This window comes from Mchenga conophoros, linkage group LG17, assembly GCF_057382185.1.
Source record: "Mchenga conophoros isolate Kocher_MC1m ecotype Shallow Benthic linkage group LG17, M_conophoros_male_GT1.1, whole genome shotgun sequence".
Classification (NCBI taxonomy): Eukaryota; Metazoa; Chordata; class Actinopteri; order Cichliformes; family Cichlidae; genus Mchenga; species Mchenga conophoros.
The window spans coordinates 20220004-20288627 of NC_140542.1; the positions used below are offsets into that span (position 1 = coordinate 20220004).

General features: G+C 42.7%; 4 protein-coding genes and 1 long non-coding RNA gene across 6 annotated transcripts in view; 2 read left to right on the top strand and 3 right to left on the bottom strand.

The window, feature by feature from the left end:
• Positions 1–8820: 8820 nt before the first annotated feature.
• On the top strand, positions 8821–11206 carry LOC146555400 (uncharacterized). Its single transcript, XM_085251083.1, has 3 exons — positions 8821–9023; positions 10548–10830; positions 10922–11206. Exons 1-3 carry the CDS (start codon positions 8821–8823, stop codon positions 11204–11206), a joined length of 771 nt encoding a protein of 256 aa, XP_085107209.1.
• An 11694-nt stretch (positions 11207–22900) lies between these two features.
• On the bottom strand, positions 22901–47091 carry LOC146555401 (tetraspanin-8-like). Of its 2 annotated transcripts, XM_085252512.1 has the most exons (9): positions 46745–47091; positions 38843–38893; positions 36383–36508; positions 36201–36275; positions 35564–35650; positions 35089–35223; positions 25802–25834; positions 25629–25712; positions 22901–25143 (listed from the first exon to the last, which is right to left on the bottom strand). In XM_085252512.1, the coding sequence occupies exons 1-9, from the start codon at positions 46802–46804 to the stop codon at positions 25057–25059; spliced, it is 738 nt and encodes a 245-aa protein (XP_085108638.1). In that variant the 5' UTR covers positions 46805–47091; the 3' UTR covers positions 22901–25056. The 2 variants fall into 2 exon arrangements, with proteins under 2 accessions (XP_085108638.1, XP_085108639.1); XM_085252513.1 differs by lacking the exons at positions 25629–25712; positions 25802–25834.
• LOC146555402 (uncharacterized) lies at positions 42036–46009 on the top strand. The gene has a single exon (XM_085252355.1). The coding sequence runs from the start codon at positions 42792–42794 to the stop codon at positions 45120–45122; it is 2331 nt and encodes a 776-aa protein (XP_085108481.1). The 5' UTR covers positions 42036–42791; the 3' UTR covers positions 45123–46009.
• A 1267-nt stretch (positions 47092–48358) lies between the features above and the next one.
• On the bottom strand, positions 48359–51357 carry LOC146555403 (uncharacterized). Its single transcript, XR_014889211.1, has 3 exons — positions 49885–51357; positions 49563–49723; positions 48359–49295 (listed from the first exon to the last, which is right to left on the bottom strand). It is a non-coding gene; the product is annotated as an uncharacterized LOC146555403 (long non-coding RNA).
• Positions 51358–64669: 13312 nt separating this feature from the next.
• rab21 (RAB21, member RAS oncogene family) overlaps positions 64670–68624 on the bottom strand; it is a 16061-nt gene continuing 12106 nt past the window's right edge. The window contains exons 5-7 of the mRNA XM_085251742.1: positions 68010–68064; positions 67740–67828; positions 64670–67247 (exon numbers count right to left, since the gene is read on the bottom strand). Of these exons, the coding sequence (XP_085107868.1) occupies positions 67108–67247; positions 67740–67828; positions 68010–68064 (284 nt within the window). The 3' untranslated portion in view covers positions 64670–67107. The remainder of the gene's footprint in view (positions 67248–67739; positions 67829–68009; positions 68065–68624) is intronic.

Here is a 68624-nt window from a genome sequence, read left to right on the forward strand (position 1 = left end):
CACCTGGATCACCTGCTGAGAAAGAAAAAAGAAAACAAGCAGAAGAGAACAAGAGTAATAGAATAAACAACATCCATCCATCCATCCATTTTCATCCACTTTGTCCGGGGCCGGGTCGCAGGGGCAGCAGCCTAAGCAAAGAGGCCCAGACCTCCCTCTCCCCAGCCACCTCCTCTAGCTTATCCGGGGGAATACCAAGGCGTTCCCAGGCAAGCCGAGAGATATAATCTCTCCAGCGTGTCCTGGGTCTGCCCCGGGGCCTCCTCCCGGTGGGACATGCCTGGAACACCTCACCCAGGAGGCGCCCAGGGGGCATCCTTGTCAGATGCCCGAACCACCTCAGCTGGCTCCTTTCGATGTGGAGCAGCAGCTGCTCTACTCTGAGCCCCTCCCGGATGGCCGAACTTCTCACCCTATCTCTAAGGGAGAGGCCAGCCACCCTTCAGAGGAAGCTCATTTCTGCCGCTTGTATCCGCGATCTCGTTCTTTCGGTCACTACCCACAGCTCGTGGCCATAGGTGAGGGTAGGGACGTAGATCGACCGGTAAATTGAGAGCTTCGCTTTTACACTCAGCTCCCTCTTCACCACGACGGACCGGTGCAGCGTCCGCATTACTGCAGCTGCAGCCCCAATCCGTCTGTCGATCTCCGGCTCCCTTCTCCCATCACTCGCGAACAAGACCCCGAGATACTTGAACTCCTCCACTTGGGGCAGGAACTCATCCCCGACCCGGAGTGGGCACTCCACCCTTTTCCGGCTGAGAACCATGGCCTCAGATTTGGAGGTGCTGATCCTCATTCCCGCTGCTTCACACTCGGCTGCGAACCGCTCCAGTGCAAGAATAAACAACATCACAATGATATATGGGAATATGACAGTAAATACTAAATATTAAACATTATTGTGCAGCACATAAGATCAACAGAACACAGTGTGCTTTGAGGTAGAAGCCAAAAAGGGTGTAGTTTGTGGGTGTGATCACCCGTGTGTACACCTGTGAGCATGGACGCGCTTGTTTTTTTTTTAAAAAAGGTTCCTTCATGTAATGATCTGCTAGAGGGTGTGGGGGGGCCACAGCCCCGTCCTCCAGGGCATGAAGCAGGTATGGAGGAGATCAAAACTCCAGACATCCAGAGTCCCTCAGAACACAAGGGACCAAGGAAGACCAACAGAGGGGCAGCCGCGCCACTGTCCCAGAAAGAGCTGAGGAGAGTCCCAGATGAGGGCTCACTCAGCAGCCGCGGAGCAGAAGCCAGGGGGAGTTGCAGTGACGCGCCCGTGAGCTCCGCCAGCAGCCAGCCGTGCCTGAGTGACCGAGCCCCAGGCCGAGAGGCCGGGGGCACCCCACCTCCGAAGTGGCCCGAGCGAGCCCCAGGCTCCAGGCCCCGATAAGCGGCCGCCAAGGAGTGAGCCGCTGTGTACCCGGATGCCCATCCCCGGACACAAAGAACCACCAACGCACCGATGTCTGAGGGAGTCCGCCACTGGCAGGGAAGTGGTGGTAGGGGGAGATAGGCCTCCAAACCTTGGAGGGCCTAAGATGTCCCCAGAGAGGTGGCGCCTGACACCCAACCTGACATATAGACACAGAAATACAGGCACACACAGATACAAACGTCCATTCCCACCCTCATGCTCTCATATGCGCTTACTCCACGCTCAACCAACGTGGAGACAGACATAAAGAGACGCTGTACACACGATCACACTCCCCAAGCTTACTCTACAAACCAGGTCTAGGTACCCTTGCCCCTGGAGGGGGAACTGCACCCAGACCCAGGTGGTGTTACCCTTTTCCCTGCGGTGGGGGGAGGCAGACCGCCCCGACTCCGCAGCAGCAGGGAGGCCCCACACTCCAGACCGCAGTCGGACGGCCAACTCCTCCTCCTAGCCCCCCCGCTCCAGCAGGTCGCAGAGAATGGGGGTGAGAGAAGACTCCAAACCTCCCTCCAGCCGCTCATTGTAGTGTTGATGCATGTGTGTTCTAAGGTGCATTTGGGCAGGGATAGCTCAGTAGGTAAAGTGGTCGCCCCATGATCGGAAGGTCGGCGGTTCGAATCCACTTAACGGCTACCCTGAGGTACCCCTGAGCAAGGTACCGTCCCTACACACTGCTCCCCGGGCGCCTGCTTAGTGGGCTGCCCACTGCTTCACTGAGTGAATGGGTCAAATGCAGAGAAAAACAAGTAATTTCCCCATGGGGATCAATAAAGTATCCATTATTATTATTATTATTATTATTATTATTTAAAACCCAGGAGGGCATGGAGCTACCTGCCAGAGAGCAGCAGGTTAGCGCATGGTCCCTCCTGCTAGCCCTCAATGTCTACGTGTATTTAACCTTGAGAGGTGGGCAACGACGCCAGGGGTGGGGTGTACACACTGATGGTACTTTGGATTCCGTGTATCGTGCCCACCCCCAAGATCCTATATGTATGTGTAATGAGAGTGTGAGTAATGTGAATGTCTAAGTTGTGGGATAAAATTGAGGCAGAGGCAGCCAGAAGGGGACAGAGGGGGGGTAACCTCCTCTGCACCCTGGAGATGGGGAGGGAAGGAAGGGAGGGGCAAGTGACCCCTCCCTGGGGCCAGCTCCCCCGCTGACCCCAGTAGGCACCCCCATACTCCGCGACCCGCCAGGGAAAGGGGGCCCAGGCCCATCCAGACCGGGGCCCAGTGCAGCAGCGCCTCCCGGCCCCACAGAGCCCAGGACAGTCCACCCAACCCCACCACAGAGAAAACTGCACCCACCCCACCATCCACTCATCTTCCAGACTACATAAGACAATAAACACCCAGGCTGAGATCTTCCTCCACCTCTCCTGTATCTCCCCCTCCTGCAGAGAGAGCTCCCGAGGAGAGGAAAGCTCCTGCAAGATGTGACAATCTCCCCCACCAGTTGAAGAGCCCCCCAGGTGGCTCGATGCACCGGCGGCACCCTGCTCCAGGGCTGGGCCCCCATGCACCCACCCGCCCACAACCCCGGCAACACACCAACCAGGACCTAAGCCCCCGAGGCCCGGCCCGGGCCCCAGCCCAGAGACGGAGCGCCCCCAGAACCTCACGCCCATCCCGGACCCACCCAGGGGCAGCCAGGCTACCAGGTCAGTAACCCACGTCCGTCAGCACAGACCCTCCCCTAGCCCCGCTGCACGCAGCCGCGAGGAAACAGCCACCTGAGAGCCAACAGAGCCCCTAACCGGACATGACCGCTACCCCGGGTTGAGCCCCCCAAGGAAGATGCCTCCGGGGAACCCCCCGACGCCCTAAGCCTGTCCCTACCCCCACACCAATCACAACAGTGAAGGCGGGACCAAACTATGACCCCCCACCCCCACTAGGTGATGGAGCTGATCAAAGGAGCCCAGAGCAATTGATCTGATGTGGTGGCAGAGGCTGTATCAAGACTAATGTAATCTAATAGATAATTTCTATATTGGTTAGAATTAAGATTATTTTTATTTTTCCAGTTCATGAGGACTGTTTTCTTGGCTATGCATAGGGCAGTGAAAACCATATGGGCGATATTCTTTTCTGAAGTGACATTATCTAAGCTGCCCAACAAACACACTAAGGGGGAAGTTGGAATGTTACATTTCAGACACTTCGATAAGTCTTCACATATCTCGCGCCAAAACTTCTGAACTGGTGGACAGAACCAAAAAGCGTGGATATAATTGTCCGGTGAATTGGTTTGGCAGTGTGAGCAGTTGTTGGTAGACGTAAAGCCCATCTTGAACATCCGATGACCTGTATAGTGCACTCTATGTAATATTTTGTATTGAATTAATTGAAGACTGGGATTTCTAATTAGATGAAAGGTTTTTAAGCAAATCTGAGACCAGAAGTTTAGGTCTAAGTTAACTGATAAATCCACTTCCCATTTTGCAATAGGAAGTGATATTGATTCATCTGTTTTAGAAAGCATTCTGTATATTTTGGATAGTAATTTGGGGGTTTTAAGAGTAAGAAATTGAACCACACTTGGTGGTGTTTGTAGTTCAACTTGACCCGGTTTAAATTTCTTTTTTACTATGGATTTAATTTGTTGATATTCTAAAAATCTTTTCTTGTTGATCCCATATTGTGTAACTAGTCCGTCAAATGAGATAAATTCTGTTCCTTCTAGTATATGTTCTAAATATTTGATTCCTTTACCACTCCAATCTGAAAAGTTTATCATATTATTGTTTTGTAATATGTCAGGGTTGTTCCAGATAGGTGTACGTTTGCATGGGATTAATGAAGACGCCGTCAATTTTAGAAACTCCCACCATGTTGTCAGAGAAGAGCTGATGTTGATGCTTTTAAAGCATTCATGTCGTTGGATGTTTGAGCTGATAAATGGTAGGTCTGAGATCTCTAGATTATTGCAAAGTGCTTGTTCTACATCTAGCCAAGGTTCATCTAAGAGGGTATGTTTTAGCCATCCTGAGATAAACTGAAGCCTGTTGGCTAAGAAGTAGTGCTGAAAGTTAGGCAGTTCTAGTCCTCCTTTATCCTTGGTCTTTTGTAGTGTTTTTAAGCTTATACGTGGGGGTTTATTTTTCCAAAGGAATTTGGACATACATGAATCTAGCGATCTGAACCAATCTTGTGGCGGTTTAGTTGGGATCATTGAGAATAAATCATTTATTTTTGGTAAGACCATCATTTTTATAGCGGCAACCCTTCCCATGAGTGATATGGGTAGACATTTCCATCTAGCCAGATCATCTTCTACCTTCTTTAAAAGTGGGATATGGTTTAATTTAGTTAGATCTGCAAGCTTGGGAGAAACATTAATACCTAAATATTTTATATTTCGTTAGCTTCATAGCATAATTGCCTAAGTCATTTGACTAAGTCAATGACTTAGGCACTTATGCTATGAAGCTAACGATTTCCCGATTGCAGTGGTGTAGAAGAGGAATTATGGAGGGAGCAATTAATCGGTAGAACTGTAGATTTTGACCAGTTAATTGAGTAATCTGATATTCTTGCAAAAGAGTTTATCAATTCAATCACCCCAGAGATATTGGTTTGTGAATTTTGGAGAAAGAGTAACACATCATCCGCATAAAGGCTGATTTTATGTTCCACGTTCTTGCATTTTATGCCCTTAATTACTGAATTCTGTCTAATTGCTGCTGCTAGTGTTTCAATAAAAATTGCAAACAGTGAAGGGGAGAGTGGGCATCCCTGCCTGGTGCCCCTCAAGAGACAGAAGCTGGAGGATGTCTGGTCATTTGTTCTAACACAAGCTGTTGGGGAATTATATAATATTTTTAACCAGTTGATGAAAGAGGATCCAAAACCAAATTTGTGTAAAGTTGCAAATAGAAATTTCCAGTAAACTCTGTCAAATGCTTTTTCTGCGTCTAAAGAGAATATTGTAGTTTCTAGGTTTTTACTGTATGAGTAGTCTATCAAATTAAGTAATCTACGTGTATTTGTTGATGAGTGCCTACCTTTTATGAAACCAGTTTGGTCAGGATGAATTAAGAGGGGGGTTATTTTCTCCAGTCTCTTTGAGAGAGCTTTACAGATTATTTTAAGGTCTACATTTATAAGGGATATTGGACGATAGCTTGAGGGATATACAGGGTCTTTGCCTGGTTTTAGCAGGAGATTAATGTTTGCAGAATTCATATTTGATGGAAGTCTGCCCTTTTCTTTAATTTCCAACAACGTTCTGTAGAAAACTGGTGCTAGAATCAACCAGAATTCTTTGTAGAATTCTGCAGGAAAGCCATCTGGACCTGGAGCCTTATTATTGTGCATACTTATCAGGGCTTCCTGGAGTTCACCTGGTGTCAGTGGTGAATCCAGTGCCATTGCTTGAGTGTCTAATAATTTTGGAAGAGTTATGTTGTCCAAAAACTGATCAATTTCTTTTTTAGATGGGTTTATTTGTGGTGAATACAACGTTTTATAGAAATCCTTGAAAATGTTGTTTATTTGTATCGGATCATATATTGTGTTCCCAGATGAATCTTGAACAGCACATATAGTTGTTTTTTCTTTATTTATTTTTAGCTGGTTTGCTAGAAATTGACCGGATTTATTACCATGTTCATAATTTTGTAGGCGTAGTCTTTGTACTAAGAATTTTTTTTTTTTTTTATCAATTATCTCATTTAATTCTAGTTTTGTTTTGCGTATTTTGTTCAATGTTTCCTGATCTTGGTGGGACGCGTAGGCTTCTTCTAGTGATTTGATGTTTTTTTTCTAATTCCTGAATATTTTTGTTTTCTTTTTTCTTTTTATGTGATGAGAAAGAAATTATTTTACCTCTCATCACAGCTTTCCCTGCTTCCCACAGAACAGAAGCTGATGTTTCGGGAGTGTCATTAAAGTCTAAATATGAAGTCCACTCTTTTTTAAAATATTTAATAAAGTCTTCATCTTTAAGTAGTGATATATTAAATCTCCAGTTTTTTCTTGGCGTAGTATTATTCTTGTGCATTAGTGTTAAAGATACAGGACTATGATCGCTGACAGCTATAGGGTGAATCTCAGTGTCTGAAATGTCGTTCAGCAGTGAGCTGCTGACCAAAAAATAATCCAGACGAGAGTAGGAGTGGTGGACATGTGAGAAAAAAGTATATTCCTTACTGGTGGGGTGAAGGGAGCGCCATGCATCGCAAAGACCAAAGTCACTCATATACTGTTTGATTATATTTGTGGACTGCCAATTACGCTGAGTTCCCGCTGTATTGAGCCTATCCATGTCTTCATTTAGTCCAAGGTTGAGATCGCCTCCAAGAACAAGTGTGCCATCTAAGTGTTCAGAGAGTGCACTGAAAAAACCGTGAAAGAATGAGGGATCATCAACATTTGGACCATATACACTTGCAATACATAGCTTTGTATCAAGTATAGATAGTTTAATGATTAAGAATCTGCCCTCTGGATCTATAACTGTATCGAGTACTGTGAAATTAATATTTTTATGTATTAAAATTGCTACTCCCCTTTGTCTAGAATTATAACAAGCTGAGAACACATTGGGAAACTCAGGTGTTTTAAGTTCATTCGAACCTCTAAGAGGTCTGTGGGTCTCTTGTAAAAGGACAACATCTGTCTGTAGTTTTTTGAGTTGGTTAAATATTTTTAACCTCTTTTCTCTGGAGCCAGCTCCATTTATATTCCATGTAATGAACCTCAGTGTACCCATAGATGTTTGTGTATAACTAGGGATGTATGCTGTGTGCGTCGCTTAGACAGGTGGAGAGAATATGTCACTTGTTCATAAATAAGGAGAAGGAGAGAGAGAAAAAATGTGTGGCGAGATGCTCCCTGAGTCTGACTTTGTGTATGCATAGTTACTAATATGAGTAGGCTTGGCTTAAGTGTGTGTGTATCTTATATGACTGTGTGCGCTGTCTGACTGATGTAAATGTGCTGCCGTTGAGCGCATGGTGCGTATGTGTTGAAATAAAGGATGTTTGCGGATGAGTGTCGAAGCAGGTGATCGAGGCAGTGAAAGGAATAAAGAAAGAAACCAAGGACAGGGGTGAGCAGCATAAATTTGCCCTGAATTCTAAGGATGGGTCCGATGTATCCTTCATGTCCTACTATATCCCAGGATTCATTGCGGGTCATAGAGGAGATTTGTTTCTGATAACGATGGTGGTCGAAGCAGGAGAGGAAAACACTTTCAAATGTAAGTATATGAACATCTGGTTGTACAAAACTTAAATTGTTATAGCTGTTGTGTTGTTAAGCTTTGGGCATCTGCATAGACATGTTTCTTTTATTTAAAATAACCGTAAACCAGCTTGTATCGCGGGTCCCGCAATTTTTCATGTATTGCCACTTACATACAGCTAATTTAGATTTTTTCGAATTGGTGACATGTTGTGGGGAACAAAGACCAAACGGCTTAATTTATTAAAACGAGGAGAAAACAATCACCTCTTCACTGGGGTGAAGAATTGGGCCACTACGGCTTGGATGTACAAGAATAAATAAATTAACACATCATATTCATATGAGTACGGTCCTATTAACCTTCACGCTGTACAGCAGCGGTCCCCAACCTTTTTTGCACCACAGACCTGTTTATGTCAGACACAGAGCGGCCTTTAAGGTATCGCGGATGAATACAACCACATAAAATGATCCGACCAAGACAAAAACTGTGGTATTTTGTAAATATAATAAACGTGAATGTACTGTCTAATTGTGTAACTTTATTAGCAGCGTCATCCTGAAAATGCCTCAACATTGAGAGTAACATCCTCCTCTCTGCCGCTTAATACTCTCTGGTCGCTATGGTAACGTGTAAATATTTCTTTCAAAATAAGACACACAGCTACAACAAGGGAAAGACCCAGGGAAACCGAGTTAAAGATAATAACCCTGAAAACCATAAATTTCACAGCGGAGCCTCAACTCTCGTGGCCCGGTACCAAACGACTCACAGACCGCTGCTGTACAGAACCTGTGATGTCCAGACGGTGTTCCTCTGGTGTTCTGCTGTGAAAACTTTTGATTTAGGGATTAACATAGTTGCCACGGTTTCCTTTCTTCTCTTATTTGTTGTCTGTGGTCAGGACAATTCTGGAGAAGATGGGCCTGCAGGGGAAAGTCACCCCCTTGCAGGCCAGAAGACATGAGATAACTCAAAATACAAAGTACATATGTGTGTTATCAAGAAGATAATTCTTAAGAACACAAGTTAATAAATGTGCAATTACTAAGAGTTACTGTGGTGTTTTTATTTGCCTGCTATCATTTTTGATTTCCTCTGCCTTTAGGATTGCAAGTATCCAGGCTCAGGAGAGGGAGTCAGTGGGAAGCCCACTGCTGCTACTTGGCCCTAGTTTGCCCTCATGGATGAGGTGATAGGACAGATGCCTTCCATTAAGCCTCCTGTCCTAATGTCCTCTCTCCCTGAGGACACCCCAGGGACAAGCACAGCAGTGGGTGACCAAAACGACAGCAATGACGAAGCGGCTCAGCCACCTACGACAGGGAGAAGGAGGAAAAGAGACAGGAATGATGAGCTGCTAGACCTCATCAGAGAGGACATGAGGCAGCAAAGAGGGGCTGAGGAGAGGGGAGCAGGGAGAGGATGGACAGACTGTGTTCACTTCTAGAAAGATTAGTTCCCAAATGAGTTATGTATTGAGACATTTATTTATTTGAATATATTTGTTACATTGTTATATGTGTTGCATTAGTTTAAAGGTTTTATGTTATTAATAAATTGATTCAAACAAACAGTAATTGTCACTGAACTCAATTTGATTTACAGGCATTTTTAACATGTATGAACATAATGCTAACTTTGAACAATATTACATGGATATTTATTTGATAGCAATAAATAAATAACAATAACAATTAAACATGAATATTTCAAATACACAGTATGTAAAGATGGAAAAACAATATTTTCAGTTGTTCACACAGGATTAACCCGAGTGACCTGTTCCTGGACCGTTTCTTGAACAACTGTAATAGATTACAGGAAGTCTCTGGCAGTGTTGCTGAAGATCAGACATGGAGGGGGTGCTGCAACTGAGACCTGCGGTTTGTCTTTTCTGGTCAGCGAGTGGAGAATCACACAGGGTGGTCTGCAAAGAGAGCTTTAGGATGCTTCCTCCCACTGTCCACTGCATCGTCCATCCACAGGGTTTGCAGGGCTGGCTCACTCGTGGCTGCCACACCACTAAGATGTTTTCAGAAATATGCAAGCAGGAGATGGTGGATGCTATATTACAGTTTTTTCTGAAGGCTTTAACCCTAACTGTGATTCTTATAGCACAATTCCTAAAACTGTTAATACTTATAGCAAAACCACTCACTGAGTTTGCAAAACTAAAAGCACAAACACTGCTTTGCACTCAGTTTGCAATTTTGTAACACACACTTGCAAAACTGTAGGCACAATTCACTGCACAGCACTCTTTTTGCAGAACTTTAAACACAACTCACTGCTTACACTCAATTACCAAATTTCCAACACACTCCAAGCAAAATTATACACATGTATGGCTATCATTAACACTATTTTGCCAACTGTCTGGCACACGTTCACATGTGAAAACTGTTTTAGATAATTAGTCCACTTTGCAATCAGCCTAAGCACTATAAACAGGCCACAGGTAAGCTGTCTATGTGGAGTACAATGGAAGGAGCAGTAAGAGTGAGAAGAGTGAGAATCAGAGGAGGCCGAGGGAGAGAACGTGGAGGTGAAGAAGTTGGAGGAAGAGGACGTGGAGGTGAACAAGCAAGAGGGTTAGAGGAAGTTAGAGGAAGAGGACAAGGAGGAGCAAGAAGAGGACGAGGAGGGGAAAGAGGAAGGGTAAGAAGAGTAAGAAACAGAATAACTGATGACATCAGAGCTACAATAGTGGACCATGTCATCAACCATGGGATGACCCTGAGGGAAGCTGGCCAACGGGTTCAGCCTAAACTGAGCCGCTACACTGTGGCAAGCATCATTAGGACATTTCAAAATGAGAATCGGTAAGTACTTTGTAGCACTGCCATACTCTAATGAGAAACACAACAGTACCATACATGCAAAAATACTGAAATTGTTACTTTACAGAATTGCTAGACGTCCAGATGTTGGGGGCAGAGGCAGAATGTTCACTCCAGAGCAAGAGACCCATATAGTGAACATGGTGATTGCCAATAATGCAATAAGACTGCACGAAATACAGCAGCGCATAATTGATAATGACACCATCTTTCAAAATATACACAGTGCAAGCATTTCTGCACTAAGTCGTGTACTTGCGCGCAACAGAATAAGAATGAAGCAAATTTACAGAGTTCCTTTCGAGAGAAACATAGAACGTGTAAAGCAACTGCGATATGACTACGTGCAGGTAAGCTAGTGTCATTGGTTCTGAATTTGGAAGTGCATACTGTAGTGCTGTGCATGGGCCTGATGTGTTGCATTTGTTTTGTCTTGTCCAGAGAGTGATGGAACTAGAAGCAGATGCAATGGGACATGAGCTACTTTTTGTAGATGAGGCCGGTTTTAACCTCAGTAAAACCAGGAGATGTGGCAGGAACATTATTGGACACCGTGCCATCATCAATGTCCCAGGACAACATGGTAGTAACATAACCATGTCTGCAGCTATAAGCCAAAATGGTGTTGTTCACCATTATGCAACCATAGGCCCATACAACACTGCACACATTATTGCATTCCTGGACACCTTACATGACATGCTCACTGTTCAGAGACCAGGGTAGACCCGATATGTCATCATATGGGACAATATTAGCTTCCATAGGGCTGCTTTGGTCCGCAACTGGTTTACAGACCACCCATCCTTCATGGCACTCAACCTCCCTCCATGCTCTCCATTCTTACAGTTTTTTCTGAATGCTTAAACCCTAACTGTGATTCCTGTAGCACAATCTCTAAAACTATTCAGACTTATAGCAAAACCACTCACTGAGTTTGCAAAACTAAAAGCACAAAAACTGCTTTGCACTCAGTTTGCAATTTTGTAACACACACTTTGCAAAACTGTAAGCACAATTCACTGCACAACACTCAATTACCAAATTTCCAACACACTCCTAGCAAAAGTATACACATGTATGGCTATCATTACAGATTTTTTCAGTCGCGAACAAGCGTTTGTCCAAACAGTTGTCACATTTGCAAAACTCTAAACACAATTAGCACAGAATCGGTCTGTTGTGGCCATACCATTCACACATTTCATGTCGTGTTCACCCAATATGCAGTCAGTGAACACATTTCCACAATGCTTACATTTTCTTAACAGACAAGCTATACCTCCCAACAAAATTATGGACTGTTTTTGTAGTATCTACGAATGTTAACACACAACATCCCACAATAGCAAAAACAATATTCCAAACCTTAGATACAGTATAAAAACCTCTGCTTCTGCAATGATATCAGTACAAAAACAATATCAATATCAAAAATATATCTCAGCTGATAATAAACAAACAATTGAATAATTGACACACAGCTGATTTATGTTTGGTAAATTGGGCCAACCACAGCTTCTTCCATTCTGGCTTAGACTCAGTGGGGTTTATAAGGCAAGACCTTGAGGAGTGATGTTTTTGGAAACAAAAAAAAGACAAACACTGTAATGTCTGGTCGAGGAAGAGTAAGAGCAAGGGGCCCAGGGAGAAGAGCAGGCCCAAGGAGAGGGCAAGGTAGAGGTGTAAGAATGCGTGGTGGTGGCATTCCAAGGGCTGCAAGAACAGTAGTCAGTGATGAAATTCGTGCCACTATCATTGACCATGTAATCAACCATGGTCTTTCACTAAGAGAGGCTGGTGAAAGAATGCAGCCCAATTTGAGGCGGTCAACGGTTGCCTCCATTATACGCATCTTTCAACAAACCAACAGGTAAGTATTGCATTTTACATGGATTGTTTCTATTCTCACTTGACATGTCAATATGGTCATACAGTAATGCATATGTTGAATTTTTTGTCTTTCTAAAGAATGCAACGTCTTCCACCCTCTGGGGGAAGAGGAAAGCTCCTCAGTAATGATCAGGAGCTTGCCATTGTAGAAATGGTTACTGCAAATAATGCAATAAAACTGCGTGAAATTCAAACTAGAATTGTGGCGGACCATGAGATATTTGACAATATCGATAGAATCAGCCTCACAACCATTACGCGGACATTGTCCAAACACAGAGTGCGGATGAAGCAGCTCTACACTGTTCCCTTTGAGAGGAACAGTGAGAGGGTCAAGGAGCTACGACGACAATATGTCCAGGTATAGTGTATATTCAATCCAATGTCCAGTTCTATAAGCTTTGCACTTTGCAAGTAGGTAACCTACACAATACTAGGTTACAGTACAGTATGGTATACAGTAATAACATGACTTACATGAACTTTGTTTCAGAGAGTTATGGAATTGGAGGCCAACCAGGCCCCTCATGAATTCATATACATCGATGAGGCAGGATTCAATCTGGCCAAAAGGCGTCGACGTGGACGAAATGTAATTGGAAAAAGGGCCACAGTTGATGTGCCAGGACAGAGAGGGGCAAACATTACCATGTGTGCAGCGCCTGGTTCCAGAGCAGGGTCAGGAGGGTGAAAACATGAGGACCTTTGTAATTACCTGGGACAATGTGGCTTTCCATCACTCGCAAGCAATAACAACATGGTTTGAAGTCCACCCAAGACTGGTAAGTCTCTTCCTTCCACCCTATTCACCTTTCCTCAACCCCATAGAGGAGTTCTTTTCTGCATGGAGGTGGAAGGTTTATGACCATCAGCCACATGACCAGATGTCCCTCCTTGAAGCCATGGATGCTGGCTCCAGGGACATCACAGTTGACGATTGCCAAGGGTGGATCCGACATACCAGGCGGTTTTATCCCAGGTGCATTGACTTGGATAACATCAGATGTGATGTTGATGAAAACATGTGGCCTAACCCTGAAGATCGCAGAGATTAGATGCAAATTTTTTGCCTTTTTTTAGCCCCCCTCCCCCCCTTTTTATCTTGGCTTTTTGCTGTTGTTTTTTTGTTCAGAATGCTCTTGTGTGTTTCATGGATATTTTGTTCACTGTAAGCAATACTGTAAAACTTTCTCTGTCCTATCATACCATGTTTCTACTGTACCTCCTGTAGTAAACAGTAAAGAAACAAAAACTTGTTTGCTTTTTACTGGAATGCTTTTGAATGTGAACATTACTGTACATGTGGACATACAGTTACCAACCAAGACATTTCTGGTGTCAAAATAGTGGATTGAAGTTTGGATCCCTCTATGCTTATGGATCTATGACAGAAGTATGAGCTCAAACTAACATAGCCTACCTTGTGCACAGAGAAAGCAAAAGCCAAATGTGTTTTGTATTCATACCATCAGTGTGCAGTTGGCGCATTGTGTGCTTAGTAGATGATGGCTTGTGTGTACTGTTTGATACGGAAACACCATTTTTACGAAGGTGTGAAGAGTTAATCTAGCTGTGTTTGCTTTTGCAAGAGAACTACAATGTTTTGATTATTGGGTGACAGGTTTTCTTATTTGTGTGAAGAGTTTTGCAAAAATTAGCCAATAGTTACAAAAAATGTGCTTAAGCAATCAGAAAAAACTGTAAATCCCATCGAGGAGTTCTTCTCTGCCTGGCGCTGGAAAGTGTACGACCGTCATCCTCATCAACAGGTAGCCCTTTTACAGGCAATGGAGGAGGCATGTGGAGATATTGACCAGGCATCATGTCAGGCCTGGATATGGCATTCAAGGAGATATTTTCCCCGGTGCCTTGGACTGGAGGATATCGCATGCGATGTGGACGAAATTTTGTGGCTGGACCCAGAAAGACGACATGATGTAGGCTGATTGTCTTTTTTTTCTCCTTTTTTTTTGTGAAATTCCTATTTTGTGTTCTGACTTTGTCTTGGTTTTGATGAGTGTGAATAAACACCAATACTTGAAGTTTGGATCCTTGTATGTTTACATGACACTATGACAAAAGTGTGACCTCAAATTGACATCTATACACAGAAAAAGCAAAAAACAGATGTGTTTGGTATTCATACCATCAGTGTGCAGTTGGCGCATTGTGTGCTTGTGTGTACTGTTTGATACGAAAACACCATTTTTACGAAGGTGTGAAGAGTTAATCTAGCTGTGTTCGCTTTTGCAAGAGAACTACAATGTTTTGATAATTGGGTGGCAGGTTTTCTTATTTGTGTGTAGAGTTTTGCAAAAATAGCCAATAGTTACAAAAAATGTGCTTAAGCAATCAGAAAAAACTGTATTAGTATAATACTTGTAACTCTGTAGCAGACAACAGTTTGATTAAGTGCTATGTAAAAAAACAAACAAACAAAAGATTAGATTCTATACGTTTCAAAGATATTTAGTTTATATATTTTATATGATACAGTACACGTGTAAGAATGACCGATGTCGTGCCAAAAAATGATCGTCTGCCAAAAACTTTCCGGTTTTTGCCCTAAACTGATTGCTCGTATGTAACCTGCTATAAATAAGTTGTTGTTCTATACGTGAAACGTGTCAAATGTTTCCCTCATTAATGATATCAAGTCACTCTGAGCCACCAGCAACATTCCTGTAACAAGGTAGAAGCTGCAATCAGTTTTTGGCAGTGACTTTTATATATCTTTTATTTATCCAGTTCAAAAACAATCTTGTTGACATTAGAAATTTATTTTTTAAGAGTAATCTGGCCGAGGACGGCAAGATGGCGTCGTAGCGTGAACACCCGTCTCGCTGTGCTCCGGTGAGGTCCCCCAATTATCCGTCTAAAATACGTGTTCACCTGGTGAAATGTTACAAATGTGCGTGGGAGTAACTCTATAATGAGTCTGGACGACTATTTTTCTAAAATGCCTAACGTCAGGTCTAAGAAAAAGACAGCTCCGGTTGTGCAAGCTAGCGACATTGTGGGTCCTATGGCGGCTGAGCCTGAAGAAGCTAACGCCAGCGACACAGAAATCTCCGCTGACGCTGAGGAAACTGGGAGTGATATCGACCCGAATATCCTTGCGGCTCTGAGTAAGATAACTGACAGCATTACAACTTTGTTGGATGTTAAAGTTGATACTGTGCTGGCCGCAATCCGTGAACAGACGTCTCGGATCCAGGCTCTGGCGACACGGGTGGGAGACGCCGAGATACGGATTTCAGGCGTGGAAGACACGGCAGGTGTATTGCAGGCGAAAGTGGCTCGACTCAAAAAACAAGTAACTGACATGGCAGACCACATGGATGATTTAGAGAACCGCCAGAGGACTCCATGCCTGCTGGCTTTGTGTTGGCTTCTGCTGGAGGGTCCAAGGGGCCCGTCCAGCCTTCGTCCCGTGTCTCCGCTGGAGGGTCCGAGGGACCGCTCCGGCCTTTGTTTCCTGTTTCCGCTGGAGGGTCCGAGGGACTGCTCCGGCCGTTGTCTCCAGTCTCCGCTGGGGGGCACGAGGAGCCTGTTCAGCCACCTGTCTCAGCTGGAGGGCCCGAGGAGCCCGTCCAGCCACCTGCTGCAGCTTCATCATCATCCTCGCCGGCTGCAGCATCATCATCATCCTCACCGGCTGCAGCAGCATCATCATCCTCGCCAGCTGCAGCATCATCATCAGCCTCGTCTGGTCCAGCCTCAGAGCCTTCAGCCTCGTCTGGTCCAGCCTCAGAGCCTTCAGCCTCGTCTGGTCCGGCCTCAGAGCCTTCAGCCTCGTCTGGTCCGGCCTCATCCGAGTCTTCATCCTCGCCTGGTCCAGCCTCATCCGAGTCTTCATCCTCGCCTGGTCCAGCCTCTGCAGCCTCGCCTGGTCCGGATCACCATCGCCTGAGTGGCCGCCGTTGCCTTCTGCACGGCCGGCCCCCGGACCGCCATCGCCTGAGTGGCCGCCGTTGCCTTCCGCACGGCCGCCCCCCCGAACTGTGTCCACGTCGCCGCCGTTGCCGTCCGCACGGTCGGCTCCCTGAACTGTTTGGACTCCTGTGCTGTCGGCCCCCTGAACTCTTCTGTTTTGGACTCTGTTTTTTCCTGTGTTCTGGTGTGCTTCGTTTCTTTTGGTTTTGGGCTCGTTTTTTGTTTTTGTCTTTTGGCCTTCTGGTGCTCCGGTTTTGTTTTGCTTTGAGCCCTCCTTCCTGGGTCCCCGCCGCCCGCCCTGGTCGGGTTGTTTTCTGTTTTTTCTGGCTGTTTTGTTTCTTGTTGGGCTGTCTGGAGCCAGCCTTTGAGGGGGGGGGGGGGTACTGTCATGATCCTGGGTCCTTTTGACCCAGCGTTTTGTGTTTTCTCTTCGCGATTTTGGTTCTGTTCTTCCTCTGGTTAGTGTTTACTCTGTTCTGCCCGTGTGTTCCTGTATCTAGTCCGCGTTTCTTAGTTTGTGTCCTTTCATGTGTAAGTTCCTGTTTTATTGTGAAGGTCTGTGTCTTATGTGAGTGTTTTCAGTTTGCCTCCCTAGTCTCGTCATGTTAATTACTCCCAGCTGTGTTCCCACCTGTATGTAATCCCCCTGTGTTCTCTGAGTGTATTTAAGTTGTGTCTTCTGTCATAGTAGTTGCTGGTTCGTCTGTGTTGTTTCCCCTCGGTCTCCCTGTATGTATTTCCCCGGACCTCCCTGCACCGTCATTCCTGGTTTGTGTTGTTAGTTTACCCAGTTTAGGTTTCGGTTTCATGTTCACACCCCGTTGCTGTTTGTACCCACTGCTGTAAATAAACACTCACCTGCACCAGAGCTGCCGCCTTTTGGGTCCTTACTACAAATCCACACGGCTTGCCCCGCAAACCGTGACAATACCATTATTCTTAAGGATGAGGAATTTACCTCTCACTTCTCTGCAGAATTTAAAGCGTTTTTGGATATCAACACCCCCTCAGCTAGTACTGCCTCTGTTTTGTGGGAAACATGCAAAGCTTATGCGAGGGGCCTAATTATTTCATATTCTGCGACAAAGAAGCGACAACGGATGGAGGAACAAAAATCTTTAGAGAGCGAATTGATGGATAAGGAGAAAACATATATTGCCTCCCCATCACCACCATTATGGCAAGAAATAACCGCACTCAGGTCAGCGCTGAATTGCCTTCTTACCAGAGATGCAGAGAAGAAACTTAAATACACCAGACAGAGGTTCTACGAGCATGGAGATAAGGCCGGTAAATGTCTGGCGTACTATGTTAAGAAGCGCGCAGAATCTAATACCATTGCAGCGATATCTGATGAAGGTGGCCACAAGATATATGAAAACAAACTGATAAATGACTGTGTTAAGAAGTTCTACGAAGCCTTGTACTCTTCTCAACAAGTCCCGGAGGGGGAGCAGCTGATGCATAATTTCTTTACCCAATTCGACTTACCAAATTTGTCAGAGGAACAGAAGACTGCCCTTAACAGCCCTATAACTAAGACCGAAGTGTTTAAGGCTATTAAATCACTACGAAGTGGAAAGTCACCAGGGCCTGATGGCTTCTGTTGTGAATTTTATAAACAGTTTCGGGATATTATTGTGGAACCGCTTCTTGATATGTTCAACCACTCCTTCATTACGGGTAAATTCCCGCAGACACTGAAGGAAGCCAACATTTCCCTAATTCTAAAGAAAGGGAAGTGTCCTGATTTGTGCGGATCCTATAGACCTATAGCCCTCTTGAATGTGGATAGGAAACTGCTTTCTAAAATTCTGGCCTCCCGCTTAGAAAATGTTTTACCTGTGCTGATAAGGAAGGACCAGACAGGCTTTATAAAGGGTCGAAACTCAGCCACCAATGTTAGACGCTTACTGAACGCTATTGTGGCTTTCAAGCAAAAATCTATTGACGGCCTGGTGCTTTCTCTCGATGCGGAGAAAGCATTTGACAGAATTGAGTGGTCTTATTTGTTGTATACTCTGGGCAAATTCGGCTTAGGGGAGAATTTTATAAAATGGGTCAAAGTTATCTACAATAATCCACAGGCAGCAGTCCTGACTAATGGACTTAGGTCTGATTACTTCAACACTCATAGGGGAGTTATGCAGGGCTGCCCCTTATCGCCCCTTCTATTCGCTCTGGCCATAGAGCCTCTTGCTGAGGCCATAAGGGCGACGCCCACAATACGTAGTTTAGAGATTGGACAGCTGTGTCATAAAATAACCTTATACGCGGACGACATCTTGATTCTTTTGACTAACCCTGTAACATCCGTACCCAGTCTCATTGAGGTGACTGACAGGTTTAGCCGTTTCTCTGGCTATAGAATCAATTTGGCTAAGTCAGAGGCCATGCCTCTCGGTACTCTTTTCACAATGCCGGCTACTGTTCCTTCTTTTCCTTTTAAATGGTCTCCTAATGGATTTGTGTATTTGGGGATCTTTATTACCCCGTCTCTCGACCAATTGTACAAAGCCAACTTCACACCCTTATTTGGCAAACTCAAACAGGACCTAGAGCGGTGGGCGTCACTTCCTGTCTCCTGGCTAGGACGCATTGCCCTGATCAAAATGAATGTGCTGCCCAGGCTATTGTATCCTATCCAAATGATCCCTGTCTTGTTCTCTAAGAGAGTACTGAAGGACATAAATGGTTGGCTTACCTCTTTCATCTGGAACAAGCGCAGACCCAGACTCAAGATGGCAGTGTTGCATCTGCCAAGCTCTAGGGGCGGCTTGGATCTACCTAATATTAGATTGTATCAGCTTTCTGCCCATTTAAGATTTGTGAGCGACTGGGTTAGGGGTAAAACCTCAATCTGGTCGGATATTGAGACAGCTCTGTCACAATGCAAACTGAGCGATCTATTATTTTGTAATGATTTTAACGGAATTAAGGCCCTTTGTACAAATCCTGTAACAATCAACACCCTAAAAGCGTGGCGAATTGTCCGCCGTCTTGAGGGAAGATCGAGAATAACATCAACCTTTACCCCTATAATGAATAACCCTGCTTTCCCTCCGGGTTCCTTGGACCCCGGCTTTCAATGATGGTCTGATAAGAATATTAAGTCTCTTGGTGACCTTTTCTCGGGTGGTGAACTCATGTCGTTTGAACGACTTACCAACAGTTACGGCTTGCCTAGACAGGATTTCTTTCGTTTTCTGCAAATACGACACTATATCACTCACAGTACAACCCTTGCTGAGCACCCTGAAGTATCTGATGTTGAGAAGGTTTTGTTTAGGCAACAGCTGAAGGTGTCGCTGAGTTCATTTTATCATGTGCTTAATGCTTTGACTACCACTGATGCGCAGGGGATTAGAGGTGTGTGGGAGAGGGAACTGTCGGTAACCATAGATGAAGATAAGTGGGATACCGTTTGGTCTCTCGCAAAAAGGATTTCAATTTGTACTCGGACAAGAGCAATCCAACTTAAGATTTTACACAGATTACACGTATCCCCTCACCGCAGACACCTCTTCAACCGCTCTCTTTCCCCTGTGTGTCTTAAGTGCAAAACTGATGTAAGGGCTTTAACTCACTGTTTTTGGTCCTGTTACAAGCTTCAAGAATACTGGGCTGACATTACAGGTGAACTGGGGAAAATCTTCCACGTTGATATAGAGATGGACCCTTTATCTCTGATTCTAGGTCTTCCAAGTGACCGCCTAAAAGCGGCGGCCAACAAAAGATTGTATAACACTCTAACATTTGCAGCCAGGAAAAATATCCTCTTACAATGGATCAACGATAGGACTCCCACTGTCTGTGGCTGGTGCAAAATAATTTTTGAACTGATTCCTCTGGAATATCTCACACACGTTATACACCACAGTGTGGGTCAGTTCTATGGGATGTGGCACCCCTTTTTGGACTATATTGGACCGGACCTTTCCGCTATCTTATTCAAAGGACTACTACGCACGTGATCACCACCCGGGCGCTGTAAGACTGACTCACCACCTCTTGTATGTTATATTTTGTATTTTGTATCTTGTATTATGCCTTATTTAAGAGCTGTTGTGTACGTTTTGTGTTTGTACTGTTTTGTTGTTCTGTGTCTAATGTCGAGACACTGTCTTGTTAAAGGAAAATCTGCAATAAAAACAATGATGAAAAAAAAAAAAGAGTAATCTGGCCAAGAGGACAGCAGACAGCGCAACAAATATATCAAGTGTACCTACATTACAACCAGAGTTATGAAGATACTTGAACAACAGGTAATTATTGTATATATAAAACCCCTTTGTAAACCATGTTCACCGACGTCTATTTACCAACATACATAAAGATATTACACACGGAAACATTGGAAATCAGTTTTGGCAGGCGAACACTTTTTGGCACAACGCTGGCAATAATTCATACGTGTAATTAGCTGAGTAATTCCTAAATACGTGTAGATTAAAGGAAATTATTTTACCTAGATATGATTGTCTCTGATGAGCCTAAGGTACAAAACGTGCGGGTGACAACGATAAGGTTTTTCTAGCTCCTCAAGAAATAAAATTGTCCACACAACGGAGCAACATTTGTGGGTCCATTTTAAATTTTTCGCGCTGTGGCGTTAGCGACGGAAAAACACATAAGTAAGGGCAGAGTTGAAGGCTAGGAGGCTGTCCACAGCCCGTCTGTTATGTTGGATACTCATTGTTTGTTCAATAAAGTTTCTATAGAGAAAAAAAAGGGGGCTGTCCACAGCCACTCACTTCCTGACTACCCGTCCGTCTAAGGACACTACCTTGTGACGTAGGTAGGTAGTGTCCTTATGAGCATCCTTCCCCTGAATTCGGACACAGCCAGTGATTCATTCAACTCGTTTGAGCTGTGAGCCAGGAGGGAGGAGGTTAGTGAGTCCTGAGTGATTCGCTTCTACTATGAGGGTGTGAGTAACTCAAATGTGCTGTTAGCATGCTAGCTGAGCGATGCTACAGTGAACCGAGGAGCTGTTGTCTTGATGTGTGATGTGAGCTTCTACTCAGGGTTTTTTCTTCCAGTTCAGAGCAGGAATGTTTTTGTTAAGAAACTGGCTGTTGTTTTTTTACCCACAATTTTAATTATAAGCTAGATATATTTCTAATAATGGGATTAGTTTGCTAACAGAAACAGGGATGAGTCAGTGAGTCAGTTGCGCTTGTGAATCATGATTCACGAGTCAGTAAAGTGATTCTCGAGTATTTGTTCACGAATCGAACATCACTACGCAGTAGCACAGGAACAGAGCAGGAGGGAGAGACTGAGAAAGAGAGCCAGGGACAACAACATCACATTAGAAAGGTACAGTAATGACCCACAACTATTTTCAGTTGCGGATGATAAAGGATTCAGAAAGTTTATTCATGCAGGCCTATATGACAGAGAATATGCATCTTCTTTTTGTTTTCATATTTTAATTTATATTTAATTGTGTTGTGGTTTGCAGTGTTTTGTGGTGTTACACTTTAAATATGTTTAAAAGGAAAAAGCTGAAAATTTAAATAGTTAAAAGTTGAACTGTGAATAGTTGGGTTTTGTATTATATGATTTATTTATTTCAATTTATGTGGAGTGAAAAAATAAAATTATATTTACGGTGGCCCCTAGAGACAAAGCACGTACAAACTTCAAAACACATACGAACTCTGAAGCACGTACCAACTCCAAAACACGTAAACACTCAGAAGCACGTAAAAACTCAGTGTAATTACTATTTTGTTTTGAATTGGAAATAAGCACTTGTGTTTGTTTTGATGTGTGTGAATAAACACCAGCAAAAGCCAGATGTGTTTTTTATTCATACCATCAGTGTTAGGTTGGTGCATTGTGTGCTTATTAATGTGATGGCTTGTGTTAACTGTTTGATACAAAAATACCATTTTTACAAAGGTTTGGACAGTTAAGCAAGGTTTATTAGCTTTTGCAAGAAAACTACAATGTTTTGCTGATTTGGTGAAGGGTTTTCTGATTTGTGTGTAGAGTTTTGCAAAAATAGCCAATAGTTACAAAAAATATGCTTAAGCCATCAGAAAAAACGGTAAAAACTCCTGAGATTCATAAGAACACTGCAAAGCATGAAATCTGAACAGCTTCTGTAGCTGATTTTGGGCGTGGGAACATTGTTTACTTTCATGTTGTCTCCAACATCACAGTAGATAAAGTCAAAACATTTTGTCTTCCTGTAATCAGCTCGCCACCCCTCATTTCTCCTATGAATTTCTGGCATGAGTCCAAATGGCAGTTTAGCTCTAATATGCTGATCTCTCTTTTTGTTTCCTTTGGTTTTCCTTTCATGTTTTTAATGACTCAAGATCAGAAGAAACAAACTCAGACTGGAGAATTTAATTTCACACCACACACAACCCACATGCTCATCTGCTGCAGGATTGTACACCATTACTGCCACCTTGAGGCTCATCAACTCTCTGAGATAACCCAGGATGGCATTTGCATTATCTGACCAATCCCAATTATGGAAAAGCGCACTAGCAGCAGAGCAGCTGATTTTACAAAGAAAGATAAAAATGCACTTCAGGAGGTTAGACACATGGAAGCAAAACAGCTGCTGGTTGGTATGGTTGGTATTTCCCTCTGTTGTAGTCAAAAATTGTAGTTTCAACACTGTTTGTCTGTCTAGTACAACAAGTCACAATGGAGTGAAAATATGACAACAAGTTTGTAGAAACTAAAGAAAAATCAGTGGTTGTCTGAAGATTGTACTGATATTTTTTTGTATCAGTTACTGATAACAAACTCAGCATGCAGAACATAGGAGTGGAACATAAAAGGAAGCTTTAATTCTGATAAGACAAAATAACAGAGTCCAAAGGTAATCAAGTCATCAAAAATGTGCACATTCTTACAAAAACCTAAGAGAAGCTAAATCTCTCAGGTTAAAGTCTCAAAAATCTCTAAGAAGAAAAACAGAAATCCCCCAAATTCTCTTAGATTCTCAACAGCACTGGGGGAAAAAACAAAAAAAGATTTTTCCAGAAATCATAATTTTAAGCTAAGAGGGTTTTTTTGTTTGTTTGTTTGTTTGTTTGTTTGTTTGTTTGTTTGTTTAGAAAACCAGCTTTTCCTTTTTAAATGTGTCCAGGAAACTAATAACTCATGGGAGAACATGCAAAATCATTCTAGGAACTAATTCAAAGGTGCTTCTAGAAAGAAAATTATCAATTAACATGGAAACTCCAGTAAAACTTCAAGCTCTGTTAGAATTACAAGTTTCAACAAAAAACAATTTTTTTAAATTAATTGTTCCGACTTGGGATGGCATGTCCCAGTGATACCTGAATGGCTCGCCCTTGATAAGAACCAAAACTTATTCTGTTTTTTCTCCCTTTTCCAACTTTAATGGAGGGCGCTACCTTTGGAGTAATGTCCTTCCCAGTTCCAACCCAGTTCCAACCTTCTGTCATGGCCTTGGTCTTTGACCCAGTTTTTGAGTTTCTTATGGGATTGTGATTCTTTTTTTTTTTTTTTCGATTTAAGAGATTTTCATACTAGTTTTTTGTATGATTTAATCTTCAGTTTTGCAATTTTTTTGTGTATCTGAGTTTGTTATTTCTAGCTCCTGGTTCATAAAATCTTTGTTGTGATCTCCCTCTTGGCTGTGCCATGTCGATTTGACTAATAACTAATATGATGAATAAATCTGCCCTGTTTAACCCTTTAATGCTGTTTGGACAATCAGTTGTGTAGTGGAGGAGAAGGTGTGACAGTGTGGGGGTGCTGTGCTGGTGACACTGTTGGGGATTTATTCAAAACTGAAGGCACGCTGAACCAGCAAGGCTACCACAGCATCCTGCAGCGTCATGCCACCCCATCTGGTTTGTGTTTAGTTGGACCATCATTTATTTTTTAACAGGACAATGACTACCGTGGAATGGACATATTTTAGCGACCTTTTTCTTGAAGGATGAGGTGCTGGGAATAGAGAATGTTAAACTAACTACCAAGAAGGACAGTGATGAAGTGCTGTGCCAGATTGCCTGGCCTTCAGTCACCTGACCTATACCCAGTCAAGATGGCTTGGGATGAGATGGACCACAGACTGAAGGCAAAAGGGCCAACAAGTGCTCATCATCTCTGGGAAATCCTTCAAAACTGTTGGAAAACCATTTCGGGTGACGACCTCATGAAGCTCATTGAGAGAATGCAAAGCAGTAATCACAGCAAAGGGTGGCTACTTTGAAGAATCTAAAATATAAAACATGTTTTGAGTTATTTTACACCTTTTTGTTTACTACATAATTCCATATGTGTTCATTCATAGTTCAGATGCCTTCAGTGAGAATCTACAATGTAAATAGTTATGAAAAAAAAAGAAAAGCCATTAAATGAGAAGATGTGTCCAAACTTTTCACTGGTACTTATAAGAAATCGAGAGACAGAGAGTCCGATTTTGAGATCTAATTTCTTTACTATAATTGGTCTCTATTTAAGATGACTAAACACTGAAAATCATCAAATAACAAAAAAGTTACAAAGCTTTTCAGAAAATAAATTTTTGCTTTTAAAGCTATGCTTGGTATGTTAAAAAACTGGAAGGAAAAGAAAGACATTACTTACAAAGCACATATTACTATTTTTTTCTTTTCTCACTCTCTCTTTTTTTTGTGAGTAAAACACAGTGAAATAAAAACGAGGTGACATCCTGATCACGACTCCTGTTGATGCACTATAACCCAAAGGCCAGAGGACATGTGGTGTGGTGGCTCCCTTTAATATTTCCTCAAGTACATGGATCCTCTACTGTCGTCACTTTTGACCTGATTAATCATGCAGATGGTAATGAGCAGGCCCAGCAGCTATAAAGACAGAGAAGAAGAATGATCAAAATGTATTGTTTGTATGTACTGCTCCAACACTGTAATGACTGGCTTTTAGTCTAAAGCTGAAGAGTTTCCAGCTTCATGCTAGTTAAAGTTGAAATCAGGAGGCTAATAAGCTACATAAGATAAATGAATATTATAGATTAAATTAAAAAGAAAAAAACATTTGAAATGTAAACGTTTTGGCTTATCAAGTTTGCAACAAAGTGGCCAAAAAAGTGGACAATAAAGACTGTAACGCATAGATCAGAATAACATCTTCAAATTCCATATTTTGTTTGATTAGCAGTCCATTGACCAGAGTCAAGTACTATGTTAAAATGATTTTTCACTGTTGAACAGTTATTGAATGTACAGGTTAAAGGAGTCAAAGGTGATTTTGACAAAATCTTAAAGAACAACAGAGTCAGTGACACACAGAGGTAACCATGGCAATAAAATAAAAAAACGATAGAGCTTACTGCTATAACAGCAAATCCAAAGAAGAAGCCAAACAGGATGTTAAAGAAAAGGTTCAAAAGTTCAAGGATAATGTCATAGCAGGGCTGCAGAAGAGAAGAGAAAATGGTAATTATCTGACCAGCAGTACAGTGTACAGTGTTTTGATTGGCTGGTAGGTCAGATGATTGAATACCTGTTCATAGATTTCATGTGGGCCACTGGTTCCCTGCAAGAACACAAGAGCAAAATGTGGATGTAAATAGAAACAGTCTGTTAATGTTTTAGGTTGTTTTATTCTGGTGAGATTACACTCACCAGCCTCTTTGTTAGATACTCATGTTCAACCCCCCATCAATGCAAATCTCCTTCAATTCCGATTCTTGTTCATGTAATATAATATAATATACCCCTCCGCGAATCACTACCTTATCATGGTGGAGGGGTTTGTGTGTCCCAGAGATGCCAGGGCCTATGTTGCTTGGGGGCTTTTACCCCCTGGTAGGGTCTCCCATGGCAAGTTGGTCCTGGGTGAGGGACCAGGCAAAGAGTGATTCAGAAGACCCTTATGAGAATATCACCGAGGGAACAGTTTACCCTGCCCAGGATAAGGTTACTGGGGCCCCGCCCTGGAGCCAGGCCCGGGGAGGGTGCCTGAGGGTGAGCGGCCCGGCAGGGCACAGCCCGAAAAGGGGACATGGGCCCATCCTCCTGCAGGCCAACCACCCTCAGGAAGCGGCATAGAGGTCAGGTGCATTGTGCGCTGTGCGGCGGCCAGGAGCAGAGGTCCTGGCTGACTGATCCCCGGCAACCAAGACTGGCAATTGGGACATGGAATGTCACCTCTCTGGGGAAGGAGCCTGAGTTAGTGCGTCAGGCTGAGAGGTACTAGCTAGATATAGTCGGGCTCACCTCAACGCATGGCTCAGGCTCTGGAACCAATCTCCTGGAGAGGCGCTGGACTCTGTCTTAGTCTGGAGTTGCCCCTGGTGAGAGGCAGTGGGCTGGGGCGGGTATTCTAATATCTCCTCGGCTTGCTGCCTGTACGTTGGGGTTCTTGCCAGTGGGTGAGAGGGTTTTGTTCCCTGCACCTTTGGGTCAGGGAACGGGTCCTGACTGTCATCTGCGCTTATGCGCCAAGTGGCAGCTCAGAGTATCCAGCCTTTTTAGAGTCCCTGTGGGATGCTGGAAGGTGCCCTACTGGCAGACTTCAATGCTCACATGGGTAACGACAGTGTGACCTGGAGGGGCGTGATTGGGAGGACCGGCCTCCCTGATCTGAACCCGAGTGGTGTTTTGTTATTGGACTTCTTGCAAACCAAAGTTTGGCCATAACGAACACTATGTTTGAACATAAGAGTGTCCAAAAGTGCACGTGGCACCAGGACGCTCTAGGCCGCAGGTCAATGATCGATTTTGTAGTCGTAGCACCAAACCTGCAGCCATGTTCTGGACACTCGGGTAAAGAGAGGGGCTGAGCTGTCAGCTGATCACCACCTGGTGGTGAATTGGATCAGGTGGCGGGGGAGGACACTGGACAGACCTGGCGTGCCTAAACATATAGTGAGGGTGTGCTGGGAACACCTAGCAGAGCCCCAGTCCATGAGATCTTCTTCGGCAGAGCTTCGATAGCATTCCAAGGGAGACTGGGGACAATGGGTCCGAATGGACCATGTTCAGCACCTCCATTGCAGAAGCTGCTGCACTGAGCTGTGGCTGCAAGATGGTTGGTGCCTATCGTGGTAGTAACCCCCAAACCAAATGGTAGTACCCAGAGTTGAAGGGAGCCACCAGGCTGAAGAAGGAGTACTATTGGGCTTGGTTAGCCTGTGGGACTTCGGAGGCAGCTGACAGGTACCAACAGGCAAAGCAGAATGCTGCTCGGGCAGTGGCTGAAGCAAAAACTCGGGTGTGGGAGGAGTTTGGAGAGGCCATGGAAAAAGACCTTCGAATTGCCTCAAAGAGATTCTGGCAGGAGGGGAACGCGGTGCTCTACCTGTACTGTGTATAGTGCCGGTGGAGCGCTGCTGACTTCGACTGAGAAAATTGTTGGGCGGTGGAAGGAATACTTCAAGGACCTCCTTAATCGCACTGGCACGTCTTCCATGAAGGAAGCAGAGTCTGGGGCTGAGGGGGATGACCCGCAAATTTCCGGGGGTGAGGTCACTGAGGCAGTTAAACAACTCCTTGGTGGCAGAGCCCCTGACGTGGATGAGGTCCGCCCTGAGTTCCTGACGGTTCTGAATGTTGTAGGGCTGTCCTGGCTGACACGCCTCTGCAATATTGCATGGAGATCAGGGGCAGTACCCGTGGACTGGCAGACTAGGGTAGTGGTCCCCATTTTTAAGAAGGGGGACCGGAGGGTGTGTTCCAACTACAGGGGGATCACACTCCTCAGCCTCCCTGGGAAAGTCTATGACAGGGTGCTGGAAAGGACACTCCGTCTGTTAGTCGATCCTCGGATACAGGATGAACAATGTGGTTTTCGTCCTGGTCGCGGGACACTGGATCAGCTCTTTATCCTCTCAATGATACTTGACAGCGCATGAGAATTTGCACAACCAGTCTACACGTGTTTTGTGGACTTGGAGAAGGCATTCGACCATGTCCTTCAGGGTGTCCTATGGAGGTGCTGCAGGAGTATGGGGTGTCTGGCCCATTGCCCATTCGATCCCTATACAACCATTGCAAGAGCTTGGTTCGCATAGCCGGCAATAAGGGGGACTCGTTCCTCGTGGGTGATGGGCTCCGCCAAGGCTGCCCTTTGTCACCGATTCTGTTCATAACTTTTATGGACAGGATTTATAGGCGCAGCCAAGTGCTGGAGGGCTTTCACTTAGGTGGCCTCAGAATCTCATTCCTGCTTTTCACGGATGATGTGGTTTTGTTGGCTTCATCGGGTGATGGCCTCCAGCTCACACTGGAACAGTTCGCAGCCGAGTGTGAAGCAGCAGGAATGAGGATTAGCATCTCCAAATCTGAGGCCATAGTTCTCAGCCGGAAAAGAGTGGAGTGCCCACTCCGGGTCGGGGACAAGTTTCTGCCCCAAGTGGAGGAGTTGATGGGAGAATGGAGACAGAGATCGACAGACGGATTGGTGGTGTGGCTGCAGTGGTACCGGCCCGTCATGATGAAGAGAGAGCTGAGCATAAAAGTGAAGCTCGTGTGAAGCTAATGAGTGAAGCTCATTATTATTATTATTATTATTTTTTATTTTATTTTTTTTCTGTTTTATTGTTATCATCCGAATCTCAATGGCCCAACCTGTTTTGATATATGTCTTTATATCGGTTGATACTTGCTGTATTGGGCCTGATATGTTAAATTACATGTGCAAAACTTTATAAATAAAAAATTATAAAAGTGAAGCTCTCAATTAATCGGTCGATCTTTGTCCGTACCCTCAGGGTCACGAGTTCTTTTGGGCACTTTTGGTAGTGAACAAAAGAACGACATTGCGGAAATGAGCTTAATTCGAAGGGTGGCTGGCCTCTCCCTTAGAGATCTCCCTTAGAGGGAGGTCTGGGCCTCTCTGTTTACCCTACTTGTGTGAGGAGGCCTACCCATTGTAATGTGGTGATCTTTTTGAGAGATAGCCTTTATTTGTCAGTTGCAGGTCTTTTGCCCACAACCGAGATGACAGACCTTGCCGACCGTACATACAATACACAAACATCACATTAGGGAGACAGGTCAGGCTAGGTAGCGAAGAAAAAAACAAAAGAAATAAAATGTGTAACACAAAAGGATAATACAGGAATGCACAGATATCAACACACCATAGGACAATAAACACAGACAAGCAGCATGGGAAAGTGTTCCAGTGTGTACATCTGATCTGGGACCGCTGCAATCTTCGACTGCGCCTCCAGCTGACCCGATGTCCACATCAGAGGGGAGGTAAGCGTTGGAGGTGGTGTTGGATCCGGGGCAGGGAGGGTGATGCGTCAGTGAGTGGTTATCAGTATCAGTATATGTATGTGTTTGCGTGTCCATAGTTCAGCTGAGACAGTGTCCTTCACCCTGCCAGGCTAAGTAAATAGTCTTTCAGCCAACCCAGGTGGCCTTGCATGGAATGGGAAGGAACAGACTCAACACAGTCGTTATCAGGGAGTTTTTGTTCGGCTCCAGCCTTGAGCCCACAGCTGGCGCCGAAGGGGTTGCCGGATTATGATGGTAATTTTTCTTTTGCAACAACTCATGAGAATTTCAAAGCTGTTCTTTAACACTCCGACACTGGTCTCTCAATCCGTCCATCGTGTATCCGGCAGGGAAAGTACCTCCAGGGCACTCGGGCTCTCCCGAGCCCAGACTTCTCATTGAGAAAAGGGTGTCAATAGCATTCAGAGACCAGTTGATCAAATCCATAATTCTCTTTAGGTTTTAGAAACAGACTGTGAGAGTGTGTTCCAGGGAAAGTAATACAAAAAACACGAGACTAGACAAGGACATAAGCACGGAAGATAAGGGAGAGGAGAGGAGAAAAAGTGCGTCCGCCTCCTCCGAGAGCCTAAAGAGAAGTTTTTCCAGTTGAGCAGTATCTTGGCAATAATCAGGACCACAAGCAGAGGTGTTTTGATATATTTGGAGTTTGTTTAGTTCTTCCATATCGCCAAGTAAACAGAGGGAGAGGTGGTCAAGGATTTGGGATATTTTAGTAGTTATTTCTTTCCAGACGTTTTGTATTGGTGGACAGAGCCAGAATGCTTGAAGGTGTTCATCAGTGGTGTTGAGTGTGCAGTTTGTGCAAATGTCTTATTCACTAAGTCCTATTGGAGATAAAGTATCGGAATTTCAGGAGAGGTACCATGCCTCCAAAACGCACTCCTTCCGGTTCTCATCTATATATGTTCCCCCAGTTCTACAAGCTGTTCATTCTCGTTTACGTGCCCTACCCTCCCTCTTCTTTAACTCCTTCACTTCTGTTTAGTACATGGGGATCTGCTAGGCCCGGGAACCACGACCAGTCCCGTTCGAGGAATTCCCCAAACCGCAGCTGAATTCACATCCAAGCCATTTACCTATACAGGGAGTGCAGAATTATTATGCAAATGAGTATTTTGTCCACATCATCCTCTTCATGCATGTTGTCTTACTCCAAGCTGTATAGGCTCGAAAGCCTACTACCAATTAATCATATTAGGTGATGTGCATCTCTGTAATGAGAAGGGGTGTGGTCTAATGACATCAACACCTTATATCAGGTGTGCATAATTATTAGGCAACTTCCTTTCCTTTGGCAAAATGGGTCAAAAGAAGGACTTGACAGGCACAGAAAAGTCAAAAATAGTGAGATATCTTGCAGAGGGATGCACCACTGAACAAGACACACAAGCTGAAACGTCAAGACTGGGCCAAGAAATATCTCAAGACTGATTTTTCCAAGGTTTTATGGACTGATGAAATGAGAGTGAGTCTTGATGGGCCAGATGGATGGGCCCGTGGCTGGATTGGTAAAGGGCAGAGAGCTCCAGTCTGACTCAGATGCCAGCAAGGTGGAGGTGGAGTACTGGTTTTGGCTGGTATCATCAAAGATGAGCTTGTGGGGCCTTTTCGGGTTGAGGATGGAGTCAAGCTCAACTCCCAGTCCTACTGCCAGTTTCTGGAAGACACCTTCTTCAAGCAGTGGTACAGGAAGAAGTCTGCATCCTTCAAGAAAAACATGATTTTCATGCAGGACAATGCTCCATCACACGCGTCCAAGTACTCCACAGCGTGGCTGGCAAGAAAGGGTATAAAAGAAGAAAAACTAATGACATGGCCACCTTGTTCACCTGATCTGAACCCCATTGACAACCTGTGGTCCATCATCAAATGTGAGATTTACAAGGAGGGAAAACAGTACACCTCTCTGAACAGTGTCTGGGAGGCTGTGGTTGCTGCTGCACGCAATGTTGATGGTCAACAGATCAAAACACTGACAGAATCCATGGATGGCAGGCTTTTGAGTGTCCTTGCAAAGAAAGGTGGCTATATTGCTTGCTGATTTGTTTTTGTTTTGTTTTTGAATGTCAGAAATGTATATTTGTGAATGTGGAGATGTTATATTGGTGTCACTGGTAAAAATAAATAATTGAAATGGGTATATATTTGTTTTTTGTTAAGTTGCCTAATAATTATGCACAGTAATAGTCACCTGCACACACAGATATCCCCCTAAAATAGCTAAAACTAAAAACAAACTAAAAACTACTTCCAAAAACATTCAGCTTTGATATTAATGAGTTTTTTGGGTTCATTGAGAACATGTTTGTTGTTCAATAATAAAATTATTCCTCAAAAATACAACTTGCCTAATGATTCTGCACTCCCTGTATCTACTAAAACGCTGTCAAATCTAAAATAAAGACGTGGGCCTAGCTAGTGAAGTATGATTTTATATTGTATTACTTGTATGTTGGTGTTGTTAGACATGCTGAAAATGTTATTGCAGACTCTACTCCAAAACTGATTATCTGTCTGGATGATGGAGTCTTTTTCCCATTTGTTAATTTGAGCGTGAGGTGCATTATCATTAGAGGATAGTAGTTTATTTGGTTTTAAGGGTGGTTTTTGTGACTTTGCAATTTTATTGATGCTGTTTATTAGTGATGGTTGTCCTACGTTAGTGTTATTGATACTTATTTTGCTTTGATGGAGTGTTTTTGTTGGTTATGTTGACGAAATAATTTTCTGTCAATCCTGTATATGTCAATGAACTGTTGAAATGTTAAGAAGTTATTCTGATAAAATATGTGGCGGAGGTGTGTGATGCCTTTTTCTTTCCATTTAATGCCTATCAGGGTAATTTATTTGCAGTGATGTAAGGGCTATTCCATATGGGTGTTTGAGTTGTAGGTGAGAATATAGTGTTTTTTATTTTATTAATCTTCCAGCAAGCTGACAGTGTTTGCTGTTGCAGTGGTTTTAAGCCGTTGTGATGTGTGATTGTATTCCTGATAAATGGTAAATCTTTGATTAATCGATCTTTATAATCAGATTGTCTAGACCTGGATGAAGGTGATGGGTTGAATGCATCCATTTGATAAGGTATTGTAGTTGGTTATCTAAGAAGTAGTAGTTGAAATTTGGTGCTTCTAGGACTCCTTGGACTTTTGACTTTTGTAATATTTTTAGTTTTATTCTGGAGTTTTTGTTTTTCCAGTAGAATGAAGTTATTATTGTGTCCAGAATAGTGAAAAAAAAGCTTCTGCGGGTTAAATAGGGATCATTGTGAATAAATAGTTGAGTTTAGGTAATATCATCAACTTTATGGTGTTAATACGTCCTATAACTGATAGCTGTATTGTCAACCATTAATTTAAGTAATCTTTTATTGTTTTTGATAGGAGTCTTGAAAACTGCTGATGAATTTGAATGTGGTCACTGGATTGGTTTATAGAGTAGATACAGTGGGGCAAAAAAGTATTTAGTCAGCCACCGATTGTGCAAGTTCCCCCACTTAAAATGATGACAGAGGTCAGTAATTTGCACCAGAGGTACACTTCAACTGTGAGAGACAGAATATGAAAGAAAAATCCATGAATTCACATGGTAGGATTTGTAAAGAATTTATTCGTAAATTAGGGTGGAAAATAAGTATTTGGTCACCTCAAACAAGGAAAATCTCTGGCTCTCACAGACCTGTAACGTCTTCTGTAAGAAGCTTTTCTGTCCCCTACTCGTTACCTGTATGAATGGCACTTGTTTGAACTCATCATCTGTATAAAAGACACCTGTCCACAGCCTCAAACAGTCAGACTCCAAACTCCGCCATGGCCAAGACCAAAGAGCTTTCGAAGGACACCAGGAAAAGTATTGTAGCCCTGCACCAGACTGGGAAGAGTGAATCTACAATAGGCAAGCAGCTTGGTGTGAAAAAATCAACTGTGGGAGCAATCATCAGAAAATGGAAGACATACAGGACCACTGATAATCTCCCTCGATCTGGGGCTCCACGCAAGATCTCATCCCGTGGGGTCAAAATGATCATGAGAACGGTGAGCAAAAATCCCAGAACCACTCGGGGGGACCTGGTGAATGACCTGCAGAGAGCTGGGACCAAAGTAACAAAGGTCACCATCAGTAACACACTACAACGGCAGGGAATCAAATCCCGCAGTGCCAGACGTGTTCCTCTGCTGAAGCCAGTGCATGTCCGGGCCCGTCTGAAGTTTGCCAGAGAGCACATGGATGATACAGCAGAGGATTGGGAGAATGTCATGTGGTCAGATGAAACCAAAGTAGAACTTTTTGGTATAAACTCAACTCGTCGTGTTTGGAGGAAGAAGAATACTGAGTTGCATCCCAAGAACACCATACCTACTGTGAAGCATGGGGGTGGAAACATCATGCTATGGGGCTGTTTTTCTGCCAAGGGGACAGGACGACTGATCCGTGTTAAGGACAGAATGAATGGGGCCATGTATCGTGAGATTTTGAGCCAAAACCTCCTTCCATCAGTGAGAACTTTGAAGATGAAATGAGGCTGGGTCTTCCAACATGACAATGATCCAAAACACACCGCCCGGGCAACAAAGGAGTGGCTCCGTAAGAAGCATTTGAAAGTCCTGGAGTGGCCTAGCCAGTCTCCAGACCTCAACCCCATAGGAAATCTGTGGCGGGAGTTGAAAGTCCGTGTTGCTCGGCGACAGCCCCAAAACATCACTGCTCTCGAGAAGATCTGCATGGAGGAATGGGCCAAAATACCAGCTACTGTGTGTGCAAACCTGGTAAAGACCTATAGTAAACGTTTGACCTCTGTTATTGCCAACAAAGGTTATGTTACAAAGTATTGAGTTGTATTTTTGTTATTGACCAAATACTTATTTTCCACCCTAATTTACGAATAAATTCTTTACAAATCCTACCATGTGGATTCATGGATTTTTTTTTCACATTCTGTCTCTCACAGTTGAAGTGTACCTCTGGTGCAAATTACTGACCTCTGTCATCATTTTAGGTGGGGGAACTTCTGACCTCTGTCATCATTTTAGGTGGGGGAACTTGCACAATCGGTGGCTGACTAAATACTTTTTTGCCCCACTGTATAATTTGGAACTGCTTAATATTGCTGTTGTGTGCAATCTTCCCAAATAAAACAGATGTGACAATGGTAGGAGGAAGGAAAGAAAATTAAACAAAACGCACAGATAAAGAAATAAACAAAAAAAATGTTAACACTGAAACACATAAAGGCATTGCGTACACAATGTTAAGAGCCTAATGACACATGAGTTCAGAGACAACTAGGTTAACTGTTCTTTTTGGATTTTATCAATTACTGTGGGGGGAGAGAAAAAAATATGAATGGAATGTGAGCAAGAAAGAGGGAAGGAGGAAAGAAAGAAAAAAAGGTAAAATAAATTAGCAGCGACAATGATAGCTTTAATGATCATTTGACATATAAAAACACCCAAAATCACAACACATTTAGTCATGAAATTGTTTTATGAACAATTTGCTTTTCAGCTTGACATTATAGTTCTATTCTGTAAAACCAACCTGAGGCTTGGATTTGCATCTAAGTGAGTTGGATCTTCCATTCATTGCTGATCCAGTATTTGAAGAAATGCATTCACAGGAGTCAGGGATATTATTACCCCAGTCTGTGGCGTTCCTAATTCCACAGCAATGAAACTGTTAACAAACAAGAGATTGACTTTAAACAACAGGAAATACTCAACAAAATTCTCCACTATTCTGTTTTTTATCAATATAGTGACTGTAATGTAAATATCATTGCAAAACAATTCAGTCAATATATGGTGCAATCAAAATGTTTTTTGACTCCAATCTTGGCTGATCTCCCCTTTAAGGTTGGTCCTTGTTCACCTCTGGGCCCTTCCAGTGCTACTGTTATGTTTAGGTAACTTACAAGTTCTGTGTTGACTACTTGTAAAAGCACAGTTGCAACAAAATCCACTAGGGCCAGTAGAAAGACTACTATTATTGGGGTAAATAGTGCAAAAAACATTACATTTGACTGTATCTTCTCAACCATACTTCTAATGACTTCTTCTCTTATGTTGGCCTTTTGTAGTTCATTCTGGAGGGCAGTCTCTATCTGGAAAAGAAAATAACATTTTAGTATAATGGTAGAGAAATGAAGAATATATTCTCCTCAAGACAGACAGACACAGCAGGCCAAAAAGCACAGAGAAAGCAGAGGGAAAGATGAAGCAATAATAATGTTATGGATTATGAGACAGCAGACGCTTAAGCAATAATATGTCCACTCATAACCAAGAGGCCCTTCAATGGTTCCTCTTACAGCAGTTACACTTTCTGATTTTATTTGTATCTTCCTGAAATATTTTGACTGAATCCTCATTCTCTGAAATGCTACTTGCTTTCTTTTTAAAGTACCTCTTAAGTCCCATGGTCATGGCCAACTAGGACGGTTGAGTAAACTGATCACTTGGTAGTGTGTTGGTTATTGTGAGTTATTAAGACTGAGATATAAAAAGCATACTGCAGAAAGACAATGAAGGTAATTTATCTCCAAAACATAAAAATTAAGTCTAGCGGCAAGATAACAGATGGAAATACTAAATGTAGCTGATCAGACAGCAATGGAGAACACAGCAGAATTAAGAAAGAAAAGACAAGATGACCTCATTTCTTCCTGTCGCTACATTGATGCCACCATAAAACATGATGATCATTCCAATCCCCATGAAGCTTGCAAACTGTACAAACAAAACAATACAAAGAGCATCCACAGTTATTGTTCTAATAACTATAAAATTAACACAGCATCAGCTTGTTATCTTGTTTGATGTGGAGTTGTACATACTAGTTTGAGGCCGATGATTGACTCACAGCACGTAGCAAAGATTCCCAGAGAGGAAATACCGAGGACGCCGATGGCAAACAACCAACCCCAAATCATGTCTGGCAAATCAAGTGATGAGAACTCCTCCTGAATGATAGGAAAGGACACCAACAATGGATTAATCTGGAAAATTATTTAGTTCTTCAAATGAAAAAACAAATCAAAAACAATCATCCAAAATAACATTTTAGACATGACTGTCCGGTCCATGTTAGACTGACTATCCCAACCCCCCCCCCCCCCCCCCCCCCATGCTACCATAGGTCACACAAGAAGCATTTCAAAACCTGAACCAGGCCATACGAGGACCAACCTGCAACTCACCACCCAGCAAGTAGCATTCCTGAGTGAAGAGGCCAGCTCATTCAATTCAATTTCATTTTATTTATATAGCGCCAAACAGTGTTGGGGAGTAACGGAATACATGTACCGCCGTTACGTATTTAAAATACAAAATATGAGTAACTGTATTCCATTACAGTTACCATTTAAAAAGGTGGTATTTAGAATACAGTTACTTTGTTAAAATAAATGGATTACATGGCGGTATTTTCCTGTTTCATTTTGTCGCGGGTCAGGACTGTTTCGGTTTTGCTTGACAACTATGTTCTGTTGTTCCAGGCGGCAGCATTATGGTTGCCATGGCGACTGTGTGTTTCCTGGGTGAGAAAGCGCCTTTTTGTTGTTGTTGTTGTGTAAAGCTAATAGGCAGGGACTCTCCTCAGCTCTTACTGGAACAGTGGCGCGGCTGCCCATCTGTTGGTCTTCCATGGTCTCTTGTGTTCTGGGGGCCTCTGGATGTCTGGAGTTTTGATCTCCTCCATACCCGCTTCACACCCTGGAGGACGGGGCTGTGGCCCCCCCACACTCCCTAGCAGATCATTACATGGAGAAACCTTTGGAATGCAAGCATGCTGATCCACACAGGTATGCACACATGGGTATTCACAGACGCGGACTAAAGCTTTCTTGGCTGCTGCCTCAAAGCACACTGTGCGCTGTCTATCTTGCGTGCTGCACAATATCGTTTATTATTTAGTAAATATTGATATCTATGACTAGCTAGTTTATTGTGATGGTGCTTTGTTTTCTCTATTATTATGTTGCTCTTTGTTGTTTGCTGTCTCCTCTGTTTGTTTTTTTTGTTTTTTGTTTTTTTTTCTCCATACAGGTGACCCAGGAGTTCTTTTTTTTTTTCTCTCTCTTCCCCCCCCTTCTCACCGTCTCTTCTCCCCTTTGGTTTTCTTTCTTTCTCTCCCCCTCTTTCTCTCATTCATTCCCCCTGTCCTATTTATTTAAAAAAAAAAAAAAAAAAGACAAAGGATGAACTGAAGCTCTGCCATCACGTAATGTCGCATACTGCTGTTTCTGATGTCATTTAGAAAAAAAAAAAAAAAAAAAAAGCTAATAGGCAGAATGCTACAGGTATAGCCCTAAAGAATGTAGCATCATAGGCAGTGTAGTCCGTGCTGCAGGGAGAATGGATCGCCATACCCATTATGTGTCTGTGAGCGCGAGGAGGGAGAAAAAGGAGAGTGGAAAAGTACGAGTTGTCATCAAACAAAAACGGGAGCTGGAAGCATGTAAATATAATAATAACCACTGCAGCCAAGAAGAGTGCCTGGCGAGCCCAGTTGTAAGTAAGCTATTAAGACTCGACTGTACACTGTGTTCATGTTTTCCTACGAAACAATAAGTTCCATTGGAGCAGCCTTTCAACGCCTCTCTCTGTCTCTCACAAGCAAAGGTGACCCAGACAACAAAGTAAAGCTATTTTTCAGCTACAAGCCCAACACGGAACCGACGTATTAGTCAGAGGTCCGTTTACTACAGTTCGGAGTCGCGGACCTTCAGTAACAGTAATAAATCACACAGCAATAGTACATTCACGTAGTTGTAAAAAGCATGATAATATATTAAGTAATCCAAAGTATTCAGAATACGTTAGTCTCATTGAGTAACGTAACGGAATACGTTATAGAATACATTTTGGCGTATGTATTCTGTAATCTGTAGTGGAATACATTTTAAAAGTAACCTTCCCAACACTGGCGCCAAATCACAACAGTCGTCTCAAGGCTTGTGTACTACCTTTTTCTGTTAATGGTTTATATGACACTACTGCATGTCATGTTCTTGTACTTCTGTACTAAAAATGGCAACACATTGCAAAACAGTTGGGGTCAGGTAACAAAAGGCTTGACAAATAGTTCGAAAAATAGTATGGAAAAAAGGAACAACTGGAGGAACATTTTGAAACATATTTTGTTAACTAACAACAGGTCGGTAGCATGCTGGGGAATAAAATGTGGATATATTAAACATGTTAAAAGGAAACATTCTAAAAGAAAGTGACACTTAAAAAAATCAGCAATCTGCTTTGTTCTAATTAAAAACTGAAAAATTAATGAGACTGTTTACCTTATGGGTAGAGGTCTGTAGCAATCCGTAAATCAGCCCAAATCCAACTATCTGAGGAAAGAGACTCAGATCATGTCATCTGCAATAGCAAAACCAGAGTTCCTGTATGGTTGCCTAAATGTACCAAGGAAACATTTATTCTTTAAAAGATAAATTCATCAGGGACTTGTTTTAAAAATGTTTCAAAACAAAAGAAACAAAAGATAAACAGTACCACAGAGAATTTCAAGTTTAAACTTTGGTCGATCTGCCCATTGGTTAGGTTTGACCAATACAGAATATATATATATATATATATATATATATATATATATATATATATATACATATATATATATATATATATATATATATATATATATATATATATATATATATATATATAAAAAACCAAAATAAACACACCCAGCACGCCCCTGCGGGCGGTTTATCCTTCAAGCTCGGGTCCTCTACCAGAGGCCTGGGAGCTTGAGGGTCCTGCGCAGTATCTTAGCTGTTCCCAGGACTGCGCTCTTCTGGACAGAGATCTCCGATGTTATTCCCGGGATCTGCTGGAGCCACTCGCCTAGCTTGGGAGTCACCGCACCTAGTGCTCTGATTACCACGGGGACCACCGTTACCTTCACCTTCCACATCCTCTCGAGCTCTTCTCTGAGCCCTTGGTATTTCTCCAGCTTCTCGTGTTCCTTCTTCCTGATATTGCTGTCATTCGGAACCGCTACATCGATCACTACGGCCGTCTTCTTCTGTTTGTCTACCACCACTATGTCCGGTTGTTTAGCCACCACCATTTTGTCCGTCTGTATCTGGAAGTCCCACAGGATCTTAGCTCGGTCATTCTCCACCACCCTTGGGGGCATCTCCCATTTTGACCTCGGGACTTCCAGGTTATACTCGGCAGAGATGTTCCTATACACTATGCCGGCCACTTGGTTATGGCGTTCCATGTATGCCTTGCCTGCTAGCATCTTGCACCCTGCTGTTATGTGCTGGATTGTCTCTGGGGCATCTTTACACAGCCTGCACCTGGGGTCTTGCCTGGTGTGATAGACCCCAGCCTCTATGGATCTTGTGCTCAGAGCTTGTTCTTGTGCTGCCATGATTAGAGCCTCTGTGCTGTCTTTCAGTCCAGCTTTGTCCAGCCACTGGTAGGATTTCTGGATATCAGCCACCTCCTCCATCTGCCGGTGGTACATACCGTGCAGGGGCCTGTCCTTCCATGATGGTTTCTCATCTCCCTCCTCTTTCTTGGGTTTCTGCTGCCTGAGGTATTCACTGAGCACTCGGTCAGTTGGGGCCGTCTTCCCAATGTATTCTTGGATGTTCGTTGTCTCATCCTGGACTGTGGTGCTGACACTCACCAGTCCCCGGCCCCCTTCCTTCCGCTTAGCGTACAGCCTCAGGGTGCTGGACTTGGGGTGAAACCCTCCATGCATGGTAAGGAGCTTTCTTGTCTATATATATATATATATATATATATATATATATATATATATATATACAGTGGGGCAAAAAAGTATTTAGTCAGCCACCGATTGCGCAAGTTCCCCCACCTAAAATGATGACAGAGGTCGGTAATTTGCACCAGAGGTACACTTCAACTGTGAGAGACAGAATGTGAAAAAAAAAATCCATGAATCCACATGGTAGGATTTGTAAAGAATTTATTCGTAAATCAGGGTGGAAAATAAGTATTTGGTCAATAACAAAAATACAACTCAATACTTTGTAACATAACCTTTGTTGGCAATAACAGAGGTCAAACGTTTACTATAGGTCTTTACCAGGTTTGCACACACAGTAGCTGGTATTTTGGCCCATTCCTCCATGCAGATCTTCTCGAGAGCAGTGATGTTTTGGGGCTGTCGCCGAGCAACACGGACTTTCAACTCCCGCCACAGATTTTCTATGGGGTTGAGGTCTGGAGACTGGCTAGGCCACTCCAGGACTTTCAAATGCTTCTTACGGAGCCACTCCTTTGTTGCCCGGACGGTGTGTTTTGGATCATTGTCATGTTGGAAGACCCAGCCTCGTTTCATCTTCAAAGTTCTCACTGATGGAAGGAGGTTTTGGCTCAAAATCTCACGATACATGGCCCCATTCATTCTGTCCTTAACACGGATCAGTCGTCCCGTCCCCTTGGCAGAAAAACAGCCCCATAGCATGATGTTTCCACCCCCATGCTTCACAGTAGGTATGGTGTTCTTGGGATGCAACTCAGTATTCTTCTTCCTCCAAACACGACGAGTTGAGTTTATACCAAAAAGTTCTACTTTGGTTTCATCTGACCACATGACATTCTCCCAATCCTCTGCTGTATCATCCATGTGCTCTCTGGCAAACTTCAGACGGGCCTGGACATGCACTGGCTTCAGCAGCGGAACACGTCTGGCACTGCGGGATTTGATTCCCTGCCGTTGTAGTGTGTTACTGATGGTGACCTTTGTTACTTTGGTCCCAGCTCTCTGCAGGTCATTCACCAGGTCCCCCCGTGTGGTTCTGGGATTTTTGCTCACCGTTCTCATGATCATTTTGACCCCACGGGATGAGATCTTGCGTGGAGCCCCAGATCGAGGGAGATTATCAGTGGTCTTGTATGTCTTCCATTTTCTGATGATTGCTCCCACAGTTGATTTTTTTCACACCAAGCTGCTTGCCTATTGTAGATTCACTCTTCCCAGTCTGGTGCAGGTCTACAATACTTTTCCTGGTGTCCTTCGAAAGCTCTTTGGTCTTGGCCATGGCGGAGTTTGGAGTCTGACTGTTTGAGGCTGTCTTTTATACAGATGATGGATTCAAACAGGTGCCATTCATACAGGTAACGAGTGGGGGACAGAAAAGCGTCTTACAGAAGACGTTACAGGTCTGTGAGAGCCAGAGATTTTCCATGTTTGAGGTGACCAAATACTTATTTTCCACCCTAATTTACGAATAAATTCTTTACAAATCCTACCATGTGAATTCATGGATTTTTCTTTCACATTCTGTCTCTCACAGTTGAAGTGTACCTCTGGTGCAAATTACTGACCTCTGTCATCATTTTAAGTGGGGGAACTTGCACAATCGGTGGCTGACTAAATACTTTTTTGCCCCACTGTATATATATATATATATATATGTATGTATGTATGTGTATGTATATGTATGTATGTATGTGTATATATATGTATATATGTATGTTGTTATGACCCAGTGATGTGTTTGTTGGTGTTGTGCCTCCCACCGGAGGATGGTGGCGGTATTTTCCCTTTTTTCTCTCCTAGGAGGTGGACACCTGGGCGTGGCTGCTAGGTATCTGGGTGGAGTCTCTACACACCTTCCGACTGGATAATTGATGGACCACCTCCAGTACTTAACGTCCGGATGACAGTCACCTGGGAGTGCTGTTTGGAACCCCGTTGACTCGGTCACAGAGTTGTGTGTTGTGTCATTGTAGTGCAGGCTGGAGTATTCACGTGTACCTCTAGCCTTGCCATGTAAATAATTGTAAATAAGTTAACCAGTGGCGGTCACTTTTTTGTTCCTTTGCTGTATAACTTTCACTGTCGCAGCCTAGTAGGCGTGAGAAGCCGTTTTCTTTTGTTGAACAAGTTTTCTCCTGTTTTTCGTTAGATAGTTAGGTAAGTGACTTGTCTTTTGTTTTGGCTTCTTTTTATTTTGGTGTAGGGAAGACTAGGGATTGTTTTATAGGGAGTTTTGTTTATTGTTTTGGCATTGCTCACTGCTGATGAAAATAAATGGCTGCTTAAATACTTAAAAAAGGTGTCGTTGTTGGGGTTTGTGCGTGGGTGGGAAGTGAGTGGGGCAAACTATTTGTTACGTTTATTTACTTGCCGGGACCAGAACGTAACATATTGGGGGCTCGTCCCTTTGGTGGTTCTTTTTGTGGCTTGTTTTCTTGGTTGGCGGTTTTTTCTTGTGTGGGGGGTGTGTGTGTGTGTGTGTTAGGATGGAGTTTAAGTTGGAGGACTTCACTCTGAGCCCGTCTGCGGAGAAGTTGGACAGGTGTAAAAAGGCTGACCTCTTGCTTGTTGCTGAATTCTTTGATGTGACTGTGCCGTTGACTGCGAAGAAGAAAGAGCTTAGGGAGCTCCTGTGTGTCCAGTTGACGGACAGGGGGTTGTTTGGTGAGCCGGGTCCTGCAGGGGGGGTTGAGCTGGGGGCTGTTGCTGGTGTTTCTGCCCCACTGAAAAATCTCCCTTTTCCACCTAGCCCTTCTGTGGAGGAGCTGCGGGTAACGCTGCGCATTAAGGAGGTGGAGCTAAAGAAACAGCAGTTGGAGGTGGACGCTATGCACTTGAGGATCAGGGCTCTGGAGGTAGAGAGGGGAGCCTCTGTGTCTGCCAGTCCTCCTGTACCTCGGTTAGCCCCGCAGTCACCATCCCCGCAGGTACCCTCCCCGGAGTCATCATCCCCGCAGTCGCCATCTCCGCAGCCACCGGCCCCGATGCCAGGTGGTGGCTTTGATGTGAGTAAACACATCAAAATGGTGCCGGCGTTTCGGGAAACTGAGGTGGATTCGTATTTCACAGTGTTTGAACGTATCGCAGGTGCGCTGCACTGGCCAAAGGATGTGTGGTCTCTTTTACTCCAATGTAGATTGGTGGGGAAAGCTCAAGAGGTATGCACCGCTCTTTCTCTGGAGGACAGTTTTGACTATGATACGGTGAAGGCTGCTGTCCTGCGCGCTTACGAGCTTGTGCCAGAGGCTTACAGGCAGAGATTTAGGGATGGGAAAAAATCCGCCAACCAGACCTATGTGGAGTTTGCCAGAGAAAAGAAAACTCTGTTTGATAAGTGGTGTCATGCTACAGAAGTAAAAACCTTGGAAGACCTGCGTGAGTTGGTGACGTTAGAAGAGTTTAAAAATCAACTACCAGACACTGTGGTAACCTACTTAAACGAACAGAAGGTTACGACTCTCGCCGCTGCTGCTATACGGGCTGATGAGTTTGTGTTGACACATAAAGTGGTGTTTTCGGCTCCTGCTCACAGTTTTCCGTCTTCCAGTAGCCCGCCCAGATGGTCTCCAAGGGGCACCCGCCGTGCCATCCCCTCATCCATTGAGAACCGCGTGTGTTTTTTTTGCCATGAGCAGGGACACCTTATTGCGGTTTGCCCTGCTCTGAAGAGAAAAGAAATGACCAGGGAGGGTACATCTCCTTCCCCAATAAACCTTCTACAGACAAACTCTCCTACTTGGGGGGAGGTGATGGCACCCGAAAATGATAAAGTAGATAAGGAGTTTAAGCCGTTTGTGTCAAACGGCTTTGTTTCCTTGATAGGAGAAGATCGGCGGACTCCTGTCAGTATTTTGCGAGACACTGGTGCGAAACAGTCGCTCATTCGTGAGGGGGTCTTACCGTTTTCAGCTCAATCCTGTTGTGGGGCGGATGTGTTAGCCTGGGGAGTTAGGATGTGTGTAATACGGGTTCCTTTACACTTGGTGCAGCTTTCGTCTCAGTTTTTGTCTGGTGAGGTTAAGCTTGGGGTGCGACCCCAGTTACCGGTTGCAGGTATTGACATCATCTTGGGAAACGATCTAGCTGGCGGCACAGTTTTTCCGTCGCCAGAAGTAGTCGATATACCACTTACAGATAACAGTGGTTTCGATCGTGCCACATCAAAGGCTGTTCAAACCGTCAGTGTAAAGACATTTAGGCAGAGGAGAGGTGCGAGTGGATCCCAGCAACAGCAGCAGCAGAATAGGAGGCAGCCCAAGGGGACGAGAAGAACAAATATTCAAACCACAAGGGTCGCTGAAGCCACCATGCAATCAGACCCAAGTAGATTCACTTTTCAGGACAGTCAGCAGCAAAATGCTGAAACCAGGCCACCTGCTAGAAAAAGACAAGGACCTCGACGGCATAGGGACCGCAGAAGAGGCCAGCTGATGGTGGCTAATGCTCCATCTCCCACCCTTAAATTTGACACAGACTTTGATTTTGATTCCTCCAACGCGCAATTCATTAAGGAGGCGCTTGAGAAGAAGTTACAGGAGGGGCTGAATCTAAAAGATGGGAATTCTGAGGGAAGGGAAAAGGAGGGGTTGCAGCTGAGTTCAGGGGAGGATCATTTTGGTCCAAAGTGCTACTATGACAAAGCAAAGTTTTTCTTTGACAACATCTCATCTGATAATGGGCTCAGACTGACGTGGGCAGAGGAGCGAAAGCGCAATCTGGAGACTTTTGGTGTCCCTGGGCGGTTCCTGAGGGGCCAAGGATTCAGAGGTGGACGCCAGTGTTTTGGGGGCGGGTGCAGTGCTCGTGCAGGAGGATGAAAATGGCATTGACCACCCAGTCTGTTTCTTTTCTAGAACATTTCTAAAACAGCAACCAGCGCCTCATGCGTTGGTCCTTACTCCTACAGGATTTCAACATTGAGATCCGATATATAAGAGCTTAGAGAATGTTATGGCTGATGCCCTCTCTAGGTCGTAAATCAAACATCTTTGTGTGGGGTTGGATGTTTGATTTTTTTTGGGTGGGGGAAACTGTTATGACCCAGTGATGTGTTTGTTGGTGTTGTGCCTCCCACCGGAGGATGGTGGCGGTATTTTCCCTTTTTTCTCTCCTAGGAGGTGGACACCTGGGCGTGGCTGCTAGGTATCTGGGTGGAGTCTCTACACACCTTCCGACTGGATAATTGATGGACCACCTCCAGTACTTAACGTCCGGATGACAGTCACCTGGGAGTGCTGTTTGGAACCCCGTTGACTCGGTCACAGAGTTGTGTGTTGTGTCATTGTAGTGCAGGCTGGAGTATTCACGTGTACCTCTAGCCTTGCCATGTAAATAATTGTAAATAAGTTAACCAGTGGCGGTCACTTTTTTGTTCCTTTGCTGTATAACTTTCACTGTCGCAGCCTAGTAGGCGTGAGAAGCCGTTTTCTTTTGTTGAACAAGTTTTCTCCTGTTTTTCGTTAGATAGTTAGGTAAGTGACTTGTCTTTTGTTTTGGCTTCTTTTTATTTTGGTGTAGGGAAGACTAGGGATTGTTTTATAGGGAGTTTTGTTTATTGTTTTGGCATTGCTCACTGCTGATGAAAATAAATGGCTGCTTAAATACTTAAAAAAGGTGTCGTTGTTGGGGTTTGTGCGTGGGTGGGAAGTGAGTGGGGCAAACTATTTGTTACGTTTATTTACTTGCCGGGACCAGAACGTAACAATGTGTATATATATGTATATATATATGTGTGTGTGTGTGTGTGTGTGTGTGTGTGTGTGTGTGTGTGTGTGTGTGTACATATATATACGTATATATACACATATGCATATATATATATATATACTATATATATATATATATATATATATATATATATATATATATGTGTGTGTGTGTGTGTGTGTGTGTGTGTGTGTGTGTGTGTGTATATACATTTATGTATATATGTATACTTTTGCACTCAGAGTGCTCATTGCTAGAAGCAATGTAAATGTAATTTTAATAAAACATAGTAGGAAATATGTGTGCTAAGCATTAAAAATAAATCCTTATTTATTTGTTCTAAATTATGGAAAAACAGCTTCTTCTAACTGCCCAGTCTTTTAATCATTATATCTTGCAGCACTGCTTCACCATGGTAAAAGACAAAAAGGCTTCAGTGGTTCATAGTTAGATTAAAATATGAGAATGCTGAAAATAGTTTTTCCATTTCTGCATGTATGTCTTATTGTTGGGTCTTTACCTTACAATGTAAAGTGCCACGAGGCAACTGTTCTTGTGATTTGGTGCTACATAAATAAAACTGAAGTGAACAATTTTCTTTTTTTTAAAATAAACTTGTGAAAAATAAATCCTTTTAGTTTCTCTCTTTCCTTCAACATAAATAATAACAAAAATCAATAAATCAATCATCAAAATGAAATCCTAAAAACAAAAAAATAAAGATTCCACTTACTGCAAAAAGCACATTGAAGAAGACAAAAATGCACTTGAGACATCCATTAATTTTCCCCATCTTCAATTTTTAGAGGTGATGCAGTGAGGTTGTAACCCAGAGTGTAAGAATGTGCAGCTTTTCTGCCGTTTGTGAACACACAGAGTGAATGTGAATTCAGGAAGACGCAGAAGTGAAACACAAAAGGCTTCTCTGAGGACAAACCCTCACATCTATAGTAAGACCTCATAAAACACATGCAGTTAGAAAAAAAAACATGCTTTAGTTCTCATGAACTTAATAACAGGAAGCAAAACAAAAACTGAAAGAAAAAAACATATCAAAGAATTATTTCTGACTACTGTATAAAGAACACTGGCAAACAGAATGGGGGGGGGGGGAGTAAACGTAATACAGCAGAGATAAGACTGCAGTCCTCCAGTCTTCCATTAAGAGCCTCAACATCGTCTTGGGTTTTGAGAGGTAAAACCACCCCTTCAAGGAATTATGCAACTAAATCAATTTTTCTACTTCAGCAAGGCATTTAACATCTTGCTATGAACCAGTTGAGTCTCCTTCACTTCATCTAAAATGGCAAGGACTTTTCGCTTGATTCACTGTGGCTGCTCAGTTTACTTTGCATCAGTTTAACACTTGGCCTAGAGAGGTTAAAGCACACAACATTTACTATAGCAGTCGTTCTCAAATTGTAATACGTGTACCACCTATGTCTGGTGGTACGTGGGAAGTCTCCAATATTTTTTTGTTAGGATTAAATAATTGTATATGTCACGGGTGTGCACTAGAAGGGATCCAGATAGCAAGGAAACACTGAATCAACGTTGAGGTGTGACGTTGACCTAACGTTACACTTGCACCCTTTATTGTTATTGAAACGTCAGTTTTTGATATTGAATCAATGTTGAAAGCTGACATTGATTCGACGCTATATTTTCTAATAATGTTGACATCGAAAAAATGTCAGATTCTAATATTGAAACACTGTTGAACTATGATGTTGATTTTCCACTTCTTTCGCACAGTTGCTTTTTATTGAAACAACAGTTACTGGAAATCATGACTGGAAATCTACCATTCTTTATAGGTATTTTAATCAATACTAAACTACTGCATGTTTCCATCATATTTAAACCACCTAAACACATAATTGTACTTATTCCTCAAATTGGACACCCTTTATATGTTAAAAAATGTCTCACAATGTATCATGTCAATAGTCCTGGTGTCCTGGATTGTTGATTACCTGACAGGAAGACCACAATATGTACGTCTCCCACAGTGTGTGTCTGACAAGGTGATTAGCAACACAGGGGCACCACAGGGGACTGTCCTCTCCCCCTTCCTCTTCACCCTCTACACCACAGACTTCAGCCACTGCACAGAGACCTGCCATCTTCAGAAGTTTTCTGATGACTCTGCGGTGGTTGGATGCATCAGCAGGGATGATGAGACAGAGTACCGGGCTGTGGTCGACTCCTTTGTCACGTGGTGTGAGCAGAATCATCTGCAGCTCAACGTGGCAAAGACCAAGGAACTGATCGTGGACTTCAGGAAGACCAGGAAACACTTGACCCCTGTTTCAATCCAGGGGGTCAGTGTTGACATTGTGGAGGACTATAAATACCTTGGAGTACACATTGACAATAAACTGGACTGGGCTAAAAACACCACAGCACTTTACAGGAAGGGCCAGAGTCGTCTCTATTTTTTGAGGCGACTGAGGTCCTTCAACATCTGTCAGAAAATGCTGAGGATTTTCTATGAGTCTGTTGTGGCCAGTGCGATCCTCTATGCTGTTGCATGCTGGGGGAGCAGGCTGAGGGTCGCAGATGCCAACAGACTTAATAAACTGATCCGTAAGGCCAGCAATGTTGTGGGGATGGAGCTGGACTCCCTCAAGGTGGTGTCGGAGAGGCGGATGCTGTCCAAGATAAAGACAATGTTGGATAACACCTCCCACCCACTCCATGACATGCTGGTCAGTCACAGGAGCTCGTTCAGTGAGAGACTGAGATTACCGAAAAGCACCACTGAACGACACAGGAAATCATTCCTGCCTGTGGCCATCTCCCTGTACAACGCATCCACTTAACACACTGTTTGCTGCTACAGCTACACATGTTTCTTTTCCAACTATTTATTTATAAGTGACTTATGTATGTATGTATGTATATATATGTATATATTGTACTATTCTTAGTTAGCGTATTGTCTGTCTTGTCTTAATGTTGGTTTAAAATGGAGCACTGTAACAAAAAATAATTTCCCCCAGGGATCAATAAAGTATTCTGATTCTGATTCTGATTCTGATCTAAAAACAGAAAGCATCACACATCATGTAACAGAGAACAGAAAAGAAAAAAAAAAGGTCAATAGACATGTATCGTTTGCAAAATATTTTATTAAAAGACAAAGTTTCCTATTAAGATTTCTATGTTTCACGTCACTTTTTAATTTTTACAATCCGGAGCATATCTGAGCCATTTCTGGACTGCTTGAGCAAAGACAAACTCAGACATAGAGTTTGCCCCTACCTGCTGCGTCAGGCCATCTAGGACAAAAATAGACACACACAGAAAAAAAAAGACAAAAAAAGTGAATTAGAGCACATGAATAAGCTCTTGTTAATTGACAAAACAAGCCGAAGACCAAAGACTCCATCTCCAGATTAACCGGACATGAAAGTCTTGTTATTAAGAAAGACAAAGTAATATAGCAAAAACCGGACATAGGAAATGTGAAACACACCCAGCACATCAATTGATCCCTTTATTGTTTACTGTAGGCTCATAAAACTACAATAAATGATAAAACTTACCAAATATGCATCTGCACTGCGCTGTCTCTTTAAATGCCATTTTTTGCTGTCTGGTCCTTGTTTTTTTCCCTGCCCAATTGAGTACCGAGGCCAGCTCGTTTGGCGGTGCGGCAGACTCGCACCTCCAGTGTGGTCCCTCCAATCAAGGCAAAGCGCCTCACCTATAGACACATTTTAAGAGATGGAATTAGCGTGTCTCATGTCTTAAATGTGTACGCAAGTGCTTGTGTGTTTAATCAACAGGCATGTTATGTATTTTAATCAAATCTGATAGCTATTACACTTTATAGTTACAAAGTGTACATAACCTTTATATACTTACCATTGCCTTATTTGCCTCCGGTGATTGAAGGGCTGCCCCTGCATTGTTTAGCTCCTCAATGTTGTGCAAAGGCAAATCCAGAGGCAATACCCCAGCATCTACAGATTCATTGCAGCAGGGATGGCGGTTGGCTCTGACCTCCTCACGGAGTTCGTTAACTGCTCTGGTCAGGTCTGACAGCATCGTTAACATCTTTTGTGAGGTCGCATCTGTTTCAAAGAACAATTCTAGAAAGATTAATGGCTTAAGCAGTGGGAGGCGAAAAACGAATATATCCATAAGTGATGGTGTAACATTCTGCATTCAAATATTACCGTATTTCCCGGACTACAAAGCACACCTGAATATTAGCCGCACAAGCTAAAATCAGGGGAAAATCCTGTTTTGTACATACATTAGCCGCACCTGACCAAAAGCCGCAGGTGTTTCAATGTTGACTTATCATATGTAAGAGAATATGCACAAAGGGAATTGTCAGGAAAGAGATGGCTGTTTGGAGACATCACTTTTATTAATATTTTGAAAAACAAGTTATGGGTACATATTTGCATAACTTTTTAGGTATATGTACAAGTAGCGGTAATTACAAGTACGAAACATGTACTGTGCTTCATAAATGAGTAACAAATGTAGTACATAACAATAACCTACAGCACACCAGAAAAATAGATTCAGACTACCTTTTAGGCTCAGGTGCAGTGACACGGCTTTAACAAGAAGAAAAGTCAGTCATTCACCACCATCTTCCTGCGCACTAAAACCACCAAAGTCCTCTCCTCCAGTGTCGGATACGAACAGGCTCAGGATGGCTACGTCATCCACTCTCAGCTTCTTTCATTCGTTGTCACTTACAAAACCAAAGAAATCCTCGTTGTCAGTGTCAGAGTCGAACCCCCTCTGAAGGGCCGTGGCGGTGTCTTCCTCTCCATAATGCAGCAGTCCAGCCCTTTGAAATCCGTTGGTGATCATGGATGTTTTCACACTTTTCCACGCTGTCAGGTTCCACCGGTGGAGTTGAGCATAACTTGCTTTTCGCAAGTTTATCGCCGCTCGTCATCCACGACTCCCGCTGAACGCGTAGCGTTAATTTGAAGTTTGTTTTTCGCGCTACTTGTACAGCACTATGTTGCCTGGCGAATGGACACGTGACCAACATACCACTCTTGAACCCCGATACTGTGTGTCTGATCACATGCCCTCCTGCCAGTCAACGTAGTGCCGTACAACAGCGGAACAAACAAAATAAATCCTCTTACGATATCACAAAAATCTTGGACAATCCATAAAAAAGCTGCAACTGACTAAAAGCCGCAGGGTTCAAAGCTTGTGCAAAAAGTAGCGGCTTATAGCCCGACAATTACGGTAGTTGTAACTGTTAAAAGTGTTTACTAGTTTTTGCCTGTCACATATATTTGATATTTGTATATGTAGCTTGCCATCACCAGTGTGTGAATGTGTGTGTGATTGGGTGGATGACTGAATGTGTAAAGCGCTTTGGGGTCCTTAGAGACTAGTAAAAGCGCTATACAAATATAGGCCATTTACCATTTATACCATGTAAACTGTGAAATTCCAAGATTTTCAAACTTGCCTTGTAATAGTGGCCTCACAGAGTCTCTGGAATCTACAGAAAAAAAATCACAACAAGATGACATTCAGGAGTATAAATTGGTGTTTTGAAGATAAGAGTACAATGACATTGTGATGCAGCTTTAAAACTATTTTAAAAGCATACCATCTATAGGGAAGACATCGACATCAGACTGCATGCTGGGGAGATTGCAAAGCTGTGTCGGAAAGTCATGTACGCATGCAACGTAAAGTTAGGTGAGCATGCAACGTACAGTCACGTGGGCATGCCGCGTGAGCATTCGAACTGAGTCTAAAGTTTTGGTTACCTGGAGGGATGTACCACTGTGAGAGGGGTGCTGTGGAATAGTCCAAGTGATCCCTGCTGTAATTTCCCAGTCAACTATACATAAATTGCACGTCGACACGATTTTTTAAAGCTGGTGAACTAGACCAGAAATCATTGATAACAAAAGAACAATAAATCTACTTTCTCCGGTACTTTATACCCGCTCAGTTGCAATGCAATTTAACGCTCAACTACAAATCAATGGCTTTTTGATGGTGACCGGCGCGGAATGATGGTCAACTATAAATAGACATTTTCTCGATGTTGTTGTTGCCACCTGGTCGACTACAAATAGATCAAATATCAATGACAAAAAAACAACGGTAAATCAACATCATTACAATGTCCCTATAGTAAGACCGTCGGTTTACCACAGTATTTCAATGTTGTTATAAGATTGGCATTTCAACCCTGACCGTAACGACGGATCGGATGAAAAATCAACATCAATTCAATGTCGTCTTGCTATCTGGGGAAGCCCATATAAACAGATTTAAGGTATTTAAGCAGCCCTTTCCTGCCCAGTCCGACCAGGCTAAAGCTATTACAAAAGCTACTGGGGTGTTTAGCTGCAGATGAGAGGCTGTATTCCATTGTCCAAAACAAGGGGTTTAAACTATGATGAAGGTGCTTGAGCCATGCCATGATATCCCGTTGCGCATCCACTTTAATGGCAAGATCATTCCAGGCATGTATGAGCAGGAAAAGATTTAAGTTATGGCTGAACTGTCCCAGGCATCTTCTATTGCCCTAACCCATACAAATGGGTGGACCTCCAGGTCAACGGAAAGCTACGTGACCGTGACAGCTCATTATATCACACCGGAGTGCGATATAATGAGCGGTATTATTGTAGGGTCTACCTTACAATATAAAGCACCTTGAGGCGACTGTTGTTGTGATTTGGCGGTTTATAAATAAAATTGAATTGAATTGAGTGGTAGATACAAAGCCCTATACTGACCTATATTGTACCATAATTTTTTTTTAATAATTGCGTGGACTGAGCCTAGAGTTTAATGTTTTTAACAGGCAAAACATAGTTCAATAAGTAAAAAAGTAAATGTTCAATTTTTGTCTTTTTCTTTTTTTACTGATCCGAAAATTTATCTGATCCATGACTTAAAACCGTGATCCGATCCGAGCCGTGAGAGTTTTGATCCGTTGCACCACTACAAAACAGTGAGGAAATATGATTTGAATTATATCAAGTTTGGATTCTTTTTGGAGTGGCATAGAAGATGAGCCCACGCTTAGTGTGTGGCGAAGTTCTTAGCAATGAATGCATGTAACCATCAGTGTTGGGTAAGTTACTTTAAATTAGTAAATGGTAAATGGCCTGTATTTGTATAGCGCATTACTAGTCCCTAAGGACCCCAAAGCGCTTTACACATCCAGTCATCCACCCATTCACACACTGGTGATGGTAAGCTACATTGTAGCCACAGCTGCCCTGGGGCGCACTGACAGAGGCGAGGCTGCCGGACACTGGCGCCACCGGGCCCTCTGACCACCACCAGTAGGCAACAGGTGGCAAGTGTCTTGCCCAAGGACACAACGACCGAGGCTGTCTGAGCCGGGGCTCGAACTGGCAACCTTCCGATTACAAGACGAACATGTTAAAAATAACTGAACTCTTGAGCCACGATCGCCAGCTCTACGGGAAGAAGTTCCTCCTGCGCACAGACCATGCGTCCCTCACTTGGCTGCTCAGCTTTAAAGAACCGGAGTGACAGCTAGCCCGGTGGTTGGAGACATTGCAAGATTACCACTTTGAGGTTCGTCACTGGGTCGAGGCTCCCAGTTGTTGTAGTCGCGGGTTCGTCTGTGTGTCTACCCCTGTATTTCTGCCGTGTGTTTCTCCATGTTCCAAGGTTTCACACCTCAGGTTTTCATGTTTCAAGTTTCTCATTGCAGGTTTTTGTTCTTTTCATTGTTATTTTGTAGCTGTTCCCAGTTTAGGTTTTTGTTTGCATAGTTCCCTGCAATGCTCTGCTTTGGTTTTTATTTTGCCTTTCATTGTTAATAAATTTTCTCACAACTACGCTATTGTCCATGCTTGCGTTTGGGTTCAAATCCTCCTCCTCCAGACGATCTGCCACGCAGATCATGACAAGGGGACAGTCAGCAGAGTTTTAGGACAGTTGTCTACCAGTTGTGTATGGCAGTTGTCTGCGGTTTAATAGGCGAGTGGGTCTATCACATGCTTTGCCATGTGACTGGGCTGGGCAGACATCTCCAAAATCATTGAAGCACTTTTGGAAATAGGACAAACCAACCAGATATCTGAAGATTAAACCGCTACATTTTCAGCTAAAACAATTTTAAAGGGGTAATAGGGTATTTCAAAGCACGGTTCAGTTATTTTCAACATGTTCATAGTTGTTGTTGAGAAACGCCACCAGGCCAAAGCAATGGTTTTGACTCAATCAGCATTAACCTCGCCTCCTGACTTTGATGGGTGAGGCTGACAGATAATATTGATTCAAGAACAAAGCCACAGTGTCAGGACTGCCAAAATGAAATAAATAAATACATAATTAAATAATTAAATGTGTCATTAATTAAATAAAAATTGAAATAAAGAAATAATTGATTAAATGTTTTAAATTGAATGAATAGGCATTTAATAAATTATTTAAATATTGATTTAATTCATTCATTCAAATGTTATTAATTAATAAAAGATGTATTATTTATTTAATGGCGTATTTAATTTATTTATTTTGTCACTCCTGGCCCTCCATTTTACCAGACCAGAGGCTCACTTTCCATTCAAAACATCCTCCAGTCAGCTTGGGTCCTCATTCTTCTATAATTCCTCTGCCACCGCAGACATGACACAGATAAGATAAAATAAGAACTCCATTGATTCCTCTTGGGGAAATTCACTTGTCACAGGAGCAATAAAAAGTTATGAAAACGGACAAAAGAGTAGAAAAAAATATAACATGTAATATCAAGACAAGCAAAAAATACAAATAGAAAACCAAAGACAAAAGTCAATTACAGTGGTCCCTCGCTATAACCTGGTTCACCTTTTGCGGCCTCGCTGTTTCGTGGATTTTTTTGTGCAATTTTGCATGCTTTTTTGTTTGTTTGTTTGCATTGTGTTCTGCGTCCTGATCGGCTGTAGACCACTGTCAATCAATCTCCTCCGTTCTGTGTCTTCTGTCCTGTAAAAAATGCATTCAGCTTGTCAAATTTACATAAATCTTTGATTGCTGGCAGTGTGACTCTGAAGTGCTGTACTGTATGTTTGTAAGTTTTTTCCCCAACGAACACAACAATGTCAACGAAATGTTTTGTACCGTTAAAGGAACCTGCGGTAGCACCCAACAGGCGGGGGAAGATGCAAACCATCGCACAAAAAGTTAAAGCTAAAGGAAGATAGAACTTATCACACTTTCAACTCATTATAAACGATTAAAAAATCCAACAAATAACAAAAATGAACACCAGATAAAGAAAAGTGAATGGTCCAAAATGTGCTCCAGTCAGACATTAAACTTCAGTAAAATTATGCAGTAATGAAACTTAACTTTAATCTGAGCCAAACCGATTTTCTCAGTTGTAAATAAAAAAGTGAACTAAACGTTACCCAACAGAACCTGAATGAATTATGTCCAGTGTTTAACATCTACTGAAGCAAATTAGTTTGACTTTCATTTGGCCTGCACTACACCTTGTAATATAATTTTAATTGCTATAGAAATACATTTTGACTTGACACTGACTGCTAAAACTCAGCGAAGCTGTGTGCTGGTAACCGGATATCAGCCGCTGATAAAGTGCTCTGTAGTGTCCATCTCCTCCTTTTAAATCCTGTTTGTCATCTTTAACCCACATCAGTCACTCTAAGAGAAACACAAGCTCCAGCACTTTTGCGCTCAGAAAACAAACTACATTTAGGTCTACTTAATTTGTGCACAAATTTGCGTTATATTGAGCAGTTGCCCACGTTAAACTGCAACTATCACCAGGTGATGTGTTTCCAGATTCAGCAGCAGGTGTTTAACAGCTGACAGGTGAGCAGGAAGTACTGTATGCATGTAAACTGAGGGAATATCAAGCTGGTCAGTGGTGCCGTGAGGAAAATGTCGGCTTGTTATTTACAGAAACATGGAGACACAAGACAAGGCAAAATTTTAATTAAAATCATTATTCCTTCATTGTTGTCTGAAGATAATATTGATGCATCTATGCATTTGTCTAAGCATCTGGAACACGGAGAGTGGAATATGTAAACATATCTAACTGGTTAATGTAAAAAAAAAACAGTTAGCCTGGAACACCGAGACTGTGAGCTCGGTACACTGTCAGCTGACTGTTAGCAGAGCTAGCAGCATCATCGAAAACATCGTTGCACTTTTGTTCTATGTTGACAACCTGACCAGAAACCAAACCAAACCAACAGCAACTTCATAAACTCAAAGCACAACATAGAAGAGCCAACTTGACAGGACAAGACTCGACAGTACACCTGCATCTAAAGGACAAAGGTCACTCTTTCGAGGATGCCAATGTTCACATTTTGGACAGAGAAGACAGATAGTCTGAAAGAGGAGTGGAAGAAGCCATCTATGTCCACTGTGAATGACTATCTTTGAACAGAGGGTCTGGTTTATGACACCAACCGTCTGTCACCCACTATGCAGTACTGAGATCAATTCACAGGTGCCTCTAACCACACTCACATCTTCTATCAGGTGACCTCAATAGTTCAAATGATAGAGTGAGGCAAATCTGTTGACTTGCTTTCTAGTCACAAACACTTTTTGTTGTCTCTCTGGAACTTAAAAACTACTTGGTTTTGTGAACTAGTCAACAGGATAAATCGATTACACTGAGGTGGTGCGTTAGTTTTTCAGTTAGCAGCACCACGTGCTGGTCATATTCAGGATCAAAACACTGGCTCCATCGCAATACTAGCCAATGTATTCATTATATATTACTCATACACCAACATAGTTTTAAGAAGTAAATAGGTCAAGGTGTCCAAATAACAACCAAAGGCACATTCATGAGGATGTGAAATTTTTTTATCACAGCGAAGCTCAATGTGACAAAAAAAACACACACCCACAGACGAGGTGTTGTATTCTCATGCTGCAGGTGGGTGTGAGCTTTCAGTGGTTGTGTGCTGGATTGTTTTTTTGGTTGTTTTTTTTGGTTTGTCACACTGTGAGAAAACTGTGCAGAAGTTTAGAATCTGCAAGATGCAACTGTATGTGCTGCTCTGCATCTGTACAAAAAGAATTCACGGCTGAACAATAGATGGACTGATCCGATATTACGTATCGGTCCGATACTGACCTAAATTACTGGATCGGATATCAGAGAGAAATAAAAAATGTAATCCGATCCATTAAATATCACAAAAGCACCTCACAAAACTTGCGACACGCCATAACTCTCCTCATAACGCTAGCATGTTGGAGCAGTATGCATCATGTCATTGAACGGCTGTGGCGCGAGAACTGTCGGTGGTCTGGTTGAGCATCGCTAACACCCCGGCATTTCATCTCAGAGGAAGTGATCCCAGAGAGAAGTAAAGCAAGTGCGTAAGTTCACCTCTGAATGTTTGTAAAGCGTTCCCACGTTAAGCTTAACCGATATATGGAGCGACTGCCTTTCTCTCCCTCCCTCTCCTGCTGCTACTTCAATCGTGAAACTGAAACGTGAAATTTTTCTGTCACTAGTCTGTCTCTCTTCTTTGTTTTTGGCCCACTTCGCACCAGAAAGAGGAAACCAGCGGCTGAACAACAGCAGCACGTTTAAGCTTGATAAGCTGTTGTTAGAATTTATTTAATATTACTTTCTACACCAGGATCCTTTTTTTATGTAGCTGACGGCTGGTAACTGTGCAGGGGCGGATCTAGCAAAGTTTAGCCAGGGGGGCAGGTAGGGCATTAACAGGGAAAAGGGCCACAAAGACATACTTTTCTTTCTTATTCTCATTTAACATGTCTAGCTTTTATTAAATAATTATCTGAATCTTACACCCAAAGTTTTAATTTGATGTAAAATGAATAGAAGTCCATTACTGTATATAGTAACTATTAAGTCTAATATACCCTAGTACAGCGGTCCCCAACCTTTTTTGCGCCACGGACCGGTTTATACCCAACAATATTTTCATGGACCGGCCTTTAAGGTGTCGCGGATAAATACAAAAAAATAAAACTAGTACCGGTACCGAAAAAAAGATTTATTCATAACACACGTGAAAAGACCAAGGAAAACCGAGTAAACGATAAAAACGATAACAAAATAACGCTGAAAACCGATTAAAACCCTGAAAACTATACATTTCACACCTGAGCCTCAACTCTCGCGGCCCGGTACCAAACGGCTCACGGACCGGTACCGGTCCGAGGCCCGGGTGTTGGGGACCGCTGCCCTAGTAAGCTATAGTACTTTGGGAAGGCTGTGCAGTCTGCAATTCTGTTGAAGAAAGATGTTGAATCTATTTAATTATTTTTGAAAAATAATTGGTTTCTGTGCAATTTTTTCCACACTGCATCCAATTAAGGTTGATTATGTCGATTATTATTATTATTATTATTTTTTTTTTCGCCTGTCCCATTTGGTTCTTTAGCCATCGGAATTGTTGTCTGAAGACCAACAAGGATGCCCAATGGATTTACTTTGCCAAATGGATCATCGTGGCATTGCCGTATTGGTCCATTTGGTCGATCTTTGTTTTTATTATTTATTATATTTTATTTTCAGATGTTACCGACGGGACAGACATGAGTGAGAGATAGGAAAGGGAGAAAGAAAGAGGAAGGAAAGGAAAAACAGAAGGGGAGAGGGACAGTGAGAAAGGGGGGGAGAAAAAAAAATAAAAATCTCCTGGATCACCTGTTGAGAGAAGAATAGAAAACAAGCAAAAAAAAGACAAAAAAACCAAAAACAAAGCAACATACTAAACACAACACCATCGCATTAATCTAGCTAAGTGTAAACAGCAGTAAATACTAAATATTCAATGTTGTTGTGCAGCACGCAGGACAGATGTGCTTCGAAGTAGCAGCCAAGAAAGGTGTAATTTGGGTCTACGAGCAGTGAACACCCGTGTGCATACCTGTGTGGATCAGCGCGCTTGTATTCCAAAGGTTTCTCCATGTAACGATCTGCTAGGGAGTGTGGGGCCACAGCCCCGTCCTCCAGGGTGTGAAGCAGGTATGGAGGAGATCAAAACTCCAGACATCCAGAGGCCCCCAGAACACAAGAGACCATGGAAGACCAACAGAGGGGCAGCCACGCCACTGTCCCAGTAAGAGCTGAGGAGAGTCCCAGATGAGGGTTCACTCAGCAGCCGCGGAGCAGAAGCCAGGGGGAGTTGCAGTGACGCGCCCGTGAGCTCCGCCGGCCGCCAGCTGTGCCTGAGTGACCGAGCCCCAGGCCGAGAGGCCGGGGGCACCCCACCCCCGAAGGGGCCCGAGCGAGCCCCAGGCTCCAGGCCCCGATAAGCGGCCGCCAAGGAGTGAGCCGGTGTGTACCTGGACGCCCACCCCCAGACACAAAGAACCACCAACGCACCGACACCTGAGGGAGTCCGCCACCGGCAGGGGAAGTGGTGGTAGGTGGAGATAGGCCTCCAAACCTTGGAGGGCCTGAGGTGTCCCCAGAGAGGTGGCGTCTGGTACCCAACCTGACATATAGACACAGACATACAGGCACACACAGACACAAACATCCATTCCCACCCTCATGCTCTCATATACACTTACTCCACACTCAACCAACGTGGAGACAGACATAAAGAGACGCTGTACACACGATCACACTCCCCAAGCGTACTCTACAAACCGGGTCTAGGTACCCTTGCCCCTGGAGGGGGGAACTGCACCCAGACCCAGGTGGTGTTACCCTTTTCCCTGCGGTGGGGAGAGGCAGACCACCCCGACTCCGTAGCAGCAGGGAGGCCCCACACCCCAGACCGCAGTCGCTCCCCACCCCCGTTCTCTCCAGCAGGCCGCAGAGAACGGGGGTGGGAGAAGACTCCAAACCTCCCTCCACCCGCTCATTGTAGTGTTGATGCATATGTGTTCTAAGGTGTAATTAAAACCCAGGAGGGCATGGAGCTACCTGCCAAGGAGCAGCAGGTAAGCGCATAGTCCCTCCTGATAGCCCTCAATGTCTAAGTGTATTTAAAATTGAGAGGTGGGCAACGACGCCAGGGGTGAGGTGTACACCCTGATGGTGATTTGGACTCCGTGATTGTGCCCACCCCCAAGATCCTATATGTATGTGTAATGAGAGTGTGAATAATGTGAATGTCTAAGTTGTGGGATAAAATTATTATGTCGATTAAGTGGTTCCCTTTTTTTAATTAATTAATTTATTTTTTTGTTGCTGGGAGTTGGAACCCTATTAGTTAGGCTGTTTAATATTTCCACTAAGTACTCTTTAAAATACCAGAATAGGGAGGATGGTGTAGGTTTAAGTTTATTAGATTGATTAGTATTGTGAAAACTATGAACTATTTTTTTTACATACAGGTATAACAGAATAGCTTTATTGTTGTTGTTGTTTTTTTAAACTTGAGTATGAACTTATACAAAATGCAGCAAGATATAAAAAAAAAACATTTTTATTGATTAAAAAACACTATATCGGATTCATGTCGGTATCGGCAGATATCCAAATTTATGATATCGGTATCGGACATAAAAAGGTGGTATCGTGCCGTCTCTAAGCTGAACACAGCAGTGTCCTCAAATAACCACCACTGAATGCACAAAAATGTCCAGCATTGAAAATGATGCAGCAGACCACACCGCATGCCGCTGCTGTCAACTAAAAAAGGAAACTGGATCTGCATGTATGAGAGAATCAGTCTGTGGTGGTGAAGTTTTCTTTGGTTGATCTAATATCATCTTAGTGGTTTGAATGCCATATCTTGAAGAACAGCACACCTCTCAAAACGCCGCAATGAGCAACACTCACACATCACCACACTGGAGCATCTCACACTGAAATAAAATGCCACACAAACATTACTGCAGTCTAACAGCCGTTTCCACAATAATGATAAAAGCATCATTCAAAAAAGAAAAATGTATCTCAAATTTGTTTGGGAGTTATGGCGCTGAGTTTGTCAGGCTTAATCAACTCATTTAGCAAATCATAATCCAGTAAACAGAACTGAAGTGTGGCTGAGCAGTGATTGATTTTTTGGATGTGCAGCCGTCACCTGTAATGTGGAAAAGGATCACAACCTCCAAAGTCAGAGTTTTTAAAGAGTTTTTAATACAGTGTTCCTGATAAAGTGCTCAGTTACTTTATAGATGACTGATATATATGACACTAGATATTGTTTACCTTTAATTTCTTTATCAGAAGTCTAAAAAGAACAAATGTTATGTAGTTTGATAGCAAATACTGTTGCACTAAAATATCTTAGAACAATGTCACGTACACCTTTTAAGTACAGTTTACATCATTTATAAATGTAATACATAAATAAATGTATATCTATATGAATCTGATTTTTTCTTTGAAGCATGTTGCCATTTCGTGACTGCAGGAAGGTTAGCAGATGTCATGGCCTTTAACTTCAAGCAGTTGAGGTTTTGGTAAGGAACATTTCTGGAAGACATCATTTTCACATCACAGTTTCTGAACCACAAAGAGGTGCACCTAGACGAGAGGAAGTTGAAAGCAGGTCGGTAAGAATTCTTTTAAATCTTTTTGTGTTTTTGTAAGTGGTTACTTAGAAATAGGTCATAGCGTTTACAGAACTCCCACTCTCTGCTGGTTTTCTAAATGTGTGGCGTTAATATAAAAATTACTTGAATATAAACTTACAGAGTGCAGTAAGTTTTTTTTATATTTATATAAGATATTTAAAGAAAGACTAATCGATGTTTATATTTTAAACGTCTTTGATTCGATATAAAAAAACACTGGAGAACAGACACTACATAAAACGACACAGTTGTAAAAGAATCCAATAAAGACATATTAGAAGGGGCTTCCCAGATTAAGAAATTACCAGATACTGAGGTGGGACTTTATCACTTGCAGGTGGAGATGTGTGCTCTGAAGTCGATTAGGTCACACGTGAAAAACAGGAGTCTGAGTCATTCTCACCTTGAAACCTCAAAGACCCAGTGTGCACAAGCGTACATTAAACCCTTAATGCCACCATCACCCCCTGTAATTTAAGATTACACTTCTTAAATGCTCACACCCAGTGTTTGTCATATTTGAAAGACAAATTAACTCATGCCAATTAAAATTTCATTGATTCAAAACATACAAGGAGGCTAAAAGCTCTATTTAAGAATTTAATGCTGTATCTATAGCAACTAATACTTGTATTATTAACAACTTCATTAATGGTATTAAAATTGATATTATGCTTCCAACTGGCTTGATAACACGGAGCTGAAATATCACCCACTAATATAGTTTGAATATGTTACAAGTAGAAGGAGTGATGGGAACACTGTTGTCTATAAAAACATTTTTAGTTTGTTTCTGCTCTGAGGTATGTTGAAAAACAGCCCCACACTGTGATGTTCCCATCTCCAGACTTCACAGTTGGTGCGGTGTTTTGATGTTCCTAAGGCAACATACAGTGCCTTCTGACCTAACATGGTTTGTGTATTATGACATCCAAAGACTAATTTTGGTCTCATCTGATGAGACTATATTCTCCTAGTATTTCACAGGCTGGTTAAATGTTCTTCAGTAAACCTTAAACACACCTCAATGGAGTCTTGCGCGTTGAGCGTGCATACAGGCCATGTCGCTGGAATTGTACCTGCTGACCTTCATGTCTAGCTCTCCACAAACGCTCCTTGGCTCCTGGATAACTCTTCTGATAATTATTTTCACTTCTGTCTGAAGTTTTGCGAGGAGCACCTGGTTGTGGTGGGATTATGGCCCCAACAGCGCTCACTGGAACATTCACTGGTTTAAAAGTTTTGCAACAATAAGGTTGTGAAGATCTTGAGAGAGCTTGTTGGTTTTCTTGTGTGACACCTTGGTAATGAGACAGTTTTTTTAGGTCATCAGTTGGGACTGAACCAGCTGATTTCAGCTGGAGTCAAGACACTCGATGCATTTTTACACTTCCCTTTCTTTATGCGTTCAGTGCTTTTTCACTACGCCATTTCACATAATTTATGAACATCTAAGGTTTGATTTTTTTTTGGCATGTGTGGATTGGATGGGTTGTTACCTACATCTGGTGAAAGGTTCATGTCAATGGCACCTTTAGAATCATATTTACTTAGAAAAGAATGTCATGATTTCTGTTGTTTCTATTTTCTTTTCCTAAATTTAGTCTGTTTTCACAAAAAAGTGGGTCCAATGAATGACATCTATCTTTCACACACACCAGCATAAAAATCAGGATGTCCATTAGGAGTTAAAGGAGAAATCTAAGGAGCTAAAGATGGTGTTGGTGTAAATACAGGATGTTTTACTGTCTCAGGTTTTATGCATGAGTATTTAATTTAAAAAATAAAATCTAGTCTTCTAGGTTTTAAAATCACGAGATGAAGAACAACATGTCATATTACAGAGGTTTGTTTTTTTTAAACAAAACAAAAAACAAGCAAAAATGTAGAAGCAGTGTGAGAAATAACTTCACCCATGATTCAGTAGCATGCGCTTTGGCAACAATAAACTAAGAAATAATGGTTTTCTGCATGACTTTATCAGTTCTCACATTGTTTTGGAGGAATTTCAGTCCACTCTTCTCCACCACTACCTTTAAGCTTTAAGTAGAAATAAGTCATTTGCACTGATATGCTGTATCTGGCTTTCACCAAACAAGGCTCTGGGCATTATGGCCAAACGCTTAAGTCTCATCTGTCCAAAAGACATTGTTCCAGAACTCTTCAGGTTTGCTCAGATGCAACTTTGCAAACCTGAGCAGCTGTCGTATTTCTTTTAGACAAAAGAGACTTTCTCCTGGCAACCCTTCCAAACAAGACATGCTTGTTTCTTCCTTTTCTATTTGTAATGTCATATAACCTTTAACATGCTAACTGAGGCCTGTAGATGGAGCACTTGTTTTTTTTTTTCAGTTTCGCTGAACACTCCACGTTCTGAATTTACTGGGACTTTCACTTATTACCTGGCTGGCAACAGTCTTTCTCGGTGTACAAAGATGGGTGTCAAATTGTTTGGCGATGACCTTTTCACCCTTCAAAGACTGATGTTGATGCTTGTAGGTATTTTGTTAACACACACCCGAATGCTCCAGAACAGCAACTGTCTGCTTTTATAGAAGTTCTTGTATTTCCTGATATGCAAAACCTTTGAACTGAAAGGTGTTGAGGGTGTATTTTCCTCTCACTTTGACTGCGTTTGTTTCCTGGAGGGTTTTTTGTAATGAGCTCATTTTCCGAGACCAACATCAACCTGCAGAGTTCATAACTTTAGCTGAAAGATAAACCAAAGTGATATAGGTAGCAACATTTTTCTGGCCATATTGTTCAGTTTGTGATTTGTTAATTTTTAGCTCTTTGGGACTCCATATCAGTGTGTGCAACACTGGAAAAGGTTACCCTTTGAAGACAAAAGTCTGAGCATTGCTTTTGGGTACAAATCATTCATCTTAAAAAAAAAAAATGATGAAAAAACAAGCAGTTTGAAAAAAGTGACACTTCCAAAACAATCTGTTATTTTTTTGGGAGGAATATCATTTTTGTTTTCTTCTTCTTCTGCAAGAACCAATTCACTCACTGTGTTTTATGTATTTTTGTGTACAATGTTTTTCATGGAGCAGAGATGACTGGAGCGACAAATGCAGTGGGGAAAAAAAACAGTATTTCACAGCTGAGACAAAAGAGAGAAAACTTGGGCAGATTTCATCACTGCTATGAGAATATGAATACATTTTCAGCATTGTCAGTGCTTTTTATTTTTTCGAAAAGTCAGACAAACTTGGTTACAGAAATCAGACATGCACAGTATCAATTCAATAAGTGTGTGTGTCTGTGTGTGTGTGTGTAAAACCCATTAAAACATGGGGTTTTCTTTTTTTTTTCTTCAAAAAATAAGAGAAAGAATCATGTACTCCAGTTTCTCTAATGTGAACATTCAACTGAGTTTCAGTTTTCAGTAATTTTAAATTAAATACCTTTTTTCTGTCTCAGAATTGCCACTGGGGGGCGACGTAAGCACAATCAGTTGAGACACTGAGGCAGTGCTCCCTCATTTAACAAAAATGTTTTAATTTCCCATTTCTAATCATTTGATCATCAAAAGTGCCATTTACTGTTACTTTACACCATAAAGACCTTCTTCCCTGTCAATAGGACCTCTAAATATCATTACACTTTCACATGTAAGTCATTTAAACACGTCACTAATCACTTTTCTGAGATTTTACTGGCTATATTACCGATCAAATGTAATAACTGACTAAATGTGAGGAATAGCCTTTTTTTAATACATTTCGATTTTTCAGCACTTTTAATACAAAAGATTGTTTTACTTCCTTTATAAAACAAGAATCTGTTTCAGCAATAAATTTTCCATTTCCCACGTTTCTTTTCTATTATTCAGTTTAGACACATCTGTTTTCATATTATTTTTATTTTGGGACTCTATAACTGCAGTTCTGCTTCTTAGCAATGTGTTTAACAGCTTCCTGCTTCGATCAAAATCTGACTTCACACATTTTCTTCCCTCTTTAAATCAGATTACAAAATTCACTATTAAAATGTGGCTCAAGGTCTCGGAGGGCTTGTTCTGCACCCACAGAGCATGCTCCGTAGAGTCCTTGTCCACCTGACTAAGGCTACGTTCACACTGCAGGTCTTAATGCTCAATTCAGATTTTTTGATCAAATCCGATTTTTTTGTCTGCTCGTTCACACTACAAATAAAATGTGACAGCAAACGCACTCTAGTGTGAACGCTCAAAGCGGCCCGCATGCGCAAAAGAAGACGTCACACACAACGCGCTCTGTTTAGACCCAGAGCAAACAATATTGTTTGATAGATGGCCCTTAATATAAAGACTTCGGACTTCACGTTTCCCAATTTTTGCTTTAAGTTATTTTGTTATTTACATAATAATGTAAATAACCTAATAATTATCCTTATTGCTGTTTTAGAGGAGCGGTGCTTCAAAGGATAGTTGCAGATTTCTGTCAGAGTCTGCAGATTATACAGTACAAATAAAATGTTCACGTTTCTCCAGCGTTGTCTTCCCAGCAGTTTCACCGGATGGCCAGGAAGCGTTCGCGATGTCTTCTCGGGCGCTTCTCCGGAGCTGATAATTGGCGTCCGTCTTGTGTCAGTGACGTAAAAGACGGATTTAATGCGACTTGACCGTTCAAACAGCAGTCGCTTTCTGAAACATCGGATATGTATCGGATTCAGTACCACATACGAAAGTGACCCAGATCGGATTTGAAAATATCGGATTTGTGCCGTTCACACTGTCATACCATGATCGGATATGGGTCGCATAGGGTCAAAAAAATCGTATTTGATGCGCTTTCGCCTGCAGTGTGAACGTAGCCTAAGTGATGTCACTCTGCACAGCACCATTTAACAATTATGTGGCCCGACTCTGCTGAGTTTCTATATTCATCGTCTTACAGCCGCTTGTGTGAGTCTTCCTCTAAAAAAGAAAATGTGGATTGGACAGCCGTGTTATGAAAAGCAACACCCTGGATTCTTTCAGTGTTTTAACATCCGAAAGTAAACATTTAAACTCATTTTTGATGTTTTACCAATTCACTGCAGTTTAACTTTTGACCAGCAGGTGGAGCCGCTGCACCACAAACAGCCAGTCCTGTGTTCCTCCTCTTAGTTTGAAAACATGCTTCAGATAAACATGAAGATTAATGGGGGTAGTATTATATGTATGTGTGTGCGCTTGGGTGTGTGTGCGTTAAACCCCTATTTCCCCCAATACACAAAAACAAAAATCTGTGTTAAAAGCCTGAGACTCAACTTTCTGTCCTCAGAATGATTTCATGTCTTTTATTAATAATGTTTAGTACAAACACACAAACAGCTGCAGATGGACGTTTATCAACGACAAACTAACATGGGGAGTTATTATCATTAAAGAAAGTGATTTAATCACTGAACACACACTCCTTTTAATCATAAGGACTCCAGGTACTTTTATTTTGAAGGGAACACAGATTAAACAAATTTAAATATGATTTCCCATGCTCCTTAGCAGCAGAGGCGGCGCTGAATGGACACAGCAGATTACAGTAGAGCGGACCGACAGACACTGGAAAATGTGTGTGTGGATATTATGTCTGCAAGCACAGAGAGAAGGTGTGTGTGTGCTTGTGTGTGTGTGTGTTAGCCAGAGGAGCAGCAGCCTCCAGCGGGCGTGGCCTGTGGTTCATCATCAACAATCTGTACACCCCGCCTACTTGATGCTGATTGGCTGGCTCCGTTGCCCTTCAACCTCTCCTCAGCCTGAGCAGTTTCCATCATCCCTGAAAACACAGTAGACCAGTTCAGAGGTCAAAGGTCAGATCCCGAGTTTCAAAGAAAGGTTTTTTTTACGCCCTGTTTCCTACGGATTTGAATTCTGCACACATATTTGCACACCACTGATTTCAACCTTAGAATTATTGACAGAAACTTTGTGTCAAATGAACAGAATTCACTCATTGGCCTATTTGTTCAGTTAACCTGTTTAGTGTGATCACAAACATCTAATCAGCCAATCCTGGACAGAACTGCACCTGTCTATGACAAAATGTCTAGGGATATGGTTAATGTGATTAACTAATGTGATTTGGACAAGCTGCCAGGAAATCAAGCGATTTAACAAAATGTGTTTTATAATTAAAGAATAAATCATGTCCGCCTTAAACAAAAATATGTTGTAAAAGTTGTTCCTTAAGCCTCCAAAAAATATAAAGTTTGCTGCTCTTTGATCTTTTTGTATTGTGAAAAAAAATTAAAGATGCTGTCGGTCTTACTTTTACACAGATCCAGAAAGAGTTCCTCGATGCCTTTATTTAGCTTGGCTGATGTGTGGTAGTGTTTGGCTCCCACCGACTCGGCATAACTGCACACGAACATGAGAGTGGCCATTAAACTTTGCTCAGACTCAGGACATCGTCGCTGCTCACAGCTGAGCAGCTCGGCGTGGGAAATATAAAATAATGATGCTCACTTTAATTTTTCTTCATTATATTTTCTACTAATAATAAAAGTATTATTATTGACTAATAAGCAGCAGTTGTTACCTCTCAGCCTCTTCCACTGAAACATGTCTGTCTTTGTCCAAATCTATTTTATTACCTGCAAAGAAAACAAACCTTCAGTAAAATGCCCAATTTAAGAATCATTTTAAGGTCACATCACATTATACTTTATAATCTGTGATTAGCAGTTGTAGTCAACCAAAGATAATCATTACACAGTCAGAGAGTTGCATGCAAAAGTAGTCAATCACATGTCCGAATGATGGACGGGTCTCCATCAGTCTATGCAGAAATGCTCAGACTTGCCTGCACACAGCCACTTCCACCAGCTCTCCCGGTGGAGCACTAAGGCATTCCCAAACCTGCTCCTGGGTCCGCCCCAGGCTCTCCTTCTAGTTGAGGTGCCCAAAACCACCTGAGCTGACTCCTTTTAATCTGGAGGAGGTGCGGCTCTACTCTGAGCCCCACCTCACCTTGTCTCTAAAAGAGAGCTGTCACAAAAATGTTTTCTGGCACTTGTATCTGTCATCTCATTGTTTCAGTCACTACCCAGAGCTGAGCTGGGAATGTGGATCGACCGGTAAATCACCAGCTTCACTTTCACACTCAGCTCTCTTCATAACAACAAATTGGTACAGCTCTCGCTCCCTCCTTTGC

Excerpts from the sequence above, each read along its gene's own strand:
- LOC146555400 (XM_085251083.1), top strand. The coding sequence starts at position 8,821 with ATGGATGAGGTGATAGGACAGATGCCTTCCATTAAGCCTCCTGTCCTA. Across the intron at positions 9,024-10,547 it reads CTCATCAGAGAGGACATGAG|AATTGCTAGACGTCCAGATG; the intron begins GCAGCAAAGAGG and ends GTTACTTTACAG. Across the intron at positions 10,831-10,921 it reads TGCGATATGACTACGTGCAG|AGAGTGATGGAACTAGAAGC; the intron begins GTAAGCTAGTGT and ends TGTCTTGTCCAG.
- LOC146555402 (XM_085252355.1), top strand. The coding sequence starts at position 42,792 with ATGGAGTTTAAGTTGGAGGACTTCACTCTGAGCCCGTCTGCGGAGAAG.
- LOC146555401 (XM_085252512.1), bottom strand. The coding sequence starts at position 46,804 with ATGGGGAAAATTAATGGATGTCTCAAGTGCATTTTTGTCTTCTTCAAT. Across the intron at positions 35,651-36,200 it reads TAGCGACAGGAAGAAATGAG|ATAGAGACTGCCCTCCAGAA; the intron begins GTCATCTTGTCT and ends TTTCTTTTCCAG. Across the intron at positions 25,835-35,088 it reads GATGCAAATCCAAGCCTCAG|GGAACCAGTGGCCCACATGA; the intron begins GTTGGTTTTACA and ends GTGTTCTTGCAG.